Here is a 72,089-nt window from a genome sequence, read left to right on the forward strand (position 1 = left end):
CGTTGCTGAAATTTGCGGAATCCTCTGTGTTGTTTTGTTTTTGCGCACGGCTTGTTGGAATAGCAACAAATTACGAATCTAACTCGACGTTGTTTAGCGATGAGATCGCGTCTGGTGACTTTGAGTGAAGACCTTATTTTATTCGTTTGGCATAAAAAAAAAACTAGAATCGCATTCATCATTTACAGTTCATGCGGCTGGTGGAGCAGTGGTCGGACAAACACAGCTCGCAAAATTGGAAGTTGTAAGTGTATATTCCGGTCAGGGCTCAACTCTGCCCGTCATTCCTCCGAAGGGAATACAGTGAGTGACACGTTATGGGAAGTCCGCAGGAGTTGTCTTACTCATAGATTTCCCTTGGCCACGGAAATGTGAAATTCAAACGTGGAGCTCATGGTTGTAAGAGAAAACGAGCACTGTCCTGCACTTATTTGAGCGGTGGCCACGTTAGGATTGTGATATAACGTTTTGCTAGTTTCAAGTCTTGTGATTAAAAGTGGCAATTAAGCGGCAAACTCAAGAATTCAACACGTTTGATCAGAAGTCCACGGAGGTGGAGCAATGAAATCGGCTCATGTGCAGGTGTTAGGTGGAGTACTCCATCGCAGAACTGAGAGATGGGAATGGCTTTGGCAGGCCTTCATTTAGCAGTTTGTGGATCTTGGATGATGATGTTCAAGACATACACTGATCAATCTTGCCTAATGCACTTGCACGGTTCATCAAAAAGGCCGTAATACCCAATGCAATGTTTGTCACTTTAAGTTAAGTGAAAGTGTCAACGTATTTATCCCACGCTGTTTTGACGAACGAGACACTTTTCGATTTGTCCTCTCAATTGGTTCTCTCCTGCCCATAAATAAATGGTGCAAACTCATGATTTGTTTGTTTCTTCCCATTGACAAGTCTCACACTCCCATCACGTCATCTCTTGCGCTGTACATCGCCCTGGCTGGATTCATGAACTCCGGAGCCCAAGGCGACGTGTGGGGTTTATAAAAGCATCGTCTACCCTGGCCTTGGGCTCGAAGTTAGTGCGTGCCCACGTCTTTCCCTCACTGCAGTCTGCACGTTAAGCTGTCAACATTGCTGTCATATATCACACTGGGTAGACCACAATGCGAGTGACTGTGGTAAGCAAATAACATAATGTTCAATTGCAATTGCGTGCAAACTACGTTGATTATTATTATTTTTTATTCTCATTGCGAGTTATTTTTATTGCAAGGGTGACTCCCTAAGGAGAAAAACCGGATCGAGATAAACTGTTGTGTGTGTGTGTTTGTGCTTGAGTTTGTGGAGCGGTATTGTAGTGGTTAGTGCACTGCGCGACGAACCCGGCAACTCAAGTTCGATAGCCCGCTCACGGCCAACACCAGTGGCGAACAGGTCCTGGGCCTCTCCTAGGTAGACTCAGTCTCAAATGAGTACCTGGTGTGGTGTGTAAACATCGCCACCGGGGAGACAAAGGTAGATGAGCACGGTGTTGGCCACCCACCCCATCGTGCACCGTGCTGCCTTCGGGCAAGTGAAAATTGTGCGAGTTACAAACAAACATTATTTTTTATATTAGCTCACTAACAGCACTTGCCGCAATAGTCCGTTAAAGGCTATACGGGGGATAGTTGCATTTTGTGTGTTTGTTTATGACTGCCATACAATTGCCACGACCTGAGTTTGAATCCTGATGACGTACAACATCGATAACGCAAAATATGTGGACTTGTTCTGAACCTCCTCGAAGTCGACTCAGCCTTAAATTAGTATCTCCATATTTGATGTAAACATCGGCGCTGAGGAGACAAATATGGCCGAACATGTTGTCCGTGCTGCCTACTTAATGACGATCTTTGTGGTGAAACAAAACGATATTGTGCATCTTTTCGTGTCAAATTCAGTTTACCAAAGCTACTGCAAACTGCACGAGCAATTCGGAATCAAGCGCAACTTTAAAAAAAATATATATATCAATTGTGTTTCAGTTTTCAAATATACATGCGACAAAAAATGCATTCATGACCCGAGGTATGGAATTCTTCGTGGCACATTGAGCCTCGGTTTGCTTCCAAATGAATGAATGCCTGAACGATGGAATGTATGAGGTGTCAACTTTAATTTGCACAGAACTTTCGCGTAAATGCTGAATGTGCATATTTTTTTAGCACATGATCGTTTCAATGTGTAATTGCATGAGGAGAAAAGTTTCCAGTGTCAATCCAGATGTCCTGGTCAGAAGCCATTGTGGTGTGTGGTGTGTGTGTGTGTGCGTATCCATGAATGTAATTTGGAACAAACTAAAAATGGCTTCAAAAGTGGTAGCTGATTCAAAGTGTCTGTAGTTTTTTTTTCTTTCTTATCTTCAAGAAGTGAAATCGTTCTTCAACAAAGTCGGTCTACATTAGTTTCCCTGAGTCAGGTGTGGAAACTCCACATTTACATAGTAGGGGGGGGGGAGGGGTGAGTCTCTGCACAACAAAAACCCAAGTTGACTTTCTACGAATTTGTACGACCCTGCAGGAATGATGATAGGATGATCCAATTCCTGATCAGAATATTAACTTGTTCATTTCCAAATGTGAGTTTTGTGTTTTAATGACGAGGTTGAAATGTAATGAAAACACTTTGTAACACAATTTTTGTTCCTGGGTAGTAAGTGTTATTTCGTAATTGCTTATGCCTCAAAAGTATAGAAAATGGCAATTGTTCCCCACAAACTTTGCTTTTGTGACCAGGACAGTGATATTTAGAAATTTACCTATTTTCAATAAGAAATTTGTGTCTTTTCGTTCACACGAAGTCAGAAAAAAAAACATGAATCAAAATTAACATCTATTTATACTAAAGTAATACAAAAATTACTACAAAAGATTTAGAAATGAGTAGTTTTTCGAGATGCTTGCAGCCTCTTAATGCAATCTCAGAAAAATGCAGATATGTATCCACTTAGGCAGCTGGAACTAAACTGAACTGGTGGGCTTAAGGCCCCTGTATTTATACTACTATTTATATTACTGGAAAGTTATGGAATGTTCTAGAAGTTACTCCAAGTTTACGCAGCACTGAATCTATCTGGAATGTTCTGGAAAATAGGTACATTTCAAAATTTCACTGTCCTGGTCACAAAGCAAATATTGTGGGGAATAATAGCCATTTTCTGTACTTTTCAGGCATAAGCAATTAGAAAATAACACTTACTACCCAGGAACAAAAAAATGTTACACAGTGTTATGTAGTTGAGGAGGATGATGATGTGATTAGGGGCATGTGGACAGGAGAGGAGATGACACTGTGTTGGTTCAAGGGACTGATGTGCGGCTGTCATAGTTTGGTGGGTAGTGGGGAGCGGTAATGCAGCGGTTAAATCTACGCTGTGCTATGAAACTTGATACATCAGTTAGTGGGTCACAAAATACAAAAGCGTGGGAAAATTATAGAGCAAGTGAGCTTGGGACTGGGAATTGCTTCATTGGGGCCACCAGTATGTGGATAAAATATACTTTAGTATCTATTCGAGTTGTTGCACCAACTGTATTACGTCAAATCATAGTAGATCTTCAATTTGTAAATACGTTAAATTATAAAAAGCGAGAACATCCAGAAGATCATGCGCCTAGGATTTTGCTCGTGTTGGAGTACAATCACCAAGGCTGAACTATTTCACTGTGTATTACAAAGGGCACCTATGATATCCACCCCTGAAAGGTGGAGGAAACAGTGCTTTAACCTCATTACCATCTGCCTGGATGTTATTATCACCATGTACATACGTTGAACTTCTTTCGTACCATACATAGAGGTGGGGGGGGGAGTACAATAAACTAAATACAAAAAGCAGCTCTAAAGAAATGGGTTACCATTCTAGATGTAAAAGTGCATAGCTCCAGTGGCTTCCTAATATCGGAAGGAAGGGCCTTGCAGTCGGTCGCAGAAGTGCATCTGAAAGCGCGCGATGCGGTAAACCGTCTTTGTTCGATGACCAGCCAAAAGCCGCTGTTGCGAGCATGACCGTCATGCCAACACAATTTTTAATTAAGCCTGAGACCTAAGATCCTCTTCTTGTCACGCGGAAATATTATTTGACGTGGCAGAAGGTGCGACAGCACACTTGTTGATCAACAACGTGGTGGCGTGCCCCAGCTGTTGAACTTCGCCGATTGTTGTCGAGGTTTGAGGTTTGAATTCGGCAGGCAGCCTTGGTTATGCTGCATATGTGTAAAATACGTGCCATCTGACCAAAAATACTGGCAAAAAATGCCCCATGATATAGCTGCTCACCCCTGAGCTAAAACTGTTCTGATACGTGCATTGTTTTTGTACCGTTCGCCTTTTGCCGTTCTCTGGTCTGACACTGATGAAACTAGGCCATAAAGAAGGCTGCTGTCTCTGGTGTAGGCCAAGTAGTTTTCAAGACAATGCATACATTATCAGAGCATGTTTGATGCTGCTAATCCTGCATGCTGCATAATGCACGGGCATAATATGACTTTGAACCCCCCCCCCCCCACCTCCTACGCATTCCACAAGTAGTGACTAATCCCATATCTGCATTTCCCATAAATGCAAAATCCTATTGATATGCGAATTCCTTTGTCAAGGCGCCCCTTCACCCTCCAACCCAGCTTAAATATACGCTGCCAAGCCTGGTGGTGCCCATTCAGACGCTGTCTTTCCGACAGCCCTGTTCTTCACCTGAGGACGGCTGCTTGCGTTGTGGCCGAAACGTCGTGAGAATTATTTTATTATGTTTTATTTTTATTATTTTATTATTTCCCTTCTACGTGACTTTACCGAAATAACCAAGAAGACAGAGCATGTTTGTTTGCATGTTCACCACAAGTGCGTGTGGTTAATGCAGACTTGATTCCTAGCAAAGGTTTATATTTGGTGTTTGAACATCTTAACACCTGTTTGATTGCCAGAAAGGGTAAAACCTATTCTTTTTTGTTCATACTTTGATACTGGCAAAAAGGCCCATGATAGTGCCATTTCCTTCACAAAACGACGTCATTCGAAAAGTGTAGGCCACTGTGTGCCGGTGTCAGAGCACAAGTTTGCCATCATTGAAACAATTATCTGCACATTACTCAATCGGGATTGCACGCAACAACCATCACCCACTCCTGTCTGTGAAACGCCGCACCTCTGCGGCAGCCTTACGCCAAAAGAATGGCAGCGAATACCTAATGTTCCAAATTAATTATTGTTATTATTGGTGCAAGTATTGTTGGATAGCGTGGTTTTGAATAAAAGTAACCAACTACAGGCTAATGGCGTAATCTGTGGTGAGCGGTGGAGCTCGTAGGTTGTTGACCTATCCGTGTGGTTTTTCGAGCCTTTCGCCATTGCATTTTCTCAGGGCAATCTGCTTCTTCCAATATGAACAACAACAAAAAACCCAATAAGAAATTGATCACTCGCTTGAATTGACCACTCACTAGAATTGATCACTCACTAGAATTGATCATTCACAAAAATTAACCACTCACTAGAATTGACCACTCACCACAATTGATCAATCACTAGAATTAATCACTCACTAAAATTTACCACTCGCTAGAATTGACTACTCACGAGAATTGATTGCTTACTAAAATTGACCACTCGCTAAAACGGATCAATTGCTAGAATTTACCACTCACTAGAATTGACGACTCACTCGAAGTGACCACTCGCTAGAATTTACCACTCACTTGAATTGGTCACCCACTAGAATTGAGCACTCACTAGAATTGACCAAACATCGCAGTGTGAGGCCCTCTTAAAGAGGGTCTGAGCAAAGCATTCACAGCCACAGAATTATTGCAGCCATTGTAGTGCTGGTATATCAAGGCTGTGTTGATTTCAACATAACATGTTGTTGTGAGAAGGAAATCAAAACATGCATTGTTAGCAGGGCAAGCTTTTGGTGGACTACGTAAACAACCTTGGAAGAGGAGAAATGTCAACGTCAGTGTTAAGAGATGGGTGTTTGAGGAAGGAGCAATGACCGTATTACTGTGTTTGTAAGAGAGTTGGAGCGAGGAGAAAATAAACTCCTGACCTCTGAATATGGGGCCATGTGGAGGTTGCTCGGAAATTCATGAAGGGATATGGTTAAGTATCTTGGAAGATCGTATAAGAACGTTGCAAAGAAAATATTGCAGATGTAATCGGGAAATCGATGTTGCATTGAGTGGGATGTGAGTGTAGAATAGAGGAAGGCAAGGTGACCGAGACGGACACTTGAGTGGCATCCAGAAGTCAACAATTAAGAGGGGGAATCTGAGGTCACATGGGGATAATCTAGTGTATCCCTTTTCCACTGGCACATCCGAGCTGTGCCAGCACGGGTCCGTGACATCCCCGCTGGCTTTCCACGAGCTCTTTGCCAAGCTGAGCGAGAACCCAGACCGTGAAACTCTGGCCTTACAAGGCATTTGAATTTGTATCGGGACCAGGAAAACACAAGGGCGGAGTTCATGATTATCATCAGATGCCTCGTCCATCAGTACACTTGAATACGTGTCGGTGACATCGCTACCCACTGAACATGTTGACGTCAGCAGCACGGCTTGAGATTCGCAGCGGAAAAAAAAAAAACCTGGCGCCTCCTGAACCTCGCTGGCCTGGCTCGGCAAGCCCCTGGCACGGCTCGGTTTGTTTTCAGTGGGAAAGAGGCATAAGAGCTGAACTTCGAACGTCTGCTATCGCACCGTACGTAGCCAACCGCAGCTAATCGGAGGTGAGCTGATCTTAAATATCGGAAATTGACTGTATACGTGGACGATCACGTGGAATCATGCGATGGCGAGGTGTGGTGGCATCATTGCCATTGGCTATGGTGACCTATTGGGCTATATTACACTATTCTTAGGTTTTTTCGGTAAAGTCACGTAGGTAAAAAAAATAAAATTAATAAAAGTAGAATAAAAATAAAATAAAAATCACGACGTTTCGGAGGCAACACAAGCTTCCGTCTTCAGGTGGAACCGTCACAGCACGATAGCTGTATCACTTGATACAGCTATCGTGCTGTGACTTCACTGAAAAAACCTAAGAATATGAATCCTTGCAGTCACGAAAGCTTCAAATCTAGAACTATATTACACTGTAGTTAAGATGTTCGCATCACGATTGAAAGACCATAGATTCCCCATACGCTTAGTGCATCAGCGTTGATCAAAATTTGTACTTGCTCTGTGGGAAGTCATCAGTGGTCGCCCTATGGAGAAGCTGGTGCTCTCCCTGGAAATGTGGAATTACCAACAGTGTATCAGGGCTGCCAACACAGTATTGAGTGGCACCACAATGCTTGTTTGAGAAGGGAGACATTTTCGGAAAGTTACACAGTTCGCAATTCCGTTCCGCCACTGCTCAAGCCACAATTGTGGAATGGTTAAAAGTGGGTGAGGTTGGAATCCATGGCAAAATATTTGTGGAACTTTCCGTCATTGTTCATAAAGCGTGTCAATCATGATTTAGGGGTTTGGCTTGTGGAAAATCGCGTTCGTGTTTGGCACCTCCATTCTGTCAATTGTTTCTGCTTTCTGTGTAAACTTTAGATTCGGTTTTTGGGTCCTCTAAACTCTTTGGAGAATGGAAACATGGAGGTTCACATGCACGTGAAGATGGCATTGACGATGAAGACATATGAAGGCAATGATCGATGTTGCCGATGATGATGGTCACGAGGATGTTGATGTAACCACTGTTGCTGCTCAAATTGCTTCTGCTGCTGCTGACGATGACGACGATGATGCAGAAAAGGCAGTGTTCTCGGAAAACCACCGCTGATGGCCGAAAACGCATTTTTAAGAGAGTGCTTGGCATGTGGGCGGACTTTGGAGCATCCAGAGAAAACTTACTTCGGGGGATAATGCACTGGAATTCCATAAAAGTGTGAAATGCAAAAGATACGAATTAGTAAAATATTTTTCATTAATAATAACAACAGCAAACAAATATTCATACATGTTACATCAGTCCATCCCTGTACATAACAAGGACATAAATATGTAATGATGCTACCAATCCTTTTGAATGATAGTTGATAGGTTTCAGTTTTTTAAATCGCCTCCCCCCCCACACCACCTCTGTCCACCCAGAAGTATCGATGGACATACCAGATGTAGTCGATCGGGAGGTCGCGTGCGGTGGGGTTAAAGTGTGGGCATTTCCACCTCTTTAAAGGCCAGCTTGGATGAGTAGGCCAAATCGCCTTCAGGGGGTCTTATCTAGAGCTTATTCCTGCGGATGCTATTCCGCCAGCAGTGGCGTGAGTCGGCAATTGCAGGGCTGCGCCTTTGCCCTTCACTCTTCTTCTTTCGTGCGGCTGACGTAGCAGACGCAGAGCAGCAGCTACAATTTCACATTCAGGTGGTCAAGCCAGATAACCGCGTCAGGGGCAGCGGAGTTGTTTCGCTGCGATGTCTCCTTCGAAGTTGTGGATCGGAGGCATTGCGTCAGTGTGCGTTGTACGCAGGGCCGGATTAAAATTTCGTGGGCCCCTGGGCTACAGGTATTGTGAGGGCCCCCCAGCAATATTTTCAAAAGGAAAACAAAGTTAAAGAAAGATAAAATGCATTTCTACAAGGCTAACAACAAATACAATTCAGCATTCACAAATGAAATAACTTTTCATACTCTTTGGTTCTTTCGGTGAAGTCACGTAGGTTAAAGATACAAATAAAATAAAATAAATAAAATAAAAATAAAACAAAAATTAAATTAAATAAAAATAAAATAAAAATAAAATAAATAAAAATAATAAAAGAAATAAAATAAACATTACTAAAAATAAAATTTGAGTTAAATAAAAAATGTCATTAAATTAAATTTTAAATAAACTCACGACGTTTCGGACGCAACACAAGCGCCCGTCATCAGGTGGGACACAACAGTTAGAAACAACTGCTGAACTGGGCAAGAAATCTGCACTTAATCTCCAGCTGGGCTGCAGCCCCCTAAAGCCCCCCCACGCCTTAATCCGGCCCTGGTTGTACGGTCTGTTCTGGATGACCACAGTCGCGCACTGGAGAGTTTCTCATTGTTTGTTTGTGCGTCTGGTGTCCGCACCTGATGCCTCTTACCACACGAACGACAACACGCGGATATATTTTCCACATTCATGCCGACACAGGACACAGCGTGAGGATGGTTGTAGTTTGCACCACACATACCTGCTCACTTTTTCCTCACCCCAGTGTTGATGCACACTTAATGAAAGGTGCTAATCTCTGGTTGAAATGACCTGCATTGATATTAGACACACACACACACGTACAAACACACACATACACAGTTGTTGAAAGATTCTCCAATAACAATAACGCTTTCGCAGGCACCGCACCAACTTACAGAGATAACCGGCTCACACTGATAGATGTGGAAAACACAATATTAGCTCGCGTATAGTTAGAGCACATGCTGTTATTGAATTGAACGCCTTATGAGGTGAAAATTAAATGAAGCAGCGTTCTAGCGAGATCAACTGCTGCATTTGTCTTTCCAGTACCCGATGCTCGTCATATCACTGGAGCAGTTGCTCTTTTGAGGTTGAGTCTACCTAGGGGAGATATGGGTCTCGTGCCATTTCTTACTGGCAGTTTGGTGGCCAGCATGGCTAGGAATTGAATCTGCATAACTGGGATTGTTCAAGTTTCTCAAGTTGATATTGTTGACCCAGGTGAGAATGAAAAAGAACAGGAAAATCTCATTTGCGAGAGTGACCTGCAGCATAAGTATGCCAGTAGGTGGTGGTGGTGGTGGTGGTGATGATTGCTGTGTGTGAATCCCAATTGAATAATTTGTGGGTAACTTTCGAATTTTTGGCAAATTTTGACCTAACACTGGCCCACAATGGCCAGCTCTTACGATTTACGTCACAGGATTCCTTAACGTCCACTGTGAATCTGACGGCTCACGTGCTACGGTTACAACAAGCGGCAAACGGGCTACTGCTGAGGCCACTATCACTACCCCTTTCATGCACAGCCAAGGATATGCAAAGGCAGACACACACACACACATTCATAGACACACACTTAGCTGTCTCAACACGAAGTGAGACAGTTTTGCAGATGTGGTGGCGGGCCCCCAGAGGCACGAGACAGATATGCAGAGAGAAATGAAGAGACAGACGTTGGGAGATTGATACAGATTGACATAAACAGATTTGTCGGGACTCTAAAGGAGTGGGCATCTACATAAATATACTGCTGTACGCACACAGTTACATACAAAGACAAAGACCCCTCGTATAGCATCAACAGATTGTTGGGGCAAGTGCTGTTAGCGAGCACCTACGAAGGCTGGAACGGCGCACGATGGCGTGGGTGACAAGCACCACGCCTGGACGCCTTTGCCTCTCGAGTGACGATGTTTACACACAGCACCATGTACTCATTTGAGGCTGAATCGACGTAGGGGAGGCCCAGGACCGGTTCAGAGCATCGTCAGTGGTGCTGGTCGTGAGCAGGAAATTAACTTGCGTCGCCGGGTTCGTAGCGCAGCGCTCAAACCGCAACACGACTGGTACACAAACAATACGAAGACATACAGAGAGACAACAAAACACGCATAGCACAACTGGTGCAAGCACAGAAACACAGGCGCGCACACGCAAACACACGGACACACAAGGACAAACGCACACACGCATGCACACGGGCACAAACGCGCACGCACACACTCACATTCATTACACTGGAGAGGTGTCTTCGTGTCAAGCCAGGAATGCGTCGTGCGTCAAAGGCCAGTGCCACGTGAGTGACAGCCCCCCCCCCCCCCAAAAATAAGAAGTGACATAAAAATACACGCCACCTTACAACCCCCAAAGGATTATGATCCTTAGGGTTCCGCAGAAACGCCCAAGGCTCAGAGAGACCAAGAACACCAGGGCAGAACAAATGGGGTCGTATTTCAACAATGAGACGCGACGTGACAGCGCGCATGCAAGGCGAGATTAATGTGCTGTTATGACAGCTGCTGGGGAGGTATATTTTTACATGAATTTACAATCAAATTGCAATGCGAGATTCGAGCTTTTGGGGCCGTCCATAAATGACGTTACGCACCTCGGGGGGGGGGGGAGGGGGTCAGACATTTGTGACGTTTGAGAAACGTGACGTCACATCAAAATGCGCAACTTTAAATAAATATAGACAACACGTTCTACTTCATTAAAGTTTTCTCCTACAACATCAGAGTGCAGCGCCACATTAAATACGCACTACAATGACAATAGTTTAAAGCGATTTGAAGCATGTTTTTTTCGGGGGGGGGGGCAGAGCTTTGTGACGTCATATTTAAGGGAGGGGGGGGGTCTGACTTTTTGTGACGCCGTGTGACGAAGGTCGGGGGGGGGGGGGTAAAAATTCGTCCACAATCGCGTGACGTCATTTATGGACGGCCCCTTTCACGGTGCCCCTGATCGAGGTGCGTCGGATGAGATGCCCTGCGCGCGCCATTCGTCGCACAAGCCTGCGTCGAAATATCCGTCCGCATCGACACGCTTTGGCAAATGTCTCCATTCACGCACTCGCCTGCAACAAGTTGATGTGCAAGCTAAGCAGGCGATCGGGCACGGCAAATACCTGGACGGGTGACGCCCCTCGTGACAACCACGCCAATGTGGGCGCGTCGCTGTAAGTCAGAAGCTGGATAAAAGCACACCTCGTTTACACAAGCACAGTTCTAATATAAGCAACACTTTCTTAACGTTATGCTGGTGTGGGGAAGGCAACGCGGAAATGCAGATGTACAAGCACACGACTTAAGATATAAGCACACCCGGCCATACTTGCAAGGGGTGCGCTTATATATTTTGGTGGTTGAGTTCGCGCAAATTCATTTTATGGTGGTGCTATTCTTCCAATTATATTATCCCACGGCTTTTCCCTCAGTTCATTGCAGAATGGTTTTCCAATTTCGCACAAATGTTTCGCCGCATAAGCGCAAAGGAGTCGAGTGGCAAATTCTTCGAAATATCCGGAATTTTTTTTGCACGTGGGTAAGCGGCGTGAAATAGTGGAAGCCCTCTGGATAATAGGGATTCGCGATATTGGTCCCCTACTTCCCCGTGGATGAGTTCTACTGAGCACGCTTGTCGCGTCTCTAAGCCAGAAGAGATCTGACGGTCCAGCATTGTTTTCGAGACTATTGTGATGTTAGAGGTGCTGTCATCTTTCACGTGAGTTATTAAGCCCGCATGTAATGCGGACATGCCATACCCACGTTGCTGTCCGTCATTAGGGCCGAGAATATTGAACCAGAATTCCGTCCCTCTCAACTAGATGTATTGCATTGTAGTTTGCAAGTATCCATCCTTTGATCCATTCATGTATTCATTCATTTCTGCTACATTTGCGATGGGTGGTGACGTGGCTCTGGGAGAGCACTTCGCTGCTTGTTTATGGTTCAAATTCAGAATGTCACCTTGGTTATTGCTGCCGGTGTAAGCCATAAAATAAGCATTGTCTGCTTCGGAGTGGAAGGGGAACGATCAGGTGACATCATTTTAAGTGAGTAGGCCATTGTGTGCTGGCGTCATGGTCCAATTTTTGCCAAATTTTTTAAAATTACCTGCTAGTTAGTCAATTCGGATTACACAAAACAGCTTCGCTCCCTACTGAAAAAAACGACAGCGGACTGTGTCTGCGAAACCCAGAATTTCCTTCGCGTTAGCCGTGATAAATTCATGGGATTTAAAAAAGAAATACCTGAAACCAATCAAATATCGGTTTTCATTTTAAATTATTTGCTTAGATTTATTATTTCAAAGCTGGCCCCGTTTGTCCATAATCATACAATCAAACAGAACATGTGCACTCGGCAAGTGCACGGCATTTTGTCGAATATATTTGTAAAATAACAGGACACAGTGTGACTTTGTGCTATTTTTATTAGTGTGTTTTTACAGCTTTTCGTGCACCTTCGTATATAAGCCCAGCCAACATACTTGTGGGTGTTCTTGTCAGAGACAGACACAAGTCTCGTAACACTTGAATAACCTGTGATCACATTAAAGGTCAGTTCTACGTGGCTGTTTCTGAATTCTTCCCGCACACCTTGCAAATCCAACAATAACTGCCCTAACCTCTTACACTTTTTAATTAAAAGTACAATATATAGTTTCTACTTTCACTGATATCACATGTAACTGATTTCAAAGCACGGCTGGAGGTCATTGCAGCCCATCATCACTCTGCAGTTGTTAAAATGACAATCACTTTGTCGGGTGTCAACAGCGGTTGTTCTTTGGAGGAGGCTGATTAGCTCCTGCCAGAGGAACGTGCAATGTCCACCACTGGCTCAGGGCCGCTAAACAGCCTAGCTTTTGTAGATGGTGGCAACAGGTACCATGCCAACCTCAATAGGTGCTCACGAACAATGCATTGCCCGGTAATCTATCATGCTAGAGCACTGGGGCAAAATGCTCTAAAATTACAAACTTCTGGAGTGCGATCCAATGCCCATTTGAGAGCGGCAACACACACTAAACTATTGTCACTAAAGTGGCCCGACCATCACTGGACTTGCGCTAGTTGTGTGTGTAAAAAAAAACACACACACACGCACACACCCACGTATGCTCAACTCTAAAAGCCCTGTTTTTCCACTCCGAGTGTTTAGCCTAAGCACTTGAGCCACGAAATCCCACAGCGTCCGCTCACTCAAACGCCTCCACCCTCGGTGGAAAAAGGGGAAAAAATAATTTCCTATAGGTGCGCGTAAGGAAATGTGTATTAAATGGGCTGCGATCTCACGGGATGGACTGTGAGATGTGGTGGTGGTGGTGGCGGCAGCTATAGAAGTGGTGTGGAGAGCATTGGCACAGTGGGGGAGCATTGACAGAGTGGTTTGCCAACTGCCCCTATGATCCTGCCAACCTGAGTTCAATTCCCGGCCGTGCACATCACCAGTGGTGAGTGGTATTTGAGCCCATCCTGGGTCTTCAATAAAGTTGACAGCCTCAAATGGCTACCTGGTTTAATGAACACTGGGGAGACAGAGGTGGCCAGGCATTTTGCTAGCCACACTACCCACTCATACGTGATAGCTTCTCAGTATAAGCAATTTCCCCTACAGTGAATAAGAGAAAATGGGGCGTCTTTTTTTAGCAGTTGTAGTGAATATCCATAAGTGGCAGTAGGGGAGAATGCTATGGTCTTGTGTGAATGAGTAGCAGGTGCGGATAAAATCACTAAGCGACCAACACTTCCGTGCGTAAAGCCCATTGCACGGGCGGAAAGAGATTAATTTGCCTTGGCGCATGGGTCGAATTCATTTAAACAAAGCGAGAATGAATGAGTTTGAGCATGTACGCCTTTGTGTGTGTGTATAAGTGTATGTGTAGTGACATGGAATGGGTCACTACGGCGCGTAGCGCTGGTTACTGGGAGAGAGCGGCATCGTGGGTGTAAGAGCCCAATTTATCAGCAGGGCAGGTGAAGAGTGCCACTGGAGCGCGTAGCGCCGGTTGCTGGCAGAGAAGGGCCATTTGAGGATACAGCAGCCGGTCTGCCAGTAGGGCACGTGATAGGCCGGAGTAACGGATATAGGGTAAACGTGACAGAGAGGACACGTGGGGCAGAGCCCAGAACCTTCTGGTAGGTTCCATAAGGGGGCGTGGCCGAGGGCAGAGCCAGGCCACGCTAGAGAGGATAAAAGGGAGGCCCCGACGCTGGGTTGGGGCTGTCGTTTCGAATGGAACCCGTCTTCTACGCAAGTCTTCGTCGCCGTCTTCACCTCCTCGGTGTTGTGGGTCAGGCAATGTGCCGGCTGTCCTGACCCGTGTGTAGTTATCCCCTGTACTGTGGAAGTGTAGAATAAACGTGTATGCCTCCTACTATTAGTGTTTCTGAAGTGACTACTAGGGGGGAGCGGCAGGGTGGCGGCAAGCGTGCAGCACACGAAACCCGGCGACCCGAGTTCGATTCCTGCTCACGGTCAATATTAATGAGATTGTCTGAACTGGTCCTGGGCCTCCCCTAGGTTGACTCAGCCTAAAATGAGTATCTCGTGCAGTGTGTAAACATCGTTACGAGAGAGACAAAGGCGGCCGAGCGTTGTGTTGGCCACTCACCCCCTTGTATGCCGTGCCGGCCTTCATCGGTGCTTGCTAACAGCTCTTGCCCCAACAGTCGTTCAAGGCTATACGGGGATCTTTGTCTTTGTGTGAGAGAGAATACAGGTGGTGTCTGGAAACATATGTGATGGACAAAGCCAAATTAAACTATGGAATATTGCATTTCGTTTAAAAAAATGTTTCTGCTGTGTGCGCATGTGTGTGTGTGTTTGCCCTACTTACTAGTCTGTTAACCCAGAACACCTGGGTCTCTCCCACCCTGACCTGCCAGTTTGTCGTCGAGACTCCACGTGGCCTAAAAGCACACCTAGCTTGACAAGAAAAATCTGCCATTTAGTGGAAATGGAGACTATTTGTCGTTGTTGTTGTTGGATGCATGCTCGCGTATGTATGGAATGGGGGCGTGGTGATTATCGTCCTGCACTATGAACCCCCGCAATCTGAGTAAAACTTTAGCTATGACTAATATCAGTGTGGAACGATACATGAAGCAGTCTTGCCCCCCGCACACCCCCCTTCACCAACCCGCAATTGCCAGTGTGATGAAATAAACTAAACTATTTAACCTCTATATTTTTATTTTACCAGGTAAGGCCCATTGAAATACAGCTCTTTTTCAGAAGCGACTTGTACACAAATGATAGCTCAACGAAGTGGCTTATCACGTGGAAATTTATAGCAGCCAAAAACTCTAAACGCATGATGTTGATTGTGGAAGGAAAAACCGGAGGACCCGGTGAAAAATCCAGGCGACCACGAGGAGAAAATGCAAACGCCAAAGACACAGGCGTCAGGGTCGGGATCGAACCCACGTCCTCCCGTATACCAGGCAAGCTAGTTAACACCTGGATGCATGCGGCATTCGGAGGCCTTCATCCAGAAGTGGGTTCATAAAGCGCTGTTAAATAGTATTTATTTTGTATATGTCATGGTACAGGTTCAATCGCTGTCTATTAGCGTACTTCATTAAGTGGTAATTGAACCCATAACCTTGGCTTCGTGTAGTTTGACAATCCTGAGCTCAATTCCCAGCCATACACATCATGGCTGCCGCATCAGAACTTGTTCTGGGCCTCACCGATGACTACTCAGCCTCAAATGGGTAGCAGTGCATTGTGCCAAATCAACACTGTAGAGGCAAAGGTGGCCAGCCATTTGTGATGCTGGCCACGCTGAACACTCACGTGCCATGCCGACCTAAATCGTTTCTCAGGAGCAACCTTTCACCAATGAAAACCATGTCCTGGTTAAATACTGAGATCTTTATCGTACACATATAGTGCGTATTTCATTATAATACTAATGGAATGTTCAGCGGCAACTGTACAGGAAATAAAGTGTTTTCATAATAAAGAGCATGTTGGGTTTTTTTTTCTTACCCCCAACACATTCATAATAAGCTGTGCCATATGCCATTTCATGATTTCAACCGCAAAAATGCTTATTAACAGCCAATGTCCTACGACTGCCCATTGAAGCAATGGGATGGTGCTCCTCCCCAATGCCACGGTCCCGACTCACGAGAAGAAAACTGCTGTTGACTTAATAATAAAATGTAAATGTATATAACGCCCTTAAACAATCGTTTTCAGAGCGCTATGCGTGAAAAGGTGGAAATAGTTTAACATCGACCGAGGAAAGAAGAAGCGAGAAAGACGTTTGAAAGTAAATCGAGAGAGAAAGACATTTTTAAATCCTTTATATTAAGTTCGCGTGCTTGCTTGCTTGCTTGCGTGCTTGCTTGCTTGCTTAGGACCGTGCAAATCTTTCGGTCGTTTTTTAACCCACTTCCCGTGATCCAATCGAGCTGACATTTTCCACACAGACTCGTTGTGCCAGACAATTATTGTTCGTGAAAAAAAATTCCCAAAATGTTACACTTTTTATGCAAAAAAAATATTTTACATATATTCAAATAGAACGCATTCATGGCTTTGGCTGAACGTCAGTGTAAGAGCCCAGAGCGTAACCCCTCCACAGGCCGTGGCGGAGTAGCGCAGTTGGTAGCGCCCTCGCTTCCCATGCCAAAGGTCGCGGGATCGATCCCTGCGTCCTCCACAGGCGAATACATTTTTAAATCCTTTATATTACGTTCGCTTGCTTGCTTGCGTGCTTGCTTGCTTGCTTACGACCGTGCAAATCTTTCGGTCGTTTTTTAACCCACTTCCCGTGATCCAATCGAGCTAACATTTCCCACACAGACTCGTTGTGCGTGACAATTAATTTTCGTGAAAATTTTTTTCCAAAATTTTACACTGTTTAGGGAATTTTTTAAAAATATTTAATTACCAATTGCTTAATGCTGGCAGACAATCATCTGACCCATAGGTGGCAGCCATCTCAAGCCAGACGACGAGAGGACTCTAGCCGCCATGCATATAAAGGATTTAGAGTGAAAAACTTTGTTTTTACGGGTTAATTTTTTAAACAAATATTTTGTGCTCGATATTTGACGTCCCACGAAGCGGCATTCGCCTTTCATGGACCCCAACTGGACTTTGATGACGGTAGGCCAAATGATCTCTGGCGGCCAGAATTTGCACCCGTAACAGATTTAGTGTGATCCCTCTGAAGACAGCACCAGCCAGCTGGATATGCACGCAACAGATTATAATATCAGTGCACAGCTCGGTTTTTGGGCAATGTACTGCTAGATGAAGTCCTTAGGTCTTCACACGAAATTTCAGTCACGGGGAGGGCTACTTGACCATACTTCACCACACTGGTCAGCGCTGGTTGGTGAAGTTCAAGTAGTTGGAGGAGGGGACGGGGTTGAATCATTCGTCAGTTCGGAAATCCATTGCCATACACTAATCCAATATACAGTGCCAGTATACCATATTGCAATAACACCCAATTGCCATTGTATATCCTGGCAAGCATTGAATAATTCCTTTTATTTTTAAATCATTGAGTCATGCCAGCATCTAAACATGCAGAAAAAGCTTACATTCCTTACTCTGATTTCAATGGACAAATATTAGGATTTAATTAGTGAAAACCATTTATTATTATTTCCTTACCGAAGCTGGCATAAAGGTCTAGGAATTATACTGTTCGTTAAAACGCATCTCCCCTCTCATTACCTTAATTGAATGGCCCAAAAGTGAGCAGACTTGTTGAAGATATGCTGTATTCAAAGTCGGATCTTTCACAACAAAAGGGATTTTTTGATCGGAAACTGCCCACTTCTTTTCCTTGGATTGTCCCAAAAGTAATAAATGGGCTTAAACCCCATATTGATGAAAAGAAGGTACTTTTTCCAGTTCCGTTTGAAGAAAGTACCATTTGCCAGCCTAGGTTTCAAATAAAAGTGATATTTTGCCAACGTTGCATTTAGGGTGCGTTGCGCTGGCAAACCACAGAACGATGGCGTTGAAGGGATTTTTCGAATTCGATCTCAAATAATAACGTCGTGGCCATCACCACGCAGGCCTGTTTCGATTGTTTCTGCCTCGCCAGCGTCGATTCTCACGGCTGAAAACCGGTACTCATTTTCAGCTGAGTCAATCTAGTGAGTGGATTAGCATGGTCCAGATATTCATAAAAAATTTGTTCAATTGAAACCAAGTCACAATGGTATTACACTGCGGTGCACTAAACACCGTGTCGCAGTTGTTCTAATAAAAAAAAACAAGTTATGTTGAAAAAAACCTTTTTTTAAACACGCTTTAATAAAATGTACAAGTAATGGAAGAACTCCACAACTCCAGGAAGTGTCCCCGAAGCTTGCCATCACGTAAGGGACTGTGGTTATTTACAGCCAACGTCAGTTGACCGTGGACAATTACACCCAAGCCGAAACATAACCTCTAAAAATAATGTTTAAAAATAAACATTTTTATTTTTTTATGATAGAATATAGTATTGTCATCAGTATGACATAAGCATCCCACGTTTGCAGTCGATACCACGTTGGTAAGTGGGTTAAAAGGGAGTTACAAGATTTGAGGATACAACAACGACAACAACAGACAGAGTGAGTTAAATGAAAGCGTGTAAAAATTAACACGCAAAGACAACTTTCCCCTGTTCAGGACCATTTACCAAATATGTAAGTCCTGTTAGTAAGTGCCTAGTATTGTCGGAAAAGAACGTGAAAGGGAGTGTGAGCTGCACCCTGCTTGCCTGCTGTTTCTCTCCCGTCCCCCCACCCTCAAGTCCTGATATTCACACATTGTACCAGAAACTCATGTATGACTGAGTTGTCATAAGGAAGGCCCAGGAAAAGTTTTTATACCACTTGCCACTAATACCACTAATACCCAAATTTACGTAGGAACTGTAGCACGGTGCGCGAACCACTGCCGTACTTTTCCCCTATTAAACACGAGCAACAACAACACTAAGTGGCGGTGACATTACCTTGTGCCAGGCTAGGTGCACTTTGGGACCGTGTGAAGTGTCGAAGGTTCGCTGGTAGGAGGTCATGGAACAGACCCAGGTGCCATGGGTTGACTGACTGATGCACCACCTGTGTTGCCTACTGTGCTGACTTCCTGCGTTTCACGCACACGCACACACACACACTCTCCCTCTCTCTAAATAACCACACAGACCCCCATATAGAGTGGCTCATTCTCATTTTGGTACCAGCGTGCACTCTTCTATAGATCGCAGTCTACCAGTATGAAGCCGAGTGGCCTATGGCCTCATACCTCAAAGCTATCTTCACATCGGCAAACTGACATCAACATGAAACTTGGCAGCACCGGCAGACAAGCGTGCATGTGCACAATCTGTCCTTGACTCTCAACCAAGCATTTCACAACGGAACCTTTAAAGCTAGAACAGTATAACGTGGGCTACTGTTCAAGTTGACAGAGTGCAGATAACGCAGGCTCTGGCAATCCGACAAGGGGGCCACTGCGGATAGAAATTCAAAGAAGCAAGGCGGTCCAGTTGTTTTGGCAGCGCCTTTATGAAGAGTTCGAGCTCCATACAGGAACTTTTACCGACGATATTTTGTTTTTACTTATTGGCTACCGATTATACATATACTGTAGTATCGCGAATTTTGCTAACTCCATATAGATCACTCGGAAGGTTGCTATAGCGAGTTTATCTGTATGTGGGGTGTTGCATGTGTGCTTCAAATGTTGACTTAAGTGGTTGTGTGTGTGTGTGTTTACAAAGTCAGCCAGGCGTGGTGTTGGTCACTCATTTTACTTCAACAGTCTGTATGGCAATACGTGGGGGAATATTTGTCCTCGTTAATCAAGGGAACCGTGGTGTAGTCGTCAATGCAAAACGCTCCAATCCCAGAAATTAAAAAACTGGGTTTGATTCCAGACATTAGAGGCAAATGCATTTAACACGTAGGCTTTGCGACCAATATTATCCATGCCAAGTTTTTTTTTGGATCATATCAATGTTAATGTGTAGGGTTAGGGCGGAGGTGGGTTTACGACACATTTACGTTCATGCGATCTTACCTCCCCGCCTGTCCCCCCCCAAAAAAAGTTATCAGAGGCAAGTGATTCGAGAACATTTCCCAAGCCTGGTGTTATTGTTGTGCGGGGTGGTGACGCAGTGGTGAGCACACTGTGCTAAGACTCCAGGGGAAAAGTGTTCAAGTCCGGATCATGGCTAAGATGAGCGGCGAGTGATATTTGGAACTGGTTTCGGGACCCCTTGCTCTAGGTCCGCTCAGCCTTCAGTTCGTACGTGGTTGCGGTGTTTAAAGATCAGAACTTGGGGAGACAAATGTGGGCAGGCAAAATGGCTCCCCACGTCAGTATCCCCCTCTTGCCATGCCAGCGTTAATAGCTGCTCACTAAAAGGTGCATACTCCTGATGAGTACTCCACTTAACAGGGAGCCGTTTGTATGTGTCACTGGATGTGTGGGCATGTGTGGTGTGCGTGCATGTGGCGGTAGCGCTGTGTGTAATTCTTGGCCATGGTACAACCATTGTTATATTCTTGGTTCTTTCGGTAAAGTCACGTAAAAGGGAAATAATAAAATAATATTAATATAAAACAATAAAAATTATCACGACGTTTCGACTGCAACACAAGCAATCATCATTTTCTTGCTGTGGATTTCACACCTGATGATGATTGCTTGTGTTGCAGTCGAAACGTCGTGATAATTTTTATGGTTTTATATTTATATTATTTTATTATTTCCCTTCTACGTGACTTTACCGAAAGAACCAAGAATATGAATCCCTGCAGTCACGAAAGCTTAAAAAAAAATACAACCATTGCTATTTGAATCTTGCTTAGACCTCCGCCTAAGTAGATTTAAAATAAAAGTGGAAATTTATGAAGTGGCCTATGTCTACATCAGCATTGGGCAGACAACTGCGGCTGGGCATGCACGATACCGTCCCAACCGCCCATGTTTACGTGTCACGGTGGCTTTAATAGTTTGCACAACAACAGCACTTGCCCCAAGTTTCACGAAGGTGGATCTTGTATGTGCTTCTGTGGTGTATAAATAGCATCGTCCCTGTCTCCGAACTTAACATTGGCACTCGTTTCGACACTAACCCTGACACTATGGAAAATAACTCAACACGCTCGACCAGAACAATGGCCTTTCTTTATAGCCCACGGTTTACGTGCTGTGGTTGATCAAAAAGGGCCATTGCCTAAAACGTTGCCAATCACAGATGTTTCTTCTTGTAGGGGAAGAGTGGGTTGTGTCGAGTGTTTTTTGCTACTTGTGTTTGTGAACCACTGCTAATGCAGCATCACCAAATAATCTGAAACTTCGAGTTTGTTTCAACGTTTGCCAGGCTGTGCTTGACCCACCTGAATTGCAGTCGTTGCTCTGCATCTACATCAGCAGCCATTCGAAAGAAAAAGAATAGGATGAGTAAATAGAAAGACACGTACATTTTAAAGGCACCGCCGCTGGCACCAACACAACAACCCAACTCTACACATCTGCAGAGTCACCCCCTCGACTCATACACCACTCGTTCGGCTGGCTCTCGGACTTCAGACGTCCAACAGCGTCGACATGTGTTGGTTGGGTCCTTAGTTCACCGAGATGGCTCTCCGATCGTGATTTGAAGTCACGGCCTTCTGAATGTTTAAAGCCACCCGTTAGTAGCGCCCAGAGGTGGGACAAAGTCATTGTTATGCAAGTCCAAGTCGAGTCGCAAGTCATCAAATTCATGACTCGAGTCTGACTCGAGTCCAAGTCACATGACTCGAGTCCACATCTCATAGGTGGGACAAAGTCATTGTTATGCAAGTCCAAGTCGAGTCGCAAGTCATCAAATTCATGACTCGAGTCTGACTCGAGTCCAAGTCACATGACTCGAGTCCACACCTCTGGTAGCGCCACTTGGGAAGATGTTGGAGGTACACTAATGCATATTGAACCACGTCGACAATGGTAACGGGATGTTGACGCTCACGACGGACAATTGAAAAGTTAGTTAAGCCCTCACCAACCGTCGATAGGTACAAGGTCTCCGATGTTCTTCATCCGTGCAAAACCCTGCAAAGTACCATTAGCACGTGGTGCACAGGCATGCAGAGCATGCTGAGCTGATACAGGGCACGCAGACAAAAGTATGCAAGGTCTGTGATAAAACATGTGCACTACTGACTGATAAATATTCACAATTACATGGCAGCTTAATCTTTGTATGTATTTTTTTCTACATTGACGATGGACATTTTAAGGTTTTTAAAGATTTGAATTCCGCGAACAAATAGTTTATCTTGACACTAATAATTAATTGTAGTTCCATCTCAACAACTAAACATAGTTTAGCTTAAAAAAACTCGTAAGTTTAAATTCCAGTGGTAACGGCCTATAATTCTCACTCAATAATCTCACTTTATTTTATTTTATTTGAGCACAGTTGGGGAGCAAAGATCCAACGCCCCAAAAGGGCAGATAGTCAGCAACAAACAGCACTGCTGAAGATGTATTAGATAAGCGTAAATACATTTCTTAATCTTGATTTGAAGATTTCGTGACTGCAGGAATCCAACCAAAGAGTATACATTTCTTAAATCGAGCAAGGTTATAAGAGCTTGGGGAAAAAGAGAAGATGGGAGTGAATTCAAAAGGCAAGCAAAAAGAGAGTGGTTTAGACTGAGTTAACATCTCTCCACAGTGACGAGATGTTAACTACTTCACCTGGTATGGAGGAGGTCGTGGGTTCGATCCCGAACCTAATACCGAAAATTCGGAGTTTGCATGTTCTCCCCGTGGTCGCGTGAATTTTTCTCCGGGTCCTCCGGTTTTTCTCTCCACATAAACAAAACATGCATTCAGAGTATTTGGCTGCTATATATTTCCACGTGATAATTATCCATTTCGTTGGGCTATCATTTGTGGTCAGCTCACTTCTGAAAAAGAGCGTCACAGCTTGGTGGGCCTTACCTGGTAAAATAAAAATTGATAATTGGTTCTTTACCCTTCTATCTGGCAACAAAACTGACACCTTTTTTACAAGGAGTCATGTTTGCATAGACCGCAATACCTGCAGTCATAATACAAACAAAAGAACATAACTCTGATAATGTGCACTGTCCTTAAAGTTGATTGATCCACACCCGAGACAGCTTTCCTTAGAGCCTAGTCTCATATGGGTTGGACCAGATGACGCCAAAAGGCGCACAACTCAAAGACAATGCACCATCAGAGTATGAGAGCTCGGGGCAAGCATCTACACTATGGGAACCTCATTTGCCTGTAAAAATATGATAATTGGTTCTTTACCCTTCTATCTGGCAACAAAACTGACACCTTTTTTACAAGGAGTCATGTTTGCATAGACCGCAATACCTGCAGTCATAATACAAACAAAGTTTTGTTGCCAGATAGAAGGGTAAAGAACCAATTATCATATTTTTACTGGCAAATGAGGTTCCCATAGTGAAAATAAAAATTGTTTCGTTTAATGTATATGCCTTATCACCACTGATGTCCATGAGTGGGAATTCAACCGAGGTATTTGGAGTACACGAACCCCTATGCCACCACTTCACATTTATACGTAAGTCGATATATCCACATATATATGTACAAAGACAAAGATCTCCCAGCCCCACACCCAGCCACCTTTGTCTCCCCACCAATAATATTTACATATCACGCCAGGTTCTCATTTAAGACTGAGTCAACCATGGGGTAGCCCCAGGACCACTTGAAATGTAAAATCGCCAATGCTGTTAGCCGTGGCTAGGATTTGAACTCAGGTCGCCGGGTTCGTAGCGCAGTGCACTAACACAACAACCACACCATCCCACAAAACGCCCCCGCACTCCCTCCCGTTTGTACGTTTGGACGCTCACCCGCGCACAAACACACGTGCATGTCTTTTGAGAATATTAAAGTTTCAGGCATGAAGAGGCAATCTGGTATCAAAATTAGAATCACTTGCAAAACAATGGAAAAATAAAACACATTTTAACCCAAGAGCTTTGATGAAATCTCATTTTAAATGCAAACACAACCCTTCATATGAAAGACAATTCACTAAACTTTAAGAAAATCTGTTTGCCCATTTTGAGTCAAATGAGGTAAGCAGAGGGGGGACAAAAGAAATGGTGAAAACGAGATCAAACTTAAGGTTCCATAATATGTGCTAATGTTACACTGATATTTGAGAATAAATCAATACAATAAATAACAGACCACTGATTTTTAAAAACCTGTTTACACTCATCATCATTAGCTGTTTAACAAAGACGGCCACTGAATTGTGTGCTTTTTGATGCCCTTCTACAGCCGTCTGGAACACGCTTCCTTCTGCCGATATTAGCAAGTCACTGGAGCTATGGACCGTTAAATCAAAATTGAAAACTAATTTCTTTAGAACTGCTTTTTACGTTTAGTTTGTTGTTCTTCCCCCGCACCTCCGATGACGACGATTGGCTCCGTACAGTGCGAAAGAAGTTCAGTCTTGGTCAATCCACTGCTGGATGAAGGCTCCCTAGACTACCTCTCAGGGCCCTGCAATAGTAACGATCAACCAGCATCTGCAGATGAACTGATTTCATTGCGCTATTTGCTTTTCATTATCACGTTGAGCTTTCTTAAAGCAAACCAAAACCTGCCTGTCGTCCACCTCTTAATTTCATCATTTTGATTTCCATCTGCCTTCAGTAGCTGTCCTAGGTACACGCATTCTGCTGTGTCCCCCACTATGGAGCACATAAATGTATCCTTTACCTATCATCATCTTCATCATGATCTGCAGCCATTCTCCGTATTGCTGGATAAGTGTTTCCAAATGTTGGCTTCATTGCCTCTGTTCCCGTGCAGCTGAAATGTATTGATACACCTTCAAGAGGAAACTGCTGTACGGATGCCACACGTATGATGAGCAGTACAAATGTTGTTGGCGATGTCTTATTAACACCAGGTGCATTACCACTCACGTAGCTCAATATTGTTCAACACAGAATGAAGAAAAATAAGAATATTTTTGACCCTTTCTGGCAATACAACAGGTGTTAAGATGTTCAAACACCGAAATAGATAGCTTTTGCAAGGCATCGGGTCTGCATTAACCACACAAACTTGTGACAAAACATGAAAACAAACATGCTCTGTTAATCATTAGACCTCCGTTGCCAGTACCATAGTGCATTGTCTTTGAGCTGTACGCCTTTTGGCGTCCTCTGGTCGAGCACCAATTGGGTCGAGGCTCAAAAGAAAGCCGTCCCTTGGTGTGGACCAATCAGTTTCAAGGACAATGCCAATATATTATCATAGTGTGTTTTTTGTTTGCATTTTGACTGCAAATATTGTGGTTAATGCAAACATGAATCCTTGTAAAAAGGTTTCAGTTTTGTTGCCAGAAAAAAGGGGGAAAACCCTATTATTATGCTCTGTTCATATATATGCATTGTCTTTGAAAACTGATTGGCCTACACCAGAGACAGCCTTCTCTGTGGCGCTGTCTCACCAGTGCTCGACTAGACAATGCCCAGAGGTGAACATCACCAAGACAATGCAAGCATCAGAGCACTTACAGCTCGGCTACAAGTCTTTTCCACGTCGCTGCCGGTGGTGACGGCCGATGGCCAATTATAACGACGGGAGTGGCAGCCGAGCACATGGGATGACAAAATGATCTCGTGTGTGCAGGTGCTGGGTGGAATTTCAAAATCGACGAAATGCGAGAGACGGCGACGGCTTGGGGAGGCCTTTACCCAGCAGCAGAGGTCGCAAACGGGTTTTGATTCCTTACCCGTACCCGTACCCGGCCGCACCAGGGTCGTACCCGTACCCTACCCGTAACCGGCCGGGTACGGGTAGGGTATCGGGTACCTGATTGCGACCTCTGGGATGAAGCCATGTTGCAGGCGCGGGTGGGTTGATTCTAGGAACTTGAATTGTGAGAAGAGACAAGACGTTGAGAAATGAGTGACAAATAGGTTACTCACCAGTGACTCACGGTCTACCCGTACCCGGCCGCACCAGGGTCGCAAACGGGTACCCGTACCCGGCCGGGTACGGATAGCCGGGTATCGGGTAGGGTACGGGTATCGGGTACCCGGTTGCGAACTCTGCCCAGCAGTGGATGAACCGTGGCTGATGACGGTGATGAGTGTCATGGCACTGACGGTTCTTTTTTAATATATCAGTCACCAATTATGTGTTCATGCACCCAGGTAGCAAAGTGGTCGGAGAACTCGACTCACAGTCAGAAGACGGCAGGGTATCATCACAGTCGGGGGGGGGGGGTGGCCTCAGCCCATCAAGATCACATCAGGGTTAAATAAATTAGTACTGCTTCGTGGTTGTCCTATGGAGAGACTGGCCTCTGCCACAGCAATGTGAAAGTTGAAGCTCTAACTTTAAGATTGCTGACAGAGATCCGTTTGGCATTCGCACTCATTAGAAATGCTTATAAAGCTCATTGACGTCATCTGCCGCAATTCTCTGTCTGCGGCTGAAGGAAGGCGTTCTCATGCCGAAACCAATGCCCATGTATATATACGCATAGCTTCAACACGTGTTGCGATCCACTCTAACCCGGCTTGCGAGTGTCCCTGTGAATGGCTGCTGCAAGCGGGAGTGTCAAGAGCGTGGGGAGAGATAAATTAAAACGCATCCCCAGGGCTCGGATTGAAATGCACGAACACCTGGTCCTCCTGCATCCGTCAGCAGAGGGGAGATTACGCAGAGAGGAAAGTTAGATGACCCCCCCAGGAAGCCAGTGTCGCGTGGTCAATCAACCGGGCTTTCGAAAAAAAGGTCACGACAAGACAATTTAACAAGCGAAACTTTCCCCCTTCTCGATAAGAAGTGCGCAGGGCGTGAATGCGCCTGCAGCTGAGAATAACCACTCAGGATGTAAGTCAGGAGTGATGGCTTCTCTCTCCACTCGATTGAGCGTGAGGTGGAGCTTCGTTGTCCACCGGCAGTTCTGAGACAGTGGTGTAAATTCCACGTTCCTATGGCAAGGCCAGTTTATCCACATGACAGCTTGCTGTTTTTTTCGCGTAGCGGGCAAGTGTATTTGTATATAAAACAACTTTTTTGTTTGTTAGTTGACCTTTCGAAATAGTGCTTGGGCATGGCAGATGTGAGCTCATGCATATTAATCTTGAAATAATGGGACGATAAATGCTTGCGCAACTTTTGCAATACCATTTTTCGAAGACATTTCCTCTGAATGGATCCTCAGAGATTCATGCATCCCATTGATGGGAATGTCCAGTTCCATTTGTATTTCAGGGATGTTTAAAGTATTATACTTTAACAGATATAGTCAACCACTCATAAGTTGATATGAATAAGTAAAACGAAGTTCATGATCTGCACTCAATCGAGCAGAAGCAAGCAGAAAGTGAATTGGAGGTCATTAAACATTTTTGGGTTTTATTAACACTCGTAGTCAAATTGTCTCCCAGTGATAAAAAAACTAAAATCCACATGCCTATATGGTGGGTCCCAGTCCATGCGTATAAAAATAATAACTTCAAGGTGTAACTCACCACATAGTATTCACTCGCTCTCGAAGAGAGAAAACCACTCAGATGTGCGAGGAACAACCACAGACAGCCAGGCATTGAGATGACACCAAATCCAACCCCTCCCGCACGCACAAGCCCTGCGGCCCTCTATAAATATATGAGAGTGCTATCAGGATGGACAACAACAGGAGCATTAAAAGTGTGTTGTTTGGAAAAATGGAAGGAACCGAGAATAGAGGAAAACCTAACAGAGAATGGCTTGACGACTTAAGAGATTGGTGCCAGGAATACTGTCCAGGCAAGTGCTGTTAGTGAGCACCTACGACGTTCGGCACAGCACACAAGGTGGCTATAACTACGCCCGGCCGCCTCTGTCTCACTGGTGGTGATGTTTACACGTCGTACCAGGTACTCATTTGAGGCTGAGACGACCTAGGGAGGCCCAGGAACGGTTCATATAATCGTCACTGGGTGTTGGCCGTGAACTTGAGTTCGAACCCGGGTCGCCAGGTTCGTAGCGCAGCGCACTAACCGCTACAACCACCTATCCTCAACACGCACACACGTAACACAAAGACAAAGATCCCCAGTGTAGCCTTAACAGACTGTTGGGGCAAGTGCTGTTAGCGAGCACCTATGAAGGCCGGCACGGCACACGAGGGGGTGGGTGGCCAACACCACGCCCGGCCGCCTTTGTCTCCCTAGCGACGATATTTACACATCGCACCAGGTACTCATTTGAGGCTGAGACGACCTAGGGGTGTCCTAGGAATTGTTCAGATAGTCCTCACTGTTGCTGGCTGTGAACGAGAATCGAAATCGGGTCGCCAGGTTCGCAGTGCAGCGCGCTAACCAGCCACCACTCCGCCATGCACATACAGCACACGCATGGACGCAAAAACACAGACACGTGCATCATCATAAGCGTGCAGAAAAAAAACTTTTTGCAAAAACACTTCTCCTGAAAAGTCCACATGTCATGTGTGAAGCTTTAAACATGACAAAACACCGTTGACATTTAAGGAAGTAATTCTTTTCCTAGAAAATTAACCCATCTGTTTTGCTCATGCCATATTTCCTAACAAAAACACGATTTTCTCGTAATAAATGTCTAACGTTCATATCATTGTGCACCCTGGAGCCGATTGTAATTTTCAGAAATTCATTTTTGTAGCCCCTATAAAAAGGAAGTTGGGACAATCATCATCAAATCCTCTCTTTTTATGAAAATAACAGAATTGCAATAATACTCTTCCAGCCATGTGGCACCGTTGTTAGAGAGCTCAACTCACAATGGGAAAGTTCAAATGACTGATTTGAGATCGACTCGGTCCAGCATCATCTTTATCATCAATCACCGGTGGTTCATAGAATAGGTACCCCTATGAAGGATTTCAACAGTTATTCTCATATGAGGAGATTGGCCAATGTCATAGACATTCATAGTTTTCACGACCGAGTCTCATTACTGCCAGCAAATGATATGAACACCACTCAATTCTCGCTTGGGCAGGGAGACACTTTGACTGATAATATAGTTCCGTTTGTAGAACAGCAGATCAGCTCCCAGTTCTTGAATTGTGAGTTTAATCCTAGCTAAGTTCAGTCAGCCACATCATCATCATCATCATTCCTCTGTGGTGAGTAAAATCAACAATCACCTGATGAGACTGCACCACTCGGAAGGCAGTCAACTCCAGTGGGAGCCCAGGATTCGAACCCAGGACCTTTTTTCGGTTCAACTTTCCGACACGAGTATATCATTGCGCCCCCCGAGCATTCGGTCAAACTAAGGTTTTGTTGTTCTCTGTGACCGTGTTTCCGATGCGCGTCAAGGCTCGTCACAAGCATTGGGACAACTCAAATGGACGAGAGAAGATGGCCGTAGACTCCAGGGTGAACAGGAATCCGGGTACAGTGAAGTCGTCTAGCTGACCTTGGCGGGAGACAAAATCCCAGAGGGGCATGAGAAACAATGGACGAGACAAAACAGAGATTGACAGTCGGAGGAAATGCACGTGGAAGGGAGATGAGAACTGGACAGCGGATGATGAAATCGCAACAGGAGTCGGAGTTTGCATGGACCCGTAGCTGTGCAGGAGTTCGGACTGGAATGCTGGCGAGTGTGGAGTTGTTTCGCATGCAGAGGCACAGTGAGAACGGTTGGTTGAGGATGATGGAGGGATAAATGTAAGAGTTGAGTAAAAGATTGGGAATAAAGTAGATATAACAGGGAAAGAAAAAGACTAAGGACATTATCAAATAATTACAATCATAATTTCTGGAGTAGAATAAAACTTAAGGGATGTTGTTGGCACCGCTATTGCCTTCTGAAAAGTTAAATAAAAGTGTCTCTCGTACTCAAGACATAATGATACGGCACTCATGTTTACTGACGGGCCTGTAGCAGCAGTGGAAATGTCATATTCCCATGGCAGAGGTTGGGCTATTCATAGAAAAAAAAATGAACGTTGACTTTCCGACCGTGAAGGGATGATGATAAGTCAATCCCAGATCAGGATTCTAATTCTCATCCTTCTGATTAGGAATGCACCATATTTGAGGTGATGAAACTGGGCTGTCAATTATATTTATGCAGAGAGATGGTAATGAGCAATGAACAATATGATTGACAACTTGCTACTATTGTAAAAAAATCACGCTGGGTAACAGATTATTATTATTACTACAAATGTATTCTTTCCAGGCTGGCAAAAAAAAAAATCTATCTTTTATTTCAATCATACTCCTCATCTGCAATAAGAATTGGAAAAATTGAAAAATTGTTGGCAGACTCTGATGGACTTTGGAAAGGCGCATTAGAATGAGGGGAAGCGTAGAATTGCTTTGGTTTCCATTGCTTACTTCATCACAATTTGAATACAGCCTCGGAGAAATCTGAGCTGCCTTACTCACAATGGAAGGACGTATCCATGCACGCACACACATCTGCAATGTAATGCTTAGCAGATGTCCCTATAAAAACACTTATAGCAGAATCGCTTTTTTTTTGGTCCAACGCAGCGAGCCGCAACGCAGATGCTGGTTAATTTTCCCTGACTCAAAGTATATAGTTTTAAAATCTATTTATATATATAAAGCCAAACGTGGTCAGGAATTAAAGAGTCTAAACAAAAAAAAACATTCCTGGAAGGGCCTTCATTATCCCGACAGCGTCTGCATGTGTTGTAAGTGGGATGGCGTAGGTAGTGGGCAATGTTTAGGGTGCAGCGTTTGAGTAGCGTTCTGGTTCAGGCATCAGCCACAGAATGCACTGATCCAATTCACTGCTACAACGTGCCAGTGTAGCTCCTTCCTAGAAAACGTTTTGAGAACAACCGAACAATTGTGTCTCGAGCACAGAGATTACTTTGAAGTCTCAGTGGCTCTGTCACCAAAAATAATGTCCGCAAACCACAGCGACTACTTCAACCAACGTTGACAGGACCCAAAAGTAATGACTTCAGTAAGAATTCAAGTAAAATGTCTCTCTGCTCAAATAAGCAATCGGGGGCAGTTGCTCATCTCTCTCTATTGGTGTCTCTGAGCACTGTGGGTGGAAAGTCTGAAATCCCATGGTTGGTGTTAGTCTCGCCATGGAACGGTGGCTTTTGACATTTCAAAAAAGTGATGCCGCTTTTTATCAACCGCTGATGGGCCCGAGTCAACTCCCGACATGGACCCGAGCTCACAACTGTCCAGTTTGAACTTTAACCCTAACACGAGTTAGTCAGATACAAACAAATAAGTTCACGTTCAAATTAATTGTGTTGAACCAGGTGAAATCTCAAGAGACCATGACAGTGTCATTTGAAAGAGTGGCCTGGGTTATCAAAAAGGAGAAAGCACGTTTAAAATACAATTAAATGCTATTTCATATAGGTTGTCTTTTAAACGATCAATGGTTAAAACTTAAATGCAAAAGAGGCATAATACGTTTTCTGAAGCTTATTCCAAATCGTAAATTCATAACGACTTGAATATGTTGAATAGTGCTAATGTATAATAATAGGGGTTTTCCCTTTTTTTTCTGGCAACAAAACTGAGATCTTTTTACAAGAATTTATGTCTGCATTAACCACAATACTTGCAGTCAAAATGCAAACAAAAAATATACTATGATAATATATACATTGCACTTGAAACTGATTGGTCCACACCAAGGGACGGCTTTCTTTTGAGCCTCGACCCAATTGGTGCTCGACCAGAGGACGCCAAAAGGACAATGCATATACTATTTTAGTGTGTTTTTTGTTTGCATTTTCACTGCAAGTATTGTGGTTAATGCAGACATAAATCCTTGTAAAAAGTTTCAGTTTTGTTGCCAAAAAAAAGGGGAAAACCCTATTATTATATTTTGGTACAGGAAAAGGAGGTTCAATGAAGTGCTAATGTACCTTTGCACATTGATGCACATTGCTGCAACGATTAAACAAAGACGTGCTATATGCAAGTCCCATTTAATTTCTGACAAGGATTAGCCAAAGCTGTGATCACAAAAGTTTAGGGAGATGCTGTGCAGCATCGGGCAGCAACAAAGGCACACAATCACGCCGTGTTGGTGCATGGGAAAATGTAGCTGGGGACTGATTACCTTGAAACCTTTCAAGGCCATCAAGCACCCTTCACCCCGTCAAGGCAGTGCCCCACCGCGGTAGTAGCTATGCACCCGGGATTGAATCGAGCAGTATGGAGGCAGCAGCGAGGGTTTTGGTGGATCACAAAGACGTCGTGGAACTCCTTTAACCCTGGCTCGGCTCACCACGAGAAGGCAGTACGGCAAATGTGGACTACATCCGTTCTTCTTCTTGGTTCTTTCGGTGAAGTCACGTAGAAGGGAAATAATAAAATAATAAAAATATAACATAATAAAATAATATTATATTACTTTATTATATTATAATATTATAATATGATATTATTATTTAATTCTGTTTTATTTTTATTATTTCCCTTCTACGTGACTTTACCGAAAGAACCAAGAAGATGAATCCCTGCAGTCACGAAAGCTTTTAATCGAAATTTTACATCCGTTCTATCTGTATGAGAGAGAGAGAGAGTGCGTTGCCCTTTTGGGTCTTTTTTTTACGGGTGCTCTGGTTTCTTTCCACGTGTATAAACACTCATTAATTGGCTGCAAACATCTGACATATAGAAGACTGCAGAGCTTGGGCAACGTGTTGTCACCAGCTCACCGCATGGCTGCCAAAGCCCACTTGCATGTGGTTCCTCGTGCCTCCGAGTCATTCTCTCTCGTCGACAGTGAGCGAATAATGTGCTCGTTACCAGTCTCAAATTACTATTGTTACGTTGCAAAAAGTCATGCATCACGTATATCATCGTACATCGTATGCATCACAAACCTGACGACCTTTAATGATTTCTTTTTTTTATCTTGGCACCAGGTCTTTGGCAATCGTGCCAGACGGTTTATTGCAAAATATGAAGTTCATTGGTGTCCATTTACAAGTTATATTCAATTTTATTACAGTGTTCTCGCGTGCTGGCTTACAATCGCAATGCTTAACATTCTCGTTTCGTGAATAAGCTGTGTACGTGGCGGTTTTAGGTTGAAATTTGATCTGTGTTTGGCTGCCATGATTCAATAGGTAACCATTACTGAAACCATTCCTCAATGTATCCTGTTCATTCTGAATTACTTCTATATGAGTATTAAATCGTCTATCGCCTTAAATTTTGTGCAACAAAGATTCGAACTTCTACCGTGACTGACATCATCACTCCATTCTCGAAACACAATCAATAACAAAAGTCACTGTCAAAGTTTCACAAGTTCCTCAAAGCCGTATTTGGACATCGTCCAGAAACGTTGTAATGCTCACAGAAATCATACATTGACAATTAGGTAATACAGCACTTCAACTCTGCACATATATGATGCACAATTGCTTTCTTTTGGGTTACAATGTGTAGGTATGATGTTGTTTTACTATAACCCTCCACCTCCCAACCGAGCAAATCAGAACAAGTTGTCACGTGGGCCAGTATGCCAATTGATCTCACGTGACAGACGAACCTTTGTTAACATGTGATGATGCTGGATGCAATCTCTAGCAAAACGTTGGAAAACAATTGTAAAAAATGTTACATTGCTGTTCAACATTCCGGTTTTGCTGAAAAACCAAATCAATTGGCATCTTCGCCCACGATGTGACAACTTGACATGATGGGCACTGTCGAGTGGTTGGAGGATTATCATGAAAAATGTTGACACATCTAACCCAAAAGAGACTAATTATGAATCTTAGTTGTTGAAGCCTACCTGTAAAGTGTTTGCACAGAATTATTATTTGGTTCTTTCGGCTAAGTCACGTCTAAAGATAAAATAATAAATTAAATTAAATAATAGAATACGACATTTCGATTGCAACACAAGCAATCATCATCAGGTATAATGAAATAGCGACATAAAATCTAACCAGAAAACTATAGACAGACATATTAGCAGACAGATATCACCAAGATACATAGCGGGAGCAACACAGGTAACAGAGAGGGGTGATCGTCTCTGTGGGGTGGCCTTAAATAGACAGAGGGAGGGGGGCGGAGGCAGAGAGAGGGAGGGGGGGTTAGAGAGAGAAGCTTATCTTTTTTCTCTCTCTCTGGCGACTTGTTTTCTCTGCCTGTGTCCTCTTTAGAATGTTCACACTTAAATTCTAACTTAGCAATCTTTGAAATACGTAATCAACCAGGCTATGCGTTAATTGTGTGTTGACCGACCCTCTGTGTTGTATTACATTACATTTCGATATTTTACTAGGTTATGTAATTTTAGTGTGTCCTCCTGATTTTCAGGCTTACTTGCCGTGCAGCACCACGTCTGTTGACCACTCATTGATATGCTAATTTTTTCTCTAACCCCCCTCTGTCTATTTAAGGCCACCCCACAGAGACGATCACCCCTCTCTGTTACCTGTGTTGCTCCCGCTATGTATCTTGGTGATATCTGTCTGCTAATATGTCTGTCTATAGTTTTCTGGTTAGATTTTATGTCGCTATTTCAGTATACCTGATGATGATTGCTTGTGTTGCAATCGAAACGTCGTATTCTATTATTTAATTTAATTTATTATTTTATCTTTAGACGTGACTTAACCAAAAGAACCAAATAATAATTCCTGCAGTCACGAAAGTTCTAAAATTAAGATTGTTTGCACAGAGATGCAGCGAATAGCAACATTACTACATTATTATTGCTAATTTCATCATTCTTTCAGCATTAATAAAATTGGTACCACGCTGTGCGTAGTGAACAGTGATTTATTCTACGAATGGACTTGTCCCTGGCATATAAATGTTGAATTTTCACCGCCAACTATTCAGGCCCACCACCACGACCACCACCACACCTGGCAACAACAACCAAACATTTCTAGGGTAAGCATTTACCAAGCATTCGCTATTGCTTCTGCTGTGCCAAATTGTCAAAGTACAAGCTGGGTTGCAAAGTCTAAATGCAACACATTGTTTTGAAGCTGGGGAGACTGCGTTACGGTCGACACGGGTGACGTCATCCCCGTGGAATCCTATTCCAGGACTGTTCTTGCAAAAAAATAATGTACTGCCACTTGTCTGCTGCTGCCGGAATATGTTTATGTTTCATTATTAAAAGTGAAACGTCAAGTCAAAGTGCCCCGGCCTTGCTCAAATGAGCAATGGAGCAATACTTATTCCTGTTTATAGCCCGAAGCCAGTGTTGAAAATACCACATTCCTATGGTGAGGGAATCAGTTTCTTTAGAGGATAACCTTTGTTGATTTACCACAAAGTGGAACACACATTTTTTATGAACCTTGGAGGACTGATAGGTTGAATTTATTCGAATTTCCATCCTTCTGATTGTCAGCTGAACACTCGACCACATTTACCGCCCAGCCAAATGTTTCCCATTTGATTTGTGTTCTTTTTGCGTTAATGACATTTTGGCCAGCGCCAATAACAACGGCGATGCTGGATTTTTTTTCGTCCTGAGCTTTCGTTCCTCTGCAACGCGGTCTCTTACATTTCATTAACTGTTGTGGTCATTTATTTTCGTCAGCTCTTGCTCCGTACTTGTGCAAAAGGCTAAGAATATTTATGCCTCAGCTGAATTGCGTCGCCGTGTATGCTTTCTTACAGGATAATGAGTTTTATTTTTAAGTTCTGTTTTATCAATTTTCCCAAATCTGTTCTATATCTGATAACTATGCTTTGTTGATCCTCGTCTCTCCTTGATTGGGGTTATTATGGGAAAGAGGTCAGCTTCACTATGAGCGTCCCACTATGGTGGAGTTTGCAGCTTTACTGCGGTGTGTCAAAGATTCCGGCACCCTTTGTTCATTTTCAACTCTATTTATTTATACTTTACGTCACACAATGGCCGTTTGTGTTTCATCTTTGTAGACCGTAAACATTCAATCCCGCAGACCGCGTACACACACAATTGCACACACGTGTACTGTGTGTAAGTACGGTACGGTCAAACAAATATCCTTCCTGCTTCGACAAAGCAACCGTGGCAGTGTATATTGTACATCGCCATGGGTGGCATTGAGCCAGTGGTGGAAATTCCACATTCCTATGGCAGGGGTCCATACATTCATAGAACGACCACTGTTGACTTTTCGCAGAAAGTAGTTCAGCTTATTTGATCAACCTCAGATGAACAGTGCAGCTGAATCGCTCACCAACTGGGATCTCAACTCTCAATCATTTAATTGTGAAGCACGCACTCTGAACAAAGTTCCAACCACAAATTAACCACAATACCAAGGAGCATAAACCATCACGTGAACTCCGGTCATCCTCACAGCAGCTTTTGGCTAACCATCGAACAAAGATGGTCATTGCATCGCGCACTTTGAGATACGATTCTGTGGCCGTCTGGAACGCTCTTCCTTCCGATATTAGGACGCCACTGGAGCTATGCACTTTTCAATCCAGATTGAAAACTCATTTCTTGAGAATAGTTATTTTGTATTTAGTTTGTTGTCCTTTCCCCGTACCTCCTAGCAGCATGGTCGCCTATGTGAAAGAAGTTCAACATACGCACTTAAAATGTAAAAATGTTTACAGAACATCTGAATTTTAATGGATGTATTAACACCGGAAAGTTATCATTGTCATGTAATTCATGCCAACCACAGCTCAACGTTTGACCTTCAAGGGTTACTCTGACAGTGTTCCATCATCTCCCCGTAGTCCTTTGGGTGCCACTCAAAGTCTACCCGATGCTGCACGCACGCCTCACCCATTTCGAACATCTCTCGCTGATTATATCTGCAACACTGCACTGCATAAATTACACATATGCTATCCCAAAACCTTTCAATGCTGTGATACGTTCATAATCACCACTAGCCAACTTATATCCACTGCTGGACGGAGGCCTCCTCAAGCCGTCGCCTTCCCTCATAACCCTGCTCTGCCAGAAGTCATCTCGTGTCTGCGCATGAACTATTGTCCTCGATATATTTCTGTGGTGGCCATTCTCAATACCGATTGTTCCAAATAACGTTGGACCTCGTGGGCCACTTCTTTTTTTTTACTCTATGGACTGTCATGGAGTAAAAAAAAGAGGTAATTTGTACAAAAAAAATAAGTCATATCTGCACCAGATCGTGGGGCTTTGAGAACCCATAAGTGGTCCAGGGACCATTTGCTGTACTGGTGAACCCTCTGTGCGTTGGCTGCCATTCCATCGCTAGTCTTGTCAATTTGCTTCGGACGATGTTTGTTGCCTGAAGACCACTTGCTGTTCCTTGCCACTCAATACGATGTCTGTAAATCGACACGTGTTCTCTGACTCAAGTGATCCTCTCTCTTCTGTCTGTCTGGTGTAATTTCCAGAATGCATCGCTTCACAGATTTTTTTTTGCCAACACCTTCCAGCTTTTGCTCCACATTCTTTTTTCAGGGTCCATGTTTACAATACATATATCATGGCAGGCAAATGTGGATTGATCTCAACACTCCTTAAAGGAACATTGGTATGGTTCGAAAGTTTCACTTTTTCCGAAAGCACTCCAATCGTTGTTGTTCGTCTGCCTCCCGATGTGCCTTTAACAACCACCCAAATATATTCACATTTCGTCGCATTTTCCAGTTGTCCTTCCAACAGTTATTTATTCTCATTCAGCGAACTTCTCGTAGGAGTACACGACTGTTGTTTTGTTCATATGTATCGCCCGATCAATCATGCATCCTTTTTTTGTTGAGCTCTTCAATACTTTTCTTTTTTTGCATTACTCTCCGTTGTAACAATGAGTGACATCGGTAAAACTGAGAAACCGCAGTTCATATATTTTACTATTTATCTTAACGACTTTATTTCTCCCATAATTCGTTTTAGACACAATCCTCTCGTGTCATGGTGATTAGCCTCGGTCAGGCATCTCCCATGCCCGACTCTCATTCTGATTTTCATTTTTTTTTGCCGCAGCAGTAAGACAAATTCTTTGCGTAACAATCCGCTCATAAATAACACACATGCAACATAAAGCAAGGTATGAAAATGGCACTCAGTTTCTCGTGGCTCAATGCTTCGAATATTCATGGGAGTGTTCTCCGTATTGGCTTTGAATTAAATGTTTGCACAGCTTGTTTCTTGAGCTGCGCAGTGTTGCACAAGGGCCATAAATACAAAATGCACAGGGTGCCGTGTTAAGACACGCTGGAGCCTCCACCAAAGATAAACCTCAAGCAGTGTGCGTTCTAAGAAAGAAATGGGGGGCGGAGGGAAAGGCTCACATCAACAACAGGCAGCCATCCAAGGGGGAATGGATTTTTGGAACGTATATGGGACATGCACGCTCCAGTAAGTTTAAGAGCAGCTTGGAGTTGGAGTTTGGCAATGGGAGCATTAGTCAGAAATTTTATGTGCCAAGTAAGACTTTTGGTAAGCCAGGATGGTGAACCTTTAACGATTTCTGATCGTAATTCTGTGCCTTTAAACTCATTTTCTGGAGGCTACGAGACAGGGAGGGATTAAAAACCGCTCGTGTAAGAAAGGCTAGCTGAATAATGTCACCGTGAAACCAGTTTACATGAAACGTTAAACAGGAATAAATAGTGTTTTGTTCTTTAGCATGACAATAATAAAAGTTTATGTGTATCAACATGTAGACTCTACATTTTCCTAAAAGCAATACAAAGCCACACGCCGCATAGTAACGTATCTTTAACGAAGTCATTCGGGACAATTTGCAATCAAAATTATCTTGGGTAAATTATGCAATTTGCAAAGGGGACCATGATGGCCATATCGGAGCAGTGAGCCAACACAGCTGAGAATATGAGTTTAATGCCAAGTTTTAACCACTTATCATTGAACCAACTTGCACATTCTAATAAGCTGATGGTCTCAGCCAAGTCAATAATGAGGGTTCCAAGGGCTAATGCTTATCAACAATTTAGTTGACCCGTGTGCAGATGGCACTGTTTACAGAGCATGAAGGAGCCACGTGGCATCTTGAGCATGAGAGAGGCCTACTGAATTGACAGCAGAACCATCTTCGTGATGACATCGTTCCATGAGAAAGTTGTAAAATAAAAAAATAAATGCATCAACCTGATGGGAAGACTTCGATTTCACCATTGAAATGCAAATCTCAATAAAATCAAATTCCTTACTGGAGTCGAGCCAGTGGCACATTGGTGAGTGCACTGTACGTTGAACCTGGTAAACCTGACGTTTAGGACGTGGTGACAACCTGAGTTCAAATCCCGGCCATGGCTGATGTGAGTGGTGAGAGATATCTGAACCGGTTACGCCCCCATCTTCACCCACCCGTACTGGCCAATGTGGTGAAGTATGGTCAAACCATTGCCTTACGACTCACACAGCATGGCGAGGCCTTCATCCAGCAGCGGACTGACAATGGGATATAATTAATCTTTATTATTATAAAAAAAAATTTTTACGTGACTCAAAACTTTTAAGCTAATAACACAGCACATGGATGAAAATGCACACGTGGCTTTAAAATACCCTTAATTTAAAACAGTAAGGCTTACATAAGTATAAAGGCACACAGCGAAGCAGTATTGCTGACATCCAGCATCGTAATGTGCTGGAAAGAAAAACAAGATAGGAGGTGTCACTGCTAGACAAACACTAATCAGCACTCAGAGATGAATTCGGCTTGCTCTGCCAATGTTGTGAAATATAACACCACCTCCTCTAAAGGTTAAGGGAGCACATTACACATGTGGGAGGCTGGTGAGCTGATGCAGATACGCTCGTCAAAGTGTGGCATGTGCTCACACAAAACCACATTTGCAGAGAATCTGTCCGTAATGCATGTTAACACCTCTCTGGAAATTCCCTCATGTAAATATCTATGCCCTTTCTGCCAAGTTTTGCTCACACCCCTATCTGATATGGGATTTTCTCAGCTCTCTTGCAATGGACACATGTTTTGATTTAAGTTTTTTTTTTGCAGTGTTCAGCAAATGATAGTTTTCTTTTTTTTCTCTTTCTCTCTTTCTGAATTGTTGTATGAGTGTGAAAGGGTAAATTGTGATTTTGTGTTAAGCAAAGACAAATTTTCCCCCACATAGTCTGAACAGTCTGTTGGGGGAAGTTCTGTTAGCGAGAACCTCCAAAGGCCGGGATGTAAAATGAGAGGATGACTGGCCAGCACCACGCCCGGCCGCCTTTGCCTGTATGTATATTGAACTTCTTTCGCACCGTACCTAGTCAACCGTGTTAATCGTGTTGATGTTTGCACATAATACCAGGTACTCATTTAAGGCTGAGTCACCCTACGGAAAGGCCCAGAACAGGTTCAATTATTCACGTCTGTCATTGGTTGTCATGCAGTGCACTAACCACGACACTACCGCTCTGCACACCACGTGCACACACAACAACAACAGCAGCTTCTGCGGTTCGCCACTAAGTAGTGGTGATGTCACAACGGTGCTTGTGTTAGGCTAGATTTACTTTGCGGCCGCATTAAGTGTCAAAGGCTCGCTGGGAGCAGGTCAAGGGACAGACCCATGTGCCATTGGTTGACTGAATGAGATTTCAATTGGATGCACCACATATGCCCCCCAAACTTCCTATACACACACACCTCACTGTGCCAACCTTTTTGCTGACGACACAGCTGTGATTGCCTCCGGAATTCCATGGAGGACTTACAATAGCATCGACAAGACCTCAATAATCGTTAACTTCAACGTAATGCCCTAAAACTGGTCCTCAATGCTATAAAGAGCTAAGTGATTTCAATCTGTGGCTGCCCCACACCCATCTCACCACATGTGCACATTGTGGCACGAGACTTACACCTTATTGAGCAGGTTGACAAGTGACGTAGGCATCATTATGGACCCAAGCAGTCTTTCAAGACTTGCATTGTCCACATGGTCAATCAGATGAAACACAAAAATTGGATTTCTATACAGAAACAAACGCCGAACGCCGTCTTAATAGAGCTAATGCCACCATCCTGCCAATATTTGACTATTGTAACACCATATAATGCCTACCTTCTGAATCTACCTTAAAACGTTTCATTCCCACTAAACCACTCCACTCTCTGTTTTGCCCTTGATGGACCCTCTAAAACTCACAATTTCAACCAGTACATGAACTCAAATCTGTCACACCTGGAAATCCGGAGACAACATCACTCGGCTGTCTTCATTAAAACGGTCCCCTTAAACAAATCGACAAATTTGCTAAAGGACCACTTAGTTCCTAGGAACTCCCTCTTGTAGCCTCAGAAGAACCTCCTCATTTCTAACAAACAAAAAAATTAAATCTACAAAAACTGTGCAGTAGAATAAAAGTAATTCTGCGTTGCTGCTCCAACGTTTCTGAAATAACCTTGCTATGCATCAACACTCTTTGGTTCTTTTGGTAAAGTCACGTAGGTATTAAATAAAATAAATTAAATCACGACTTTTCGGGCGCAACACAAGCGTCCGTCATCAGGTGGGACAACCACAGCAAAAACCAACTGCTGACTCCACTTCAGCGTCGTGATTTAATTTATTTAATTTTCTACCTACGTGACTTAACCGAAAGATCCAAAGAGTATGATCCCTGCAGTCACGAAAACTTCAAATCTAGATTATTCATCAACAGCTTGGTTTTCTCCGTTCACTCTCCTACTTTATTTGTCCCTGTTAGGCCAACACACAGGGCATACTTGCACCTGTGTAGAGGAGTAAAATGGGGACGTGACGTCAGGTGTGCCGTTCAGTGCGATGACGTCACGTCTCCTAGGGTACTTAAGGGAGACCCCGTGACGTAAGCGGGGTCACTGTGGGAACGGGTAGAGTAAGAAGGGTAAATAGGGAGCCAGAGGTAGAGAGGGATCGGGTAGTGAGTCTGGGGAGAAGCCGATGGTAGCCTTAGGGGTGCTTCTCTCTCCGGTCGGTGGAGTCGGCAGAGTCCACGATCCGACACGAGAGAGAGAGACCGGAGCTAGCCGGCAGGGACCCGGACTCAGAGTAGGACCCCTAGCCCCTAGGAGTTGTGTACCCTTGTGTATTATTGTAACAGCTTTAATAAACCCTCGGCGAAAGCCCATAACTTACCTTCGTCTCCGAGTACGTCCGTGGGAACTTCTCTACACCTGTACCGAACTTTATTCTGGAACCACTTACTACCACATGCTTGCACCGGTTTTTTCGATTCACATGTATTTATATCACTGTTATGCTAAAACGTAGAACTTACTTGCACCTGTACGTCATCTTTTTTATGGCGCCTCTTGCTATCATGCTATGTTTGCATTTTTTTTATTTGAGTGTGTTTCATTTACGACCATCAAATGCCTTGTTTGTTAGTTGTGCAATATGAATGTCTGCCTTTTGTTTGTATTGCTGCTATGCTCATACACCACGGATCTCACTTGCAAAACAGCCGGGAAACTGGCTCATCCGTTCAAAACAATCAAATCAACTCAAACTTGCTGTGTTTTAGCCGTCCAGTGCTCCACTCGTTGTTGTGAGTGTCACTCCTCTGCCCTCCTACACTGTTGTCGGACGATGACTGCCTCCAATTTCCAAGTCGCGTCCTTCACGAGCCTCCTCCACAAAGACAAAGATCCCCGGTATAGCCTGTAAGAGACTGTAGGGGCAAGTGCTGTTAGTGAGCAGCTATGAAGGCCGGGGTGGCACGCGAAGGGGTGGGTGGCCAGCACCACGCCCGAGTGGCGATCAGGTACTCATTTTGAGGCTGAGTCAACCTAGGGGAGGCCCAGGACCGGTTCAGATAATTGTCAGCACCGGTGGTGGCCGTGAGCGGGAATTGAACTCGGGTGGCCAGGTTCGTAGCGCAGCGCGCTAACCGCTACACCACCGCTCCTCCACACGCACACAAGCACACACCGTGCCACGGGGTTTCCGAGACACTTCAAATCGGCTTTGCTTTGGCTATCCTTTTTTGACAGGACATCGGCTAAAAACGGAGCACCCCTGACCGCTTACGGGCACGCCGCAGCTTTGACTCGAGCTTGCTACGCTGAGCGAGCGGAGACTAGGTTAGGAACTTGATTCGAAGCTAATTCTAGATTTGGCTGTGACGGTCCCACCTGATGACGGAGACTTGTGTTGCCTCCGAAACGTCGTGATTTTTATTTTATTATTTTTATTAATTTTGATGTTTTACCTACGTGACTTTACCGAAAAAACCTAAGAATATGAATTTGATTCGAAGCTTTCGTGACTGCAGGAATCCATGCTCTTTGGTTCTTTCGGTAAAGTCACGTGGGTAGAAAATAAAATAAAACAAATCACGACGTCTCGATCGCAACACAAGCGGTCGTCCCCAGGTGGGTAAGAGGACGAGCGCTTGTGTGTCGATCGAAACGTCGTGATCTATTATTATTGTACTACGTGACTTTACCGACAGAACCGAAGAGACGAGGCTAAGAACACAAAGCGCTTCGTCTGGCAATGCAATGGCTCTCGATCAACCCGCGGCTGACCACAATGCACCTTTGCTTGTCTGCATCTGTCTTTACGTGACTGCCTGAGGCAGTTTTTGAGAACTGAAAGTTGCGTCCAATTATGTGGGGGGAGGGGGGGTGGATTGATGGAGCTGTGACAACTTGCACTGTTGATGATACAGTGTCTAAAAAAAAACCCAAGCCAGCGACTACCCGTCGCTCAAAGGAACGTGGGGTGGCCCCAACAGCTCCACTCTTCACTCAGTTTTGACTTAAAACTTTCGTGACTGCAGGAATTCATATTCTTGGTTCTTTCGGGAAAGGCACATAGATGGAAAATAAAAATAAAATAAAATGAAAATGAAAACATTTAAATTTCAAATACATTTTTAAGACCGCTTTGTGTTGCGAATTTTAAGAACGCTTGTGTTGCGATCGTAACGTCGTGTTTTTTTTTGCTTTTATTATTTTAAATATTAATTAAAAAATATTTTAAGACCGCTTGTGTTGCGAATTTTAAGAACGCTTGTGTTGCGATCGAAACGTCGTGTTTTTTTTGCTTTTATTATTTTTAATATTAATTAAAAAAAATATTTTAAGACCGCTTGTGTTGCGAATTTTAAGAACGCTTGTGTTGCGATCGAAACGTGTTTTTTTTGCTTTTATTATTTAGAAATTGAATTCATTATTTAATTTATATCTTCTATCTACGTGACTTTACCGAAAGAACCAAGAATATGAGCTCCACTCAGGGTTCGCAGACAGAAATTCCATGTGACCAAACGACCGCCAATTACTTTCCACCAAGTTGTGCAAGTTCACAAAACAGTCATAGCAATTTCGACTTGTCAAGTGTCGCACAGAAATAATAACTCGGAGGCGCTCGTTACCACAGGCAAGCAGGACAGGAAGCATCCACACGGTGAGCTGATGCAAAATGTACGAAAACAATGATAAGAATAAGTTTTACCCTTTCTGGAAATAAAGCAGGTGTTAAGATGTTCAAACACCAAATAGATACATTTTGCAAGGCATCAAGTCTACATTGACCACACGTACTCGTGGCAAAACATGCAAACAAACATCCTCCGAGAATATATACTTTGTCTATAAAACTGATTGGCCTACACTAGAGACAGCCTTCTTTTTGGCCCTGTCTCACCAATGTCAGACCAGAGAACGCCAACAGGCGAACATTGCAAAGATAATGCAAGTATCACGTAGCGCACATCGAGCAGCGAAATATGTCATCCCCCACCTGCCCCAGTTCTAGAGTCCTCTCAATATGAAGGTGTTATCGGCCAATTAATTCGTGTTCAGATGTCGGAGGAAACCGGAGCACAGGGAGAAAATCCCACTCGATCCCAGACAGATGGAACAGATGGAGATTAGTCCACTTGCTTTTACTGCCTTAGACTGGGCAAGCCAAGGTGTGGCCCCTTCGACACCCACTGGAAGGGAGTTTCACAACATTCGTGTGAGCCCTCAATCCTCACCTCCGCGGTGTTGAATGACAGGTGTGCACCCACTACCGCTCGGTGCTAATTTTAGGGATGGTGATGATGTCAATATTCGGAGTGCTGCTGTTCCACCAACTGAGCTACAACTTCGTCACATTACAAGACAGAGTGCGAACGTGGTATTGGTGATGAGTTGTTCACTTGGCCACTACCCATATTAGAACTGTACCAAACGAGCACCACAATTCTTGAGTTCAAGTCCTGGGTTTATCAGACAAGTGTGATTAAACCAGCTTGTGAAGTGGAGCCAGTTGATGGCATTAGTCTGGATACTGATGACCAAACATCAACAGGGCATGTGGGTCATTGTCATCAATGCCATCGCATCTCACCATTGCCACCTTACTGCCACGTTCACATTTCAGGGACTCCAAAAGTGCTTCCGTGGTGTCACGTTCAGGGGCTTTTCCCCGACGCGACGTGATGTTCGGCTGACGAAAGGATCGCCACGGGAAAGGTCTCCGTGCATTGCCGAGTGACGCCACATCACCAAATAATCGTGCGGAGGCACTGATTTGCATTGATGGTTATGAACCAGACGTGTAAATTCCACGTTTCCTATAATGGGGGTCAGTCTCCTGATATGATGGCCACTGTTGACTTCCCAAAAGCGGTACTTATTTTATCGACCCCATAAGAATGATGGGCTGAGCCAACCTTTTATCAACTCCAGAGGGATGATGGGCAGAGTTAACCTCAGAATGTTGCTATTGTAATTGGTTCTGGGCTCCACCACCCTCACATACCCGCACTGACCACCGTCGTGAAGTATGGTCAAACAACCCCTATAACCGAAACAACATGCCTTTCATCCAGCCGTGGATTGACAAACGACGGTGCGCATTATATGAATGCAATTATATTGATACATTCATCTGGAATATCGCCAACAAACGTACTCAACGTGAAACAAACTACTATTATAATAACACATGGGAGTCTATGGACGACGCACACTCACTGGGATTGGGGAGATGTGATCTGTTCGTGGGAGTGGCTAAGGAGCGAACGGCAATGGCATGAGAACGCAACGTGATTTGGACTCGGACTGCAATGGCATCAAAGTGTTCCTCGGTGAAAAATTACTCCATAACAGAAATGTCAGTACCTACGCGGCTGCATGCATTCTTTTAAGCAGCCTTTACCACTATTGTGGAAACTTGGAAAAGTGCCTCTCCATAAAACGGAGAGAAATATTTGGCGGTTCTGTTCCTTCCCCCCCTCCCCCCCCTTCTCTTTCACGTGCTCGAAATATCCTGTTGAAATGGCCTAAAGTAACTCCCCCCCCCCACCCCGAAAAAAAAGAATGTTGAAATTGTAATATTTTCATTCAACATATCCTGCATTTCTGGCAGCTGGGGGGCCTGGAATGAAGCACTCACTTGGGAGCAAGAGGGGAATGAGAATATAAGTCGCCATGGGAAGCGGGAGGGCATTTCGGGAGAACGTCGTGGTTATTTCTGGGTCACGGGCGTTTTGCAAAATTATTTATTTATTTTACTACATTAAATCGCATTCATAAAGCGCATAGTGTCCCCGCAGTAGACACGAGTGTTGGGTGCTGCTCATAGCTGGCTGTCAGGCAGGTTTAGATTCATCTTAATGTTTACAACAGCAACAAAAACCCCATCTCTTCAGTGCTTCTGTACTATTGGTTTCAAGAACTAGAGGTGAGCTGGCTATCTGATTTTTTTTTCAATTCTATTCCTAGATTTTTTAAAAATATGGCATTAATTGCAAACGTAAGGTTTCATTTTTTTTTTATTATCTAGCCCAGGTTATTGAAGGCGCATTACTGAAGCGAGAATGGAGATCTGCGGGGAGACCGCAACTTGTTTGCACGACAGGTATTCATGCCCAGTTGAAACATCACTCGCCATCTTACGTTGGCCGTGGACCGGGCATCTTAACTCACGTTGCTGCGTTCGCAGCGCAGTGTGCTAACCACTGCACCCTCCACTCCATCCAAGTGCTGTGATGCATTTAATAATCTATTGCCATGAATCTTAATCATCAGATCTTGAATTGTAAGAGGAATCGAGCCTGGTTAGTATGTGGATGGCGATGAGATGGCATTACAGCGATGAATTGACTCTTTCCGTGAGGAGCTTAGAGCATTATTCTCTCATGAGCAAAATATTTCTCCAGACTCTCTGCTTTACTCTCACAAGCCGATGGATCTAAGTTTTAAAAAAAATAAACTGGCCCAACGTTCCAATGCAGGATGCTCCTGAAAAAGAGTATTGAGACCCGGTGAGGCTTTTTTTTAAATCCTTTAAATTAAGTTCGCTTGCTTGCGTGCTTGCGTGCTTGCTTGCTTGCTTACGACCGTGCAAATCTTTCGGTCGTTTTTTAACACACTTTCCGTGATCCAATCGAGCTGACATTTTCCACACAGACTCGTTGTGCGTGACAATTAATTTTCGTGAAAAAAATTCCAAAATTTTACACTGTTTAGGGAATTTGTTTAAAATATTTAATTACCAATTGCTGAATGCTGGCAGACAATCATCTGACCCATAGGTGGCAGCCATCTCAAGCCAGAGGACGAGAGGACTCTAGCCGCCACGCATATAAAGGATTTATAGTGAAAAACTTTGTTTTTGCGGGTTATACTTATTATGATTATAATTATCATGAAAAAATATATGCAGCCAATCGTTGCGTCCGCAATTTCAAGTTCAGAATCTAATATTTGTGAAACTGTAAAATATGCACGGCGATGGTGGTTTATTAGAATGGTATCACGCGCAGCCTCGACGTGCCTGTACGCCTGCATGCGTACGCAATGTGTTTGACGGTGTTACGCACTAAAATATAAACCAATCGCAAATGTGAGGACGCACTTGGCCACGATGGGTGACCAGACCCTTTTGTCGTGATGGCCCCTCAGGCTGTGGACTTCAGGTCCACTGGACATTCGCTCCACTGACTCCATCAACCGCATCCAAAATCGTGCCTTGAGACGCACTTAGTCGATGCTGTGAAATCCCTCGTTTGTTGGGCGTTGCGTTATCATTGGTGTGAGCCTGCGTGTGCGTGTGCGTGATTTGTGCTGCGCCTTGTGGCTCTCCGGGTGAGGAAAAATTTAGAAGCGTTCATTATGATCATGAGAGGCGCTGAAGATCGGGAATGGTGGTAAGCATCGGCCGGACACATCGAGCCCCAGTTATGAGGTTGACACTTGATGAAGATGATGATGGGGTTACCTAAGTAATTTTACCACGGTATTTACAATAGCGCTCACATTGTGAACACGTAAGTGTTTCCTGAAGAAAACTAACACGGTTGCATAACGGGCAGTGATTGTTTTCTAGGTCAGGGGCTTCAATGTTTTTTTTTTTATCACCCTTTAATATATATATACATACTCTCCCAACAAAAAAACTCGTCAACATATTTCATATTTATAAATTAAACCCATGGCTAACTGTTCGGGTATATGTCTGCAGCAGGAACTAAAACTGCAAGCACGTGCACACAAGGTTATGTAAGAAGATGTATTCGCTGCGTATTATATTGAGGACCTCTGGAAATATTGTCTGTTGTGATTCCGTTTTAAAGCGTAGCAGTTGAATAGCAAAAGCCATATGCTGTCACTTGGGAACAAGAACATGGAGAGGTTATGACAGATAGAACATAAAGCCCAGCAACATTGGCCAATGCTCCCTCTTAAAATCCGGCAAATTCGTCTGCTGATGGATTCGAAGGCTGGGGAATTATTGATTTGCACTGATTCATTAGATTTTTTCTGTTGTCAACGTGTATGTGTTCCTGGAAAATGTACCAATGCTTTACATGGAATGAAGAGTGACGGGAAGGTCTTTAACCGAACTGCACAATCCCATTGGAGTTAAACGCAAATCCACGGCACGCATATTTTTTTTATATGATCCCAGGTCATCCTCGCAAAATGATTTAATACGTCAACAGAGTATATGCACATATATGGTGAAATAGAGACACGTGCCCTTAGCGCAAAAACGGGGACAAACAACAGGCCCATTAAATCGTTGAGATAATGTCAAGAAAAGAATACCACGCATCAAAACCACATGCAGTTCTGAGTATTGTTACATAACACATGTTTTATGAGATGCACATTTCCTTTAAAACTTTATTTTTGCTCAAATCAACGTTGGATAAGCACCCAGTAATAAGTGCAAGGGGGCATTGCTTTGGCACCGCTTACTGTTTGCATTGAAGTGTGTACACGTGTGCTCGTGTTTATGTGTTTAATTGAGCACGTGTTTCTTTGCTTGTGTATATGTGCATGCGATTGTGTGTGAATGCGGGTGTTACATTTGCCAGTAACTCTAGGCATTTATCACACAACTGCTTGTTTTATCCCATGACCTTCTTGATAGTGAGTCTTAGCCACTACACTTGGCCTCAAAGTGCACCTAGCTTGGCACAAGCACCATAGTGACATTGCCATTAAAGTGGGAAATTGTAGCCACTATTGTTTTGTCTCTGTGTGTATGTTTTGAGTATGGTTAAAGTCCATAAGAGGTTTTTTGGGTTATATCGTGTGAATAAAAATGTGTCATTAAACCCACCACCACCCGACACAGCCAATTATTAAGGTTTGTCACGAAAACAAAACATTCCAATTCGTTACTTGTACAGTACACCAGTGTGTTGGAAAGTAAACCCATAACATTTACAATTTAAGTACGATGTTGCGCCAGTAATTACAACTAGCATCATCAGGCGACAGCCAGATTTGTGCATAAATCCTCCTGTTTTGGTCTGTGATGTGGTCACTTTTGAGCCAATCAGATGCGAAGGCCAGAGGAGGGGGGAGGGGGGTAAAAGTGGCACAAGTGTGTGCATGAGTGTATAGTGAGCAGTCGTGCCGTGCAGTGGTGTTCACGCCGTATTAAAAACCCGGTGAGCCTGAGTTCGATTCATAGCCATGGCTATCATCAGTGGCTTGTGGTGTCAAAGCATAGCATGGTCAACTTAACGTTAGATAAGTACCTGGTGAAGTGTTAAAAAAACTAAAAACATCAGAGCTGGGTTGATGAAGGTGGCTGGGTATGATTTTGGCCACACCGACACATAATGTGCCATTCCAGCCTTAGTAGGTGCTCACTAACAGCACTTATATAGAGCTTACAGAGCGTACCCGTCGTTTGTATGAATGCATCTGTATGCGTTGCAGTTAAGGTTTGTGAATTGTTGTAGGTGTGTATCTTCATAATGTTTCGCAACCCTCCACCACCCGACACGGCCAAAAACAGTAAAAAACGTGTCACGTTTACAAAGGACACATTTTTCACTGTTTGGCCGTGTCGGGTGGTGGAGGGTTAGGACACATTTATAAATGACGCGATCTAACCCAAAAACCTTTATTATGAATAATATTGGTCGCGAAAGCCTACGTGTTAAACAGGTGTGTTTCTGTCTGTATGTATGTTTACGTATAGATGTATGTATGTGGGGTGTGGCAGGAGAGTGGTCAGTGTGTGCCACGCTAAAAAACAGCTAACATTAGTGGCATATTTCTGAACCGGCCCTGGGCCTCCCCTAGGTCGACTTATCCTCAAATGAGTACCAGGTGTGGTGGGAGATTATCAAGACTGGAGATACAAAGGTGGCATTGATCACACCACCTCCTTAATACATGCTCAAAAAGCACTTGCTTCAACAATCTGTGTAGGCTATACGGGGGATCTTTGTTTTTGTGTACGTGCATGTTTGCATCATTGTGTTTATTTGATTAAGTTTAAGGTGTGCGCATTTGTGTGTATGTGTGGGTGTATGTTATGATTAATCCTTGGCAGGACCTTTCCAGACACATGCTAATTATCACAGTCACCAAGGCATCCATCCAATCCTGCGGAACCTGTCCTGTGGTCCAAGCAGTTGTAATGATGTCATGTAAGGCAGCCTGCACACAATTGCCAGCCTCCCTCAGCAGTTCGCTTGGGAGGTCTTCCCTGCCCTGTGTGCGTTACCACCTGGTCTCACGCTCTGAATCACGATTCACACCTCCGCAACAGATGGGATGTCAGCATCCAACTCACAGTGGATACTTCCTCCAACCTTTGGTCCCACCCCCCCACCACTCACCTCCATTGATGCCCCATGCTATATAGAAAAACTCAGCTAGTCATGGGGGTCAGAGGTCAGATCGGTGCTGCATACTACGTTGTGGTGGATTTACAGGGTGATTTGTGATCTCCAGCGAGTGAGGCAGTTTCTATGTCTTCAGCAAAAACCGCGACCACCACTCATCCTTGCGGCACCGAACAGATTTCCACATCCAAAACATCTGAGCAAAGGCCTGCTGTTTCTAAATGCCTTTCCAGGCATGCTGAGGGAAAGCTCTCGGAGCTCCGGTGTGGCTGTCAGGCAGGGACAGTCCTCCCCAGATGCTACATTCAACATGTGTCGAGATGTAGGACATTTATACAGGACCTGCACCTCTGCTTTATTGACCTGATCAAGGACTATGATACTATAAAGAGGCCACTGCTTTGAGTTGGTTTCAATGTTGTTTGGATTCCTGACCCTCTGATCATTATCATTATGAACCTTCATGATGGTGGGCAGGCCCAGGTAAAGCTGCTTGGCTGGTAGCCAGAACCATTACGTGTTTATCTTGGGGTGTGACATGCAGGCTTGCATAGGGGCTTGCTAACAGCACTTGCCCTCGTAGTCTGTTACCACCCTAGGGGAACCCTTGGCTTTGTCTTTATCATATTTTGGGTTAAGGTGCGTGTGTGTGTGTCTTTATAGTAACATCCCTTCTTTACCCATTGTTTTTCAAAGTAACAGCATTTTTCTAAGATTTAGCAAAGATCCTGGCTGTCCATATGTGTATGTGGCGGAATTATGGTTACAAAACACGGCGCGTAGCTCATTATTATTGATCGATTGAGCAATCTATAAAAACTCAATACATGCCAGCGCGGACCTGCAAACAGGCCCACGCACATGCAGGTGTGTACATTGATGGAAAGACACGCGGATATAGTTAGTATATAATACCATACGTAGACAATAGTTGACACATTTGCATCATTGCTCAAAAGTACCCATTTTATCCCGCATTCATGAATGGGATCAATGTTTAGTAATAGGTTTTTACCCTTTAAACTGGTACAAAAACTGAAACCTTTATACAAGGCATCATGTTTGCAATAACCACAACACAAGCAGTCAAAATGCAAACAAAAAGAAACAACTCTGATGATGATAATGATATGCACTGTCCTTGAAGTTGATTGGTCCACACCCGAGACAGCTTTTCTTAGAGCCTAGTCTCCATTGGTGTTGGACTTAGGTGACGCCAAAAGGCGTACCAGTTTAAAGGGTAAAACCCTATTACCATATTTTGCCACTGGTAAAGGAGGTCTTATAGTGGGATCAATGTTGCAAGCCCCTGCTTCGACTGCTATGCCACGTGGCGGTGACGAGTACCAAGCATGGCTGCCTTTGCTTTTCCATTGCATCTACTTAAGTGTATTAGCACACTGCTCGCACACTACTTTTAGCCAGAGTCAACTCCAGGGGATGCCCATCAAATTGACACAATTTAGATACCAATTGCGTCTGGCGATGTGAGGAATTTAATCTAGGTTACTGGAGTTGCCGTCGTGCAATGGTCATTATTTACCATGTACCACTTCGTTCCTCTTTTTATGACTCTAGTAAAACTCTCATTAAACAATATGATGGGGGGGTGGGGTGATGATGGGTGGATTCTTGTATCCGTATTTAAGCATTATGCATGCGTAAGTGCTGATTAACACGGATAACAGGATGAGGTTTTTTTTTTACATTTCTTGGTCACTCATCTTATCCAAACGGAGACTCGGGCAATATTAACAATCTAGCGCGTGCAGAATTACACAGAAAGTGCTTGCCACAAATGAACCACAATACCTTGCTGATCTCGTCAAGGAGCCTAAACCATCAAGCAAGCTCTGGTCATCCTAGCAGCAGCGGCTTTTGGCTGGCCATCGGACAAAGACGGTCACTGCATCGCACACTTTCAGATGTGCGTCTGCGGCCGTCTGGAACGCTCTTCCTTCTATTAATAGGAAGCTACTGGAGCTATACAGTTTTCAATCTAGATTTAAATCCATTCTTGAGAACTGCTTTTTGTGTTTATTCTGTTGTCCTTCCACTGCACTTCTGATTAGCACCGTTGGTTACGTACGGTGTGAAAGCAGTTCAACATACATACACGAATACATTGCATTGTGGGGTGTGGTGTGTGCTGGGCCACCTTATAAGGGCACCACGTTGGATACATGTTACCTACCTCGCCTGGTATACAGGAGGTTGTGGGTTCGATCCCGACCCTGACACCTGTATATTTGGAGTTTGTATGTTCTCCACGTGGTCGCGTGGATTTTTCTCCAGGTTATCCGGTTTTTACCTCCACGTTTAGAAAAAAGCGTTTACAGCTCTTTCCTGCTATAAATGTCCAAATGATAAGTCACTTCGTTGAGCTATCATTTGTGGCCAGGCCACTTCTGAAAGAAAACCTATGTCTCTCGGTGTGCTATACCTGGCAAAAATCAAAGCGCCATATAAATGCCCGGCTCCCCTTCTTTAATTTTCACGCGAAATTTGATCTACGAACTGTAGTTGAAGGGGGGGCTGGTCGATAAGGGGGGGGGGGGCTGAAGGGGGCTGGCCAATTCTACTTAGCATTTGGAATGTGTTTAAAGTATATTCGAGTGTCGACTATGTCATGTGCAGCCCTTCCCCTGAGTGGGTGTATGTCCCCTTTTCAAGCAAGGGGTTGTAACATTGCAACACTCGCCCAGGCGCTTCCTCTTATCCGCACAGATGCTCGGATAATGTAAAAAATGTTGCTCATTGATGAACGGGAAGGTGTGCGGATCACCAAGTTGTGCGTGGATAAAGGGGATCGCGATCATTAACATCTTAGATGAAGAGGAATTTTACTGAAGTTTGAAAATCATTACATATGAGAAAGAATAATGTCAAGAAGTTTGGTCAATGTGTCAGCCAATGCATGCGGCTCATGATACAAAGCCCACACTTATAGCACAGTGCTGTTATTTTTAAAGTTGACTCAACAGAAATGTATTAATTTGGAGAAATGAATCATGAGTATAAGTAATGTATCAAGTTACGTTACTCTGGAAGTTCTGAAAATAGCAATACATTGTTATTTTTCTAAAACCTCGAGTAATCGGTAATCGGATGGATTACTTGTCAAAAGTAACACTTCCAACACTACTTTTACTCCGATTCCACACCCACACACAAAACAACAGCAGCTGCCATTAAGTGATGCTTGGCATCACTCTTGTGCCTGGCTAGGTGCACTATGAGGCCACGTGAAGTGTCGAACGCCCGCTGGCAGAAGGTCACGAGACAGACCCAGGTGTCATAGGTCGACTGACTGAAATGACTGGCCGATGCACCACCTGTGCCCCCTACTGTGCCAACTTGCTGTATTTTACCCACCCGGCGGTCCGCTCGTTGTTGTGAGCATCGCTCCCCTGCCCTCTGTTGTTGCTGGAGGGCGACTGCCCCCAACTGCCTAGAAACGTCCATCACGAGCCTCCTCCACAGATATAACAACAACCGCCATTCGCCACTAAGTGGCGGTGACGTCACCAAGACGCTTGTGCCAGGCCATGTGCACCTTGAGGCCACGTGAAGTGTCGAACGCCCGCTGGCAGGAGGTCACGGGGCAGACCCAGGTGCCACGGGTCGACTGACTGAGATGACTGAGAGATACACACACACACAGACACACACACAGATACACACACACACACTCACCTGCACTTCATTATAACACAGTTCAGATCCAACACAAAGGCACAAAAAAACATGCACTAACCTACTTGTGCATGATATGCCACCAGTTTAAAATCACACATATTGAATGGCTGCCAAAAAAAACACAAAGTCCAAATTCTGTGTATGTACTATTAGTGAGTACTTGGAAATGGAGGTGGGGGGGGTCAAGCACTTAAGAGTTTCTAACTCAAACTGCAGCATTGACGTCAGGAGTGTATATTTTGTTTATTTGGGTCAGCAGAACTGTAATGCATTTCTTGAAAACCACCAATTGTTCGGAGACAAATACATCCATTTATCCCTCTCGACTTGTCAATACAAGGGCTGTTTGTAAGCACCGATTAATGTCTGCAATGTGTCACGAGGGTGTGGCGTGGCGAGCACCGAGCCTGGCCACTTTTGTGCCAACCGTCCTGCCGTCCACACACCACCCTGGCTTCTCGTTTACTGCCACTCACGATTGGAAAGATAACAATTTAGACTGATGTACGTCATGGCCAGGTATTGAACCTAGTGTTTTTGCCATGGATGTGGAGCAGGTGCGCTAACTACGGCAACAAGACGAAGATCCCCCGTATTGTATGAAGACGATTGCTTGTGTGGCGATCGAAACGTCGTGATCTATTAATTTTTCTACCTACGTGACTTTATCGAAAGAACCAAAGAGTATGGATTCCTGCAGCCATGAAAGCCTCAAATCAAGACTAACAGACTTGTTTGTGTTGCTGTTTGTGTTGCTTCTGTGCTCATGCACCACGGATCTCACTTGCAAAATAGCCAGGAAACTGTCTGAACGGGATCATCCGTTCAAAGCAATCAAATGAAATCCAACTTGCTGTGTTTTAGCCGTCCAGTGCTCCACTCGTTGTTGTGAGTGCCACTCCTCTGCCCTACGCTGTTGTCGGATGATGACTGCCTCCAACTTCCAAATCGCGTCCTTCACGAGCCTCCTACACAAAGACAAAGATCCCCGGTATAGCCTGTAAGAGACTGTTGGGGCAAGTGCTGTTAGTGAGCACCTATGAAGGCCGGGACGGCACGCGAAGGGGTGGGTGGCCAGCACCACGCCCGACCGCTTTTGTCTCCCGATTGGCGACGTTTACACACGGAACCAGGTACTCATTTGAGGCTGAGTCGATCTAGGGCATGCCCAGGACCGGTTCAAATAATCGTCACTGGTCTTTGTCCGTGAGCGAGAATAGAACTTCGGTCGCTGGGTTCGTAGCGCAGCGCGCTAGCCGCTAGACTACCGCTCCCCGCACATAGACACTCACACATACACACACCGACTCAGATGTCACATACAGCCTCAAGGCTTTAACAGACTGTTGGGGCGAGTTGCTATTAACGAGCAGCAACTATGCGAAGGTCAGCACGGTGCACGACGGGGTGGTGGGGCAGCTTTTGTCTCCTTCGTGCTGATGTTGAAACATCGCGCCAGGTGCTCACATGGAAGGCTGGGAACAACTTAGGGGAAGCCCAGGACCGGTTCAGATGAGTTTATTTGCTTCGCCAGTTGCACAGATATTTTACAAGGGAGATATAGGTGGCGCGTGAGCACAGCAACAACAAAACCCCATCAATATTCAATCTAGATTTGAAGTTTTCGTGACTGCAGGGATACATACCCTTTGGTTCTTTCGGTAAAGTCACGTAGGTATAAAATACAATAAATTAAATCACGACGTTTCGGGCGCAACACGAGCGTCCGTCATCAGGTGGGACAACCACAGCAAGAAACAATTGCTGAAATATTGTTTCGAACGAGTACAGGGTCCTTAAGGAGCATTACACATCGAACTGGGGTCACCGGCATTCGAATTACTACTCCACCGCTCCTCCCCAAAGACAAAGATCCCCCGTGTAGCCTTAACAAACTGTTGGGGCAAGTGCTGTTAGCGAACACCTATGAAGGCCGGCACGGCACACGAGGGGGTGGTGGCCAACGCCATGCCCGGTCGCCTTTGTCTCCCTAGTGGCGATGTTTACACACTGCCACCAGGTACGCATTTTGAGGCTGAGTCGACCTAGGGTAGACCCAGGACCGGTCCAGATATAATCGTCACCGGTGTTGGCCCGTGAGCGGGAATCGAACTCGGCTCGCCGGGTTCGTAGCGCAGTGCAGCTCTAAGCGCTGCGCAATCGTTCTCCTCGCACAGACGCACACGCACACGTACACACACGCACACGTACACACACGCACACGTACACACACGCACACGTACACACACGCACACACACGCGTAATGAGCGCACACGCACATACACCGTTGTACATGCGTGCGTCTACCCAGACATGCGTTCAAACACCCAGCAAGACTCGGCAAGTGTTTACCCACACGCCTCCTCGTTGCCTTGGCTCCCCTCCCTCGCAACTTGGCGTGTGTCTGAGACTCGCTCCACCGGTACAAAATATATGGCCATGACGCTCTCTTGGGGTAACAACACGTTGTTTACCTTCGGATTAGACGCGAATTTGGATTAGATATTTGCGAGACTGGAGGCCAAGGGGGAGTTCGATGAGTGATGACAGTAATCAAACGTGCCAGGTTGTGTGTGTGTGTGTGCGCGTGTGTGTGCGCGTACGCGCGCATCATTCTGTGTCTGTGCGTGCGCGCACGTGCGCACGAGGTCACCTTGTGTGATGCGTGTGTGTCTTTGTCTGCGGAGCGGTGGTGTAGCGGTTAGCGCGCTGAACTACGAACCTGGCTGCCCGGGTTTGATTCCACACTCACGGGCCAACACCGGTGACGATTATCTGAACCGGTCGTGGGCCTGCCCTAGGTCGTCTCAGCTTTAAATGAGTAACCTGGTGCGGTGTGTAAACATCGCCACTGGAGATATAAAGGCGGCCGGGCGTGGTGTTGGCCACCCTCTCCCTCGTGTTGGGTACCGGCCTTCATAGGTGCTCGCTAACTGCACTTGCCCCAACAGTCTGTAAAGGCTGTACGGCGGATTTTTGTCTTTGTGGGGAGTGGTGGTGGTTTCAGTGGTTCGCACTCCGCGCGGCAATTCCAACTATCATGGTTTCTATTCCCTGCCCATCGACAATAATTATCAGTGGCAATGGGATATTTGATAAGGTCCCCTTAAGTTGACCCAGCCCGAAATTAATACAGTACTGTACCTTAGGTGGTTTGTGCTGGTGATGCAAAGGTGGTCGGGCATGGTATCCTAGCCATACCATCACATCGTGTATTTTGCCTGCTGTTTAATGCTAAATAAACTATGCACTATTTAATTTTACCAGGTAAGGCCCACTGAGCTATATTGCTCTTTTTCAGAAGTGACCTGACCACAAATTATAGCTCAATGAAGTGGCTTATCATGTGGACAATTTCTAGCAGCCAAATATTTTAAACGCATGTTTCTAAATGTGGAGGTAAAAACGAGAGGACCCAGAGAAAAATCCACACGACCACGGGGATAACATGCAACGCCAAATACATAGACGTCAGGGTCGGGATCGGGATCGGGATCGAACCCACGGCCTCCTGTATACCAGGCGAGGTAGTTAACATCTCGCCACCGTGGCGCCCCGGAATGTAATGTTGTATCTGTATGTCTGTTGCTTAATACACTTACAGGAGAACTCCTCTTATCCGTGTTGAGATTATCCGCGATTTTAACTCCTCTTTTCCGTGGGGTAAAAACATTGCGGAAAACCTGCGGATGATAGGAATAAATACGGCCACAGATAACGGAAGTATTCACCGTACCTCCGCGAATAATAAGAATCTGTGGGTAATAGGGCCGAGGATGAGAGGAGTTGTCTGTTTTAATTGCCCACCTTATTGTGTGTCGCAATGATGACACTCAGCCACGATGCAAAAAAACACAAATCGCATGGACAGCAACTAATCGCACGGTGGTAGCCAATAAACAAACGCGCGTCTGGAATCCAGCACTGTCAGAGTCCAGGGATGGTGGATTGCACAAATGTTGTTGTCAAACTCCCCACGGGCGTCAAGGTACCATACTCTAGCTTGCCAGGAGACGGCGGTAGAGTAAATGTGAACCTCACCTGTTTCGATTGTATTGTATCGAGTGTTGTCCCCTTGCACGCGTGGGTTTTCTCTGGACGCTCCGATTTCCCCCCATGTATCAACTCTCATGAATTGGCCGATAACACCGAAGCATATGTGGAGAACTTCAAAGCTTGGCCAATTATTGGGGCTAGCTGACCACGTGGCTGCCTTCCCGCCTGTTAAGCCAATATTAAGATTTTTATGCACATCAGTATTTTCCACACAAGGGTAAACCTGGCCGTTCATTCTTAACTAATGATGTGGAGCAGATGTCAGCATTAGTAAAACAAACGCAAGAAATACATTCTAGTTATTTAAACATAACTAAATATTTCCAGGCACTCAGGTGTTTTTTGCTGTTGTTGTTGTTGCAATGTGCACATCACTCGGGTGTCGCAAACAGACACCTGTAGTCAGTGGCCTGTTCCTCTTCCAGGTCGGCTCAGCCCGAAGTGACCGGGTGATGTCGCGATTATGCAACGTAATTATTTAAGCGAACGATCCACAGCGGAGGAGCGATAGGGGAGGGGGAGGAGGCAACGGCAAAGCCCAAAAACATTGCGAGTGCCAATGCAAACAGGCTGTAGTGACTTTTTGCTGACCACATTGTGGGATGTGGCAGACCCTGGGAAAAATGAAAAAAAACCACAGGCAGAGAAGAGGGCAAGGGAGGGGAGAATGTGTGGGAAAGCACAGTTTCATCGGAGCTTGGAAACTTTGCGATGTGAAAATGTGCACTTCGAACTTGCCCTGTATTCCTGATGTATGAATTGACAACTTCAGACTCTGAACAGTTTTTGTTGCATGAGTGTGGTCTTCGGCAAATGCTGAGCAGCAGCAACTGGAAGCTGGAAGGGATGTGCTGTGATCGGCTATGGCTGATTTCCTGTCTGATTTATATTAACAATTGAGCACAGTTTTCCCTAAAACACCACTTCTCTGCGTGTCTGATGTGGTGGTAGAGTGGTGAGTATGATTTCCATAGTGTGCTCCATTTCCGAAAACCCATGTCCATCTTATGTTCATTCAGAAATGGCATCTGAATGTAGCCTGTGCCTCTGCCAATTCTACGCAGCCTAGAATCGGCACCTATTTGACTGATGTGGACAGCCTGGGTGGTGCTGGCCATCAATGGTGGTGCTGGTCCATTGGGGGCTCCATGCGGAAATTATCAACGCACGCCCTGGTACGCCGATAGAAGAGATTTCGGCAAGAGACGGAAATATTGTTCGATGAGAGACATGGATAAAATTTAGTGGGATATAGACAAAGATAGCGATGTAGTGAGATGAGAGAAGATCATTCCAGACACGATAGGATTGAGAGAGAATAATTCGCATTTTCTTCTCGTCCGTGGTTTACGCTTATAAGGATTTTGACTCCAGATAATTTGACAATTTCTTTCTTCTCATGAATCTGGAGTCCCTCGCGTTACGTGGTGCACGAGGTTTTTGCTGAGTTTACTTATGCCTAGAAGGGTGACGACTACACCACCCCTCTTGTGATTACACCATGTAACACAATTTTTGTTCCTGGGTAGTTTGTGTTATTTCGTAATTGCTCATAGCTATAGCAAGAATCAAAGGGTATCCTTTGTGTAAAATGGCTTTATTGATGAGTCAGCCGATCATTAAGCGAATCCAGACCCTCTTTCAAACGAAGTCAAAGCGGAAAATCTCCCCGCTCAAACAAGCTTGAGGGGAAGCACTCTACTTTTTCGTAGACCTGAGGCAATGGTGGGAAATTCCACGTTCCCATCGTGGGGAGCTCGGCCAGATTGATATAAAGAGCAAGCAAGGAGAATGCACGGTATGGAGAATGCAATGGGCTTTGGGCATCTGTGCGTCCTCGCTACGCTTAAATTGCACCGTTAAAATGTGAACGATAGTTTAATGATGCATTGCCCAACACGATGCACATGCACGAGCTCCAGCTGCACTGCAAAGATCCCCACGCACGTTTGTTTAATTCACAACACGCAGCTGCTTTCACATAGCGCACGTTTGCCATGAGTACCAACTTTAACATTGTCTTATCCATTATTTATTTTATTTTAAACACACTTGGTTACTAAGGAAAGCCTCGCCGAGTCTCACAACTCCGTTCAGGAGGGGTTTTTGCCAAGTTTCCGCAGGAAGGTGGTGATGTTTGCAATGTATAACCCCAATTGGGTCATTTGTGAGTAACTTTTCAAATTTGGTCCGTGACGATTAATCTTGCGAATGACGTCACGGGAACTTTAACGTCCACTGTGAAAACAGTATATATATATTTTACCGTTAATAGATTCGCAGTATTCATCAGGGCAGCCACTGGATTCAAACTGTGTATCTTTGCAACAAGTGGCGAATGCACTAACGCTAGACAATGTCACCGATTGCAATCGTCTTATAGAGAGACTTTCACCCGCCATAGGAATGAAGAGTCTCATTTTAAAATGCTAAGTAATCATCACCATCATCACCATCATCACCATCATCACCCATGGGTCTATCCACTGTTGGATGAATGCCTCTCTCAGGGACCATTATCCTATATTGGTGAAATGTCGCTACAATCCATCCAGCTCCTCTACTTGAGCTGATTTCATCCTTCCATCTCCACAGTGGATGTTCTCTTTGGTATAATCCCTCCTTTCACTGCGGCTCCATCATCATCATCATTCCTTATAGTGATAGTCCTGCTCGAGCCCACTTACTTTTATAAAACAGTGAATATGCGGTTTATACTTTGTGTTTATTCTTTAATCCGTGTTTTTCTCTTTCTGTCTTTCAGTGTAATTCCAAGCACACGCCTCTCTAAGCGTTGTGCACATTTCAGATGTTTCCCCAATAACATGAACTCGTTGGAAACTGTATTCATCAGGCACAAGGGTACGCTGCTTTCATGCTCAAGTAAGTTGCTGACTTGCCCGCACTGGACATCTGTGAAAAAGAGCTTGATCTTTCTCCTGTCTAAATAAATATTCAAATTTTTAAGTTCAGTCTCCAAAAACACACCTCCTAACTCTCAGCGGCTGCTTTATTTCATAATTTCAGCCTGGTCCACCTTCTCGTAAAATTGGCCTCGGTATACTTAATCTCGCGTGGTTGCTAGTTGTTTCCCTCAAACAAGTACCTCAAGTTTGTGCAGCGAAATGTTTTGACCATAAACCATCTCAGATTTGCTACATGACAGAGTCATTAGAACCACCAATGGAAATTAACCGTAGGGAATGACTGAATGAACTAATAAAGAGGGCTATAACGTTGGCCTCAAGATAAATATGAACAAAACTCAAATGCTTAAGCACTGTTCATAAATATGCTTTGAAAATTGCGCACATTATGCATGATACGTTCAGGTGATACACATCTGCTGTATACATTTATTTAATGTTTTTTTGAAGGGGGAATTTTTTTGGGAAATGCACCTTGCCACTTAAACAACATTTTATATTGCGCCGTTATGGTTGACGTGAATTGATGAACTTATGAATGAATGTGTAGAAAGTGAAAATACATTTTCACATATATAAAATTCTGTAATTTATGCCTACGCAATTTCTGTATTAAACAATTCATAATGAGCAGGGAATGAGTCTGGTAATCAGGTGCAGTATACTGTATATACATTTTCCAGCGCTTCCCCCAAATTTCAAATTAATCACACATTCAAAGAGAACAGCGTCCTTGCGTACCTGCACATTAGACAAAAAAACTATACGCTGGTTTTGTTTCCTTTTTTTATTTTCAGTGTGTAAAGTCCAGTGACATTTATCAAATACTGATTTTACAATGTGGTGACAACTATACATTGTGGTGGTGATGGTTTCCAAATGTCTGAAATGGATGCAATCAGGATGTGAACATGTTTGTGATGACAACAAAAGTAGAGGGCCTATGTATGCTTCGTTTGCGAGTCAGTGCCAATGTTGCTCGTGTGGGCACATTTGTTTTTTTGGTTAAGAGTTGAGCATGAAACACATTCCTGCGGAGAGAGCTGGTAGGAACGTTGGGTTGCTCGGTCAATGGCCAGGGTCAACGGCAGCGTGGTGTATTCCGCAAATATGGCCGACTGTGAGGGCGGGCACAAGCCGGCGTGAGTAGGTTAAACGTTGAGTTTTATAAGGGCACCACGGGGTGACCAGCCCCTCCCCACCCAGCCCCACCCCTCCCACCCTCCACCCAGCCCCAGCCCCACCCTCCCCACCCAGCCCCTCCCGACCCTCCCCTCCCCACCCACCCAGCCCCTCCCCACCCTCCCCATCCAGCCCCTCCCCACCCTCCCCTCTCCACCCAGCCCGACCCCTCCCATTTTTGTATGCACGACGGACGGACACAATAATCCCCTGTGGGCTGGTAGAACCGGTGGTTTCTACCAGTATTAAGCACATAGTTGTCTGGGCGATGAGTGTAAGAATGGGTCAGTCCATTATTCATGAGAAGTATAATACACCCCCCCCCCCCTTCAAAAAAAGAAGCTGTTCCCAATTGAAGCAAAACTTTAAAAAAATACTGTAAACTAAATTGGATCCACATTTGTTGTGCCTTATTGGCTACATTGCTATGTAAAGGCAATACATTTTTCTCTCAATGCAGGGGTTTCACCAATTTATAAAACACTGCCATGGTTCATAAAATTGTCATCGTATGCAGCTTCATTCTCTAATATATTTCACGTTTCATTTACACCTTCAGAGGACAGCAACCAATAACAGCTCACTGCCCTTCTAATGTGCACTTGTGCAAGGGCACAGCCATTTTCATGACCACGTGATATATCTGCCATCTAGTGGGAAAACACATAAAATAAAAATTCAGCATAAAACATCAAGGTGATGTCACATTCACAGTATTATTGAAATGTACTTAATGAAATGCCTTCGTTCAGGGAATGACTGAAACGTCTATGGCCTAACATGGAAGGAGTGGTGCTAAAACAGAGGGTGAATGTTTAGTGCAAGGTGCACTCTTACTCAAAGGAATTACCAAATTTAATACCCATAATCAACGTTTTTGGGTTTAGATCGCGTTATTTATAAATGTGTCGTAAACCTCCACCACCCGACACGGCCAATCAGTAAAAAAGTGTCACGTTGACAAAAGACAAATAGGTCACTGCTTTAGCCCACCGGTGTGTTGAAGCGTGAAACCACAACATTTGCAATTTTTTGTCTTTTGTTAATGTGACACTTTTTACTGATTGGCCGTGTCGGGTGGTGGAGGGTTACGACACATTTATAAATAACGCAATCTAAACCCAAAAACGTTTATTATCAATAATATTGGTCGCGAAAGCCTACGTGTTAAATTTAATACCGTTAAATTAATGTCATACATTTTTACAAGTGTGAAAAATCGTCTAATTGGTGTGCTAATAGCAAAAAAATCTGAAAATTTTACGAAAATGTAGGGATACTCTGCATCTGAGAAAATCCAGATAAATCCGGCGAAGACCCGTGTTCATGAGATGTGTTTGCCAGTGACTTTCACGTATCTTCTTCCAAATGAAAGAGTGGTTTTTAGAAACAAGACAAAGAGTTTTTTTTTATCTCTGATCAAGATTAATAGAGTTTGAATATCATTTGATCGCGTTAGATTGCACTTTCAAGGTGACCATGTATGTGAAACAGGTTCATCCGTTTCATCAAGGTCAAAACATTACTTTGTCAGGCAAGTGGACCTTTAAATCATCCCCCCCCCCCCCCTGTAAGAATAACACGCGAAGTGCGTTGGTGAATGGCTAATTGTTTGGTGCTGTAATTTGCACTGGACTGCGCAAGAGCATCGCTCGCTTGGGAGCTTTCTGACAGACGCACATCAGCCGCCCATAATGCACGCGCCTCCTGGGACGACGCTTTTATGATCATTGGCACCTGGACAATTAAAATAAGTGTACACAGCTGACCATGACAATGTGCGTTTCGCTTCTGAGAGCAATTTGTTTTGAATAATTCGTGACGGCTTGTCATACATTTTTGCGGACGGCAATAAAAGTCTGCGTGATTAATTTGGCTGTTTTGATTTGTAATGGATATCGCATTGATACAATAAGGCTTGCTTATTGACTTATACTATTAGGGCTTTGCCTTTTTTTACATGTAGTAGGCATGCCCAAGAAATGAAAAAAAGGACTCGGTTCATGTTCAGATACTCAAACGAATTTGCAACTTCAATACAAAAATTTGCATCGTTGTGGAGAGTATAAATAACAGAATAGATCAACAGACGACGCATCTATTTCACATGCATCTGTCTCTCTACAATAAAAAAAAGAATGTGTATAGTAGATCATCTCAATTGGTGACCCAGTATTTAAAAATCCACATTACTATGGCCAGGACACCATTTATATATAGATTGGAGGTTCACCAGACGATTTATGGTAGGTGTGTGATGATGCATTGATTTACTGATACACATTGATTTCTATGCTCGTGATACGTGCATACAATTGTTCGTTTAAGAATTACTATGGTTTTTGACAATTATATACTATTGTTACATTTAAACTAAATAATTGCAGTAGCCAAAGCAAACAAGACTTCAGTAAAGGAAAACAATTGAGACAGGAAAGATTTAAATAACAAAATATACGTTTTGAATACATACATGATGACAATCTAATGAATCGTGGAAGTGAATTGTGCCTAATCGATTGAATGAGTTTGACCCCTGATCACGGTTTGTATTCACAATCTCCCATCGTTAAGCACTCTGCTACAGATCAATCCAGCCAGTTAATCATAATTAATGAACACGAATTAAAGAACACATTTTAAATACACGACACATTTATGGACAAATAGAAAATAAAAAGGCTGTTAATGAATTGCTTTGAAGGAATCATCATATAAGTGGCGATGAGAGAGCGGTCTAGCAAATTGCATTATTGTATCATATATCTATGCTCCCACGTAGATGCTCCTTGCCTTCACCAACCTGTGTTATTGGCCAGTGTGGTAAAGTATGGTCAGATAACCCCCCATGGTCTGCACTTTATACAACTGTGAATTGACATCAGTGTAATGTATTAGCGACTGCATGTGTATGCATTGCATTGTATTAATTATCCATATTAGGTGACTCATCTCTTCCTCGTAAAATTAGTTATGAGCTGACTAAGGATTTTTCGAATCAAATAATCACCGTTGCCCTGAGGAAAATTCACCTGCACATAATTCCATAATACAAGGTACATTGGCAACAATTAGAGTGATGCTTATGTTAAACAATCATCTTAAAATCACTCATTTCTCAAGGGAGCATTATTCAACAAGCAGTCACATTTGCCTCTGCAATTACCCGTAGCGTTTAAGATATTGAATTATCCAGTTCTTGTAAAGATCCGCAAAGTTTGAGGAAGTATTTTTTTGTAAAGCACTTACTTTTAGGTTCAAGCCTAGATTGTAATTGTTTTCAATTAAATAGTACAGTTCCTGTGGGCTAGAGTAACATTCTGTAATACGGTTGCGTGTAATCATAAATGTCACGTCAAATTAAAATACAGGGCAGTGCTGCTAATGTGGCTGTTTCGTTTTGCAGGCGTGCTTTGCGCGGGATAATGCAGCTGTAAAAGACTCAAAAGGTCACATATATATAAAGTATTTAAATTCTACATTAATATACTTACAGCAAAGCTTTCCACCGGATGTGAAATACTGTATGGATCAGCACATTTTGTGGTGCTGTATTATATACATGTAAATAAATTAAACTCACAGATGTATTCAGAATATGTAATGCATTGCAAAATTGTAAAATCGCATTAAAACTCCCTGAATATGTAATGACGTTTTCTGTATAAAATGTCTGGATTGGTCACCTCGTGGTTAAACACTGGCTACTGCATGAAGAGCCTTTCTGCTCATATCCAACTTCAGTTCCCTGAAAATACAGCAATGCACGTTGGTGCCATTACAATCGGCAAATTGAACAACTATTGAGGACTGCATCAACCGTTCTATGGTTGTTTGGGGATCATAACAATGGTTGGTTAGAGCAGTGAGCCAGCAATTATTGTATTATTTTAAACACAGTTGTTGAACACAGGCCCAAATGCCTAATGTGGCAACCGGTCAGAAACAAGCGGCACAATCAAGCTTGCAACACGCTAAAAGTGAACACCTAACTTGAAATTTAGCAAGGTTATACGAGCTTGAAAAAAGAGATGATGCGGGAGTGGAGGGTGATTTCTAAAGTCTAGAAATGCTGAGAAATCTGGGTTTGAACCCAGATGTTTCAGCCACTTGTGATTAAATCAAAGACGTGTCTGGTGTCTGAAATGCTATGGATCCTTGGGTCAGGCTGAGTGTTGAGCCGTATTAATCGACGCCCACCCCATTATCTCATCATATCGTCTCAATGGGTTCTGTTCTAGCTTAGACCTGTGTGATGGTGGCGGGATAGTTCATACTGATAATAACTGCGATCTCATTAGCGTAGCCTAAACTTCCCAATTGTTCACCAGTAAGCTGATGCAACCTAACCTTCTATTCTTAGGTTTTTTCGGTAAAGTCACGTAGGTAAAAAGTAAAAATTAATAAAAGCAAAATAAAAATAAAATAAAAATCACGACGTTTCGGAAGCAACACAAGCCTCCGTCATCAGGTGGAACTGTCACAGCACGACTGCTGTATCAAGTGAGGCTATCGTGCTGTGACTGTTCCACCTGAATACGGAGGCTTGTGTTGCTTCCGAAGCGTCGTGATTTTTATTTTATTTTAATTTTACTTTTATTAATTTAAATGTTTTACCTACGTGACTTTACCGAAAAAACCTAAGAATATGAATCCTTGCAGTCACGAAAGCTTCAAATCTTGGACCTAACCTTCTGTTAAGGTTGTGCATCACCCCCGTCTAAACACGTGTGTTCACTCTTTACAGAGCACATGCCTCCTAGTCCGAGGTGAGAGAGACCGATTTCTACTCCAGAATCAGTTACGCGACACCATCTTTATTTGCTTCTCCGTGCCACCACGCGATTCCCTGCCAACTGAGGGCATTTTATGAGGTTTCGTCCTTAATGTAATAGCAAGACCCCAAAATAGCAATTCACATTAAATCTATAGTATATATATTGCTCACAACTTCCCATTATGCAACATTCATTCCTCATTAATGACTTAATCTACTTCCCAGCTGAAATTCCCCTTCCTGCACCAGGCTACTGGCTAGCTTTTACAAAAAATAATATTCAATGTTATTGCCCTCCCATTTCGTGTCATGGAGTATTTCTTATTTTATAGCCACCATGAACACCACCCTTCCTCACAACACCATTGTCCCATCCTGCTGACTTTTATAACTTTTAAACAGCTGCCAACACTTCCACCACCACAACCACTATACGCATCCCTCATCTCCAAAGGGTTAAGCCGGTGGTGGAAATTCCTTGTTCATGTGGCAGGGGCCCAGTCCCTCCTGGGCCCCTGCCACAAAGTGGTTCTAATTTTATCGACCAAAGGAGTGATCGGCTGAGCTCATCCCCTCCCTCAACCCCTCGACCGAGATTTGAACCTGGTAGCGGTCGATTGTGATTCTTAGCACGGACACATTGAGCCCTTAGATGATTATATTTAAAAATCTTACGACGGTCGCCTGGGTAAAATTGAACACAGACAGGATGGGTTGAAAAGCATTTATTGTTATGACAGATATATGTTTTTTCTCATCTTGTATACTTGGTCGGTCATCCAGCTGCAAAAATATTTAACCGTTGCTGTTTGGAAGCTTACTCCAAGCATAGCATGCCCTGCTGTGTTCACGGTCTCCTTCTCTCTTTTTTAACTTTTTCGTATTTTTTAATTCAATTCTTAACTCTGCAAAATGGTTTCCAGACAACCCAGCTGCTGGGTTGAATCGGACGCTTTCTCGTTTGTGTTTGCGTGTATACGTGGGTGTGGGTGCGTGTGAGTGTACGTGTGTGTGAGTGTGTGTAAGTGTGAGTGTGTGTACGTGTGTGTGAGTGTGTGTAAGTAAGTTTGAGTGTGTGTGTGTGTGTGAGTGTGTGTGTACGTGTGTGTGAATGCGTGTGAATGTGTGTGTACGTGTGTGTACGTGTGTGTGAGTGTGTGTGTACGTGTGAGTGTGTGTGTACGTGTGTGTACGTGTGTGAGAGTGTGGGGAGCAGTTGAAGACAAATATCCCCAGTATAGCCTTAAAAAACTTTTGGGGCAAGTGCTGTTAGCGAGCACCTGTGAAGGCCGTCACGGCACACGAGGGGATGAGTGGTTAGCGTGCTGCGCTGACCACTCATGGGCAACACCAGTGACGATTATCTAAATCGGTCCTGGTCCTCCCCTAGGTAGACTCAGCCTCAAATGAGTACCTGATAAACATCGCCCCAGGGGAGACAAAGGCGGTCAGGCGCGGTGCTGGCCACTCACTGTCCCTTCCCCCCGTGTATCGTACCGGCCTTCAGCACTTTCACAAAAAAGTCTGCCAAGGCTATAACGGGGATCTCTGTGTTGTGTGTGGGTGTATGTCCTGTGTGTGCGCGCAAACAAATGTGCGCATATCGGACAGATATTCATCTCACTCATGCTGGCCGCGAGCAGGAATACAACTCAGGTGTGATTTAGAGCGATTCCCAGCCACGGATTATATCAGTGGCGAGTGGCATCTGAATCTGTGCTTGACTTCCCCCCAGATCGACTCAGCCTGAAATGAATACTTGGTGTGGTGTGGACGGGCTGGACGTGGCCATAACCACACCACCACCACCATCCGGCCATAATAGGTGCTCACTAACAACACTTGCCCCACATGCCCGTGCAGGAGGGTGCACAGGCGTGTGTGTGTGTGCGCGCATGTGTGTGTGTCAGTGTGGGGTGTAGTGGTTAGCGCATTGCGCTACGCACCCGGCGACACGGGTTCGATCCCACTCACGGTCACCGGTGACGATTATCTGAACCAGTCCTGGGCCTCCCCGAGGTCGACTCAGCCTCAAATGAGTAACTGATGCAGTGTGCAAACATCACCACTCGGGAGACAAAGGCGGCCGGGTGTGGTGCTGAGCCGCCACCTTCTTTCGTGTGCCGTGACGGCCTTTATAGGTGCTCACTAAACAGCACTTGCCCCAACAATCTGTCAAGGCTATACGGGGGATCTTGTCTTTGTATGCCAGTGTGTACAAATGTCTGGGTGTGTGTGGTCAAACACATTACAGCACGACTCCTCTTATCCACAACCCAATTATATCCTCTCTACCTATTATAATTTCTCTTGACCATATCACCTGAAACGCCCCTCCGCTCCCTTCAGATACGAGGAGCAAAGCGGAGTGAAGTCTGGATAGAGCTGGGATGAGCGGCCAACACGCACACCGAGTCGTCTTAGATGTTAGCGGAGCCGTGCTAAGTGCCCGTCCATAAATGACGTCACGCACCTAGGGGAGGGGGGGGGGTCAGACATTTGGGACGATGTGTGACGAGGGGGGTGGGGGTTTGTGAAATGTGACGTCACATCAAAATGCGCAACTTTAATAAATATATACATGTTCTATTTCGATTTAAAGCTTTCGTGACTGCAGGGATTCATCTTCTTGGTTCTTTCGGTAAAGTCACGTAGAATGTTGAATATTTATTATTTTATTATTTCCATTCTACGTGACTTTACCGAAAGAACCAAGAAGATACATGTTCTACTTAATCAAATATACTTTTTAATCAATGTTTTCTCCTACAACATCAGAGTGCAGCGCCACATGAAATACGCACTACAATGACAATAGTTTAAAAGCGATTTGATGCTTTTTTCATATTTGAGGGGGGGGGGGTCTGACTTTTTGTGACGCCGTGTGACGAGGGGGGGGGGCGGTCAAAAATCGTCCAAAATCGCGTGACGTCATTTATGGACGCCCCCTAAGTGTTCGTCAGCAGAGGGTAGTGCTGTGGTATCCACTGCTGTATTGTACTTATATGCTCCCACACTGAACAGTGTGGGAAAACGTTTAAAAAAAATTCGAGCACCGGTTCGACTAAAGGGGCTGTCACATTGACACGTGGTCGTAACCTCGAGGTCACCTCTTAGAAGTGTCCCATTCAACCGATCACGTGTGTATGTCTCACTTCTTTCGCACCGTACGTAGCCAACCCTGATAATCGGAGGTGCTGCGTGGCAAATGTATCACGTTTCAACATATGCGTGTGTCTTAGATAAGCATATCCGCCAATAGTGCCCCCCCACCACCCCCCTCCTGCATGATTATGTAAGAGGAGTTGTGTGGCAGTGCTTAGCGCGTGCGACTGTGTGCACTTCCCTACACCCCCAGTTGCTCAGATCCGTCTCCTGGCCAATTCCAGTGGCAAGCTATGTCCGAGCCTGGCATGGGCCTCCCCCTAGGTGGACTGAGCCTTAGATTTTTTTTACATATTTCTTTTTTCCCACAGTCTGCAAATTATAGCTCTGCGGAGTGGCTCAGGCAAAGGTCCATGCCAACCCACGTGTACCGTGTCAGTCTGAACAGAAGCTCACTCAGAGTACTTGCCCCAATTGGCTATACAGCTACATGGGAAAGCTGTCTATTTTTTTACTTTTTTTTTAATCAGGAAACATTTATTTAAATTACAATAGTCTCATAATATATGTTTCAGCAAATTCTTATCTTGGTCATTCAACAAAATTATAACCTACACACTAATTGCCATAGTTTTTGATGATTACATAAATGCAATCCAGCCTTGCAAATTAACTGGCAAATTCGAGGAAGCATTCGAAAACTAATTTGGAAAATTCTCAGATATCCGGAAAGCTAGCAAATTGAAATGGTAAAACAAAATTGCATAGAAAAAAAACAATTATCCAAAAATGTTAAATACTTGTAAATTCCGAAATGCATGAAATATATAGAAGTCATGCATTTTTACAAACCGCTCTA

The sequence above is a fragment of the Lampetra planeri genome, chromosome 21, assembly GCF_965212315.1.
Source record: "Lampetra planeri chromosome 21, kcLamPlan1.2.h2, whole genome shotgun sequence".
In the NCBI taxonomy this organism is placed as follows: Eukaryota; Metazoa; Chordata; class Hyperoartia; order Petromyzontiformes; family Petromyzontidae; genus Lampetra; species Lampetra planeri.